Here is a 69786-nt window from a genome sequence, read left to right as displayed (position 1 = left end):
AGGTTGAGATCATCTTATAAGTGTTGGGTCATTTGCACCGTCAATACATAGAATAATTTCCATTCCTGGTCATATAATTTTGAAAGTTGGATAATGGATAGGGTACACTTTTCACACCCTTTAGAAAAGTTGGATGCACTCTTTTCTTATATTGATTTTGTTATATGCAACTCTTTAAAGTAACGACTAAATAGTTATTGATATAAAGATATCAAGATGTTGAAAATACAAAATTATTTATCGATATTCTGATATCGATGAAAATTATAAATTTTGTGTGAAAGCATTTAATATATGCTTAAATGAAACATCGGACCTATATTGTCCATACTCTCGATATTTTTTGAAAAATAAGATATCAAAAACATTAGTGATCACTCATCACTAACTCGCTATCAATCCGTTCTTGATGAACAGGTAATGACCAAATAGTCACGGTGGGTGGGAGATATACATCCCAATCGAAAAGTGTAAACCATTAAAATCTAAAGGAGATCAAACCTAAGCTTGCTTGGTCCAATTGTAGCCAAAGAACATAGCATAAACCAGGCTAAAATAGACTAATCAGAAAAGGTGATTAGGGTTGTGTGGTAACTCACACATGTGGCAGGTCCCACGAGACACGTGAACAACCTTTTCCTCTTATCCGCTCACGGCTCAATGGGAGAGGGTCACGTCGCGAGACTTTGGTTGGGACCTTTCGGGGGTCCAGTTGTAGACCCCTTCACTACTGACCCCCATTCTGGTCTGTCGAGATCAATAGAACCCACCGTAAAGTGGCCCAGCTAGCCGACTCTGATTGCTTTCTTGCTTGCGCGGAGTTGGCAATGGAGTGAGGCGGATTGGGAGGGCATGGGAATCATGCCACCATGTGTAATGTGTTGCTATAAAGCATAGGCTGAGAAGCCATGCTTAAGAGGCATGTCTCTGTCGCACTGGATTTGAGTTCTTTTTTAACTTTCGGTTGGTTCTTGAATTTTAAATTTCATAATGAAAATTTTCTGATTCAAAAGAAAAATATTAATATGTGGCGCTCGATAATATTTTCATGCGTGTATTTTTAAATTTATTTGTTATGTGTACGTACCACATAGGTTCTAAGAGTTGAAGTGTAAGGTTACTTTTTAGGAGGCATATTTCCAGCTTGTGATTGGCTTCTAGCTAGTAACGTGTCCTTCACTGATTAATGCAATTCAAGTTTCTCCCAAAAAAAAAAAAAATTTGATACATTAGATAGATCAATTTGATACAGAGGTCTTTGCATTGGTAGACTAGTTCACCTTGATCTTGAGCTAGTTTAGTCTATTTTGTAAGGAGTTGGTATACCTTTAATGTATCGATATGTGAATAGCAAATGATATGATTTGAAACATAGATCAATATGAATTAAACTACGTATCCACCTACTTACAACTTCTCATTCTTCTATACATTGTTGTGACCTTCAACTTTGTTTCTAAGTTTGCATTGACTGACTCTACCATAGCAACTCGTAATTCTAAGAACAATGCCTATTTAGTTTATCGTTCACTCTACTCATCAATTGGTCTAGGCATCAGTGTTGATGGTCTATCCAAAGGTGCCGTCTAGATACGGGAGGTGTGATCGGGAAGGTTTTTTTACTCATTATTCATTTTCTCTTGGAGCATTTCCTAATGAGAATCTTCGAGGAGGTGCTTGTAATCTTAACAACACCATGGTTCTCATCGCCTCGTATGATGGATTATCGGACAGTTGAAGAATCTTCCACCTGCATTGAGGTCTGAGAAGGTAGGGAGAGTTATTGCCTTATTGGTGCTACTCTCAGTGTGGAAAGGCTTAGAGTGCTGCCTGTGGCGATGACGGTTAGAGTTTAAAATTTGAGTGTGACAACGAAGATTGAGATTACCATTAAGTATCCAAATTAGGTTGGATTCTGTTCTTGATGTGTGCTGCTTGAGCATCCCTCTCGCAAGCAAGAACAAATCAAAATAGGCAACACATGAAGATCGTCAAATCCAAGAAGGAAAAAAGAAGAATGAGGCTCATCGGGATAAAAAAACATGGGTTTTTGTCATTTATCTCACTTACCCCATTAAGTTTTTTTAATTTCCTCTTAACGACAAAGACTCTAATAAGCTCTTCCTTAATTTTTTTTTTGAGACTATTTTACCCTCATCCCTTTGTTACATAGAGAGAAAGAGAAGCCATAGGAGACTTCACCGGAGTCCCGTCATCGGTTTCCAGAATTCGGCAAACTATTGCCGGAATCTGGTCACCGACCGCCGGATTCCCCCGTCACAGGCAGCAAGGAATCCGGTCACCAACCGCCACCAACCAGACTTCTCTGAAAACCTCACCGAAGGTTAGTAAAGAGGTCGTCGGGGATCTCATAAGTCGCCGGAAAGGTTTATTGCAAGATCTGTAAAAGGACTGGATTTGGATCGGATTGACCTAAATCCAAATCAGTTTATTTAAAAAAAAAAAAATCGATCGAAACCCGCTCCGTTAATCCAGCGGATCATTGATAGCTCGATCCAAATCTGTATCCGTCGGATTAACGGATACCCGATCCGCTAATCCGACCCGTTTATAATTTCAAATATTTTAAAATTTTAAATAGTTATATTAAATTTATATCATGATACCTCATAAGATATTAATAAGGGCTAATGCTTATACACCCCAGATCCGTGAGAATACTTCTCATATACCCCAATGTCTTATTTTTGTTCCTCCTTACACAAGCTTTTCTCCCTTTCTTTCCTACCTACCCATCTTGTCAAAATTCCTACCATCAATACCCTTCCTTTCGTTGTTTAGCAATTTTCTTTGCTGTCGTTGTATGTCAGAGTCTGCATATGCATAATAATAATATTGTTGCTGTCTATTTCATTGTTTATATAACAAAAGTTTTAGAAACGTGGTGGGTCCATCAGAGTTTTTATTTGAATATATATGCAGAGTTAACAATCATCCTCTAATTCAAAGGTAAATAGTACGTATTACTATTCATAATTTCGATTGTAGACAGACTTGAGTTGATTGCTATCTGCAAAAATACTAGCAAAGAATTGCAAAAGGAAAAAGAGAAATTGAGAAAATTGAAAACCTATAGAGAAAGTCTTAATAGAGAATCTCCCAACTACTGGGATATCATCTATAGACTTCAAACCAGAATCTATAAAATAGAACAAGATATTGATAATCTCTTATATGTTCTGGAAGAGGAACAAAAACCTCTTGATTATTTGAGCATTGGTTAGATCCGCACATCACTGGTATCAGAGCTCGTAAAATAGCTCAAAAGGAGAACCCCTCCTAAATGGGAACAATGTCAGAATTGCTATTAGAGAAAATAAATTCTCTATTAAAATCCTCTGATGGGAAATATTAGAGGTTGTTACTAGAATTATCTAGATGTCAAACTCATCTAGAAAAACGGAAGAAGAAAAGCAGACAGTCGTCAGTAGAAAAATCAATGAACAGCAAAAAACACTGGATTCTATGAAAAATATACTGAAGGACAAGAAAGTGCCTACAGTAAAAACAAAGAAAACTAATGGATTCAAACCATTAGAGAAACCAGACACAAATCTTGTTCCAAACATGATTTTTCTGGAACCATCTACTAGTCATACTAGTATCTGGTATGAAAACCCGGAGAAAAGAGATATCAAGATGTTAAGCATCTTCGGAAAAAAGAAAGGAATACAGCTCCTAAATGCAGAAGAATTCGAATTCAACGAAATCAAACGGGAGGTAAAAAACTCCTCAATTCCAAAATTAGATTTTAAACAAATCTACAAGAGGGGAAAGTTTGATCTAATGGATAGCCATTATTTTAAACTACTGGAAATTACAACCCCCACTACAGCTGGAGGAGAGACTGATCTTCTACTGATCACTCCTTCAGAAGTTAACAGAGTTCAAGCAAAAAAATATCAATTTATGCATATTAGAGCAGTCCAAGTAGGCATAAATCTGCTTGCTCGAGAAGGCATAGACTGTTCAGTTATATGTGTTCTACAAGACAACAGATTAACAGACTTCCAAGCTAGTCTGCTGGGAACACTTGAAGCATCCCTATGCGATCAAGTAGCATATTTCTACTGCTTCCCAAATTTCACCACCAGCTTGAAAGATACAGCTCACTGTCTGCGACTGAGAGTCAAGACAGATGGCATATCGATGAAAGAAGATGGGCAAGAACTTGCAATAGTATACAAAATATACTATAAATTGATGAGCACCACAGTAGCCCCCAAGACTAGAATAACAAATATTCCAGGTCTTACTACTGGTTTTCTCACCAATCAGAAGAACAATTCACAACAGATTCATAAAGTTACTTGGAATGAAGTGACTTTTCCTCTTGAATGGAAATTATCCGGTCTAAAAAAGTTACCGGAAAGAGCGAAAGCAAAAATCTATGAAAGTAGAAAGACTGGAGAAATCAGTCTCAATTTTGACAATCACAGAAAAAGTGATGTCTGTCCTAAGAACTTTAGGATAAATAAAAATCTTCTCAGAAGAAGCTATAGCACTAGAGAAGCTAGTGTTAGTGGTACAAAACCCACTGTTGAAGAACCAATATCTAAAGAAGAATTAGAAACTGATCTAAACAGACCAGTCCAAATGTTCAGAGCAGAAAGGCTCTATGAACTCTATGAAGAAGCAGAATCTTGTGAAGATCCTGAACGATTAGAAAAACTAATCGAAGAAATGAAAGAATTCAAAATCAGAAAGACGAGAAAAGTCTTTCCTTACCAAGATGCTGAAATGGAAGAATGAGAAAGCTCCAGAACTTTCATTAACAGAGAAAAAGGGAAAACAAAATTCCCATTTCAGAAAGCCCCCACGGGTAAAAAAGGGGAAAGAAATTCCCAAATATTTGTCCCAGAGGACAATATGCCTAGAGTTCCAATCACGAACTATGGCATCTGGTTAAATCTAGACAATAGTCTAGATAAAAGAAAAACCATTGACCAATGGGTAGATAGCCTGATGATGGCTTCTGCACTTACCCTTGGAAAATTTGAAGCACCAGATTTGCAGGTGTACTATGAAACTACTCTTACTGGAGTAGCCAAAAAGTATTATCTGTCTTTCAAAGAAACTGCCAGAGGAAGAGACTGGCTTGAAGAAATCAAAAATTCAAAGTCTCCGTATGATTTTGCAGTACTCCTGGATGATCAGTTCTGTGGAGATCTCTCAAATCTGAGTGAAAAGACTAAAGAAACGGCCAAATCAAATATCTATGCTCTCAAAATCTGTGACATGAGATATTTTGAAGAATACTTGAATGAATTTCAAGAATATTACTGTACAATTGGTGAACTAGAGAATACTGATCTAGTTAATCTATTGCACAGAAAACTCCCTGAACCATGGAGAACAGCTGTGAGAGAAAGCATAGCTGAAAAACCAATTGAAAGATTTTCAGTTGGAGGAATTGCCGACAGAATCCGGCAATTACTAAAAGAGCAATGCAAAGCCAATCTTAGAGCTAAGATGGCCAAGAAACAACTCAAAGGAGTTGAAAATTTCTGTTACGAAATACTTGATTTGCCCACCAACTGGGGATGTCATGACTCAAAGTTCCACAGAAAGAAGAAAGAAAAATATTATTCTAAAAAATTCAAAAAGAGTAATCCGAAGAAGGATCGGAAATTCAAGAAAAGTTCCAATTACAAGAAACAGCAGGATGAAGATCCTAAAAAGAAATTCTTCAAGAAAAAGAAGAATACTCATCAGCATAAACAACCAAGCAAGAAAGCTTGCAGATGTTGGTTATGTAAAGCTGAAGGGCACTATGCCAATGCTTGCCCGGAAAAGGGTAAAAGATCTACTAAATCTCTCTTTGAAGAATATGAGCAGATAGTAGAAACAGCAAATATGAAAGGTTACGAAATAGCCTATTCTGATGATGAAGAAGACGACAGGTCAGTTTATTCTGCCTGGTCTGAAGAAGAAAATTCATCTGAGTCTGAGACAGATTCTAAAGTAGAGTACTTCGAATCCAGACAAATGAATGTCTTGAGAATCAAAAACTGGGAAGAAAGTAAGACAAAATCCTTAATGTCTTCTTATCAGGTGAACTCTGGTACATTCGTTTATGACTACTGCTTATGTCATGAAAAGAATGGTCTCCCTATGTTTTGTGAAGAGTCAAAAAAGACTTATCACAAAGAATGCTTCATAGCTAAAGCAAGAAGAAAAACCAAGAATGGCCTTGTCAGCCAATTGGTTGAACAAGAATATGAAGAATATTTCTCTGAGCAAAAAGAGAAAAAAAAAATAGAAACTTTGGAACCATCTTCCTAAAAAATAAAGGAAGAAAGCATCGATGAAGAAAAAATCGATGAAGATATCGAACTGGTCGAAACACCAGAAAGTGTTCCAGAAGAATGTAAACCATTCATTCCTAAGGAACAAGCTCAAGAAAAAGAGCTTCAACAATCGAAAGTCGTCTCTACTAGTAGATACAGCAACTACATAGAGATTGGGCTAAAATTCTCTGATCATAAAAATATCATCTACATGCCTTTGTAGATAATGGATCAGGATTTACTGTTGCAAAGAGATTTGCAATTCCAGATGAACTCTGGAAAGAAGATAAGAAAAGAACCGCTACTGGTGTCACCTTTGACGAAAGTCACCTTACCATGAACAAAGTAGCAAAAAATGTTTACATCACCATAGGTGGAGGAACATTTATCATCCAGAATGTTTGGCAATCTGAAGGCCAAGGATCCGATTTCTTGTTGGGAAATGATTTTATTCTCCAACAAAGATTTATTCAGGATGAAGAAGCAATAGGCTTCAGAAAAGATGAACGGGTGTTCTGGGTAGACCAACTTACACAAGCAAAAAGTGTCGTAGGTCCTAATTTTACTACTCAGTATCAGAGATCACAACAGAATAGTGGTGATCTTAGCCCCTACAAACCCAAATTCGAGCCTATACTCCAAATCAAGCAACAAGAAGAATTACTTGTTGAAGAATCTTCTAAAGAAGGAGAAGAAGAAACTAGTGAAGATGAAGAAGCTAGTTTCATCCATGAGCATAACCTCAAGCACTATCAGAATAAGCTTGAGTCTCAGAAAATTCCCACTCTTGATAAAATCAAGAAACTACTCGAACAGAATATCGATGTAGACCCTCAGAAGTTTTGGGAAAAAGACCCAGTGGTCTGTGAATTAAGATTACATGATATGAATGACATCTGTCATGTCAAAGCCATTCCTCAGTACAAAGAGGAAGATTAAAAAGAATTCAGAAGAGATATTGAAGATCTCCTGAACAAGAGATTAATTCAACCTTCCACTAGCCCTCATCATGCTCCAACATTCTACGTGAGAAATCATGCAGAAAACCTCAAAGGAAAAGCTAGAATGGTGATTGACTACAGAGATGTCAACAAGAAGACTGTCAAAGACGGTTATCAAATTGCTCAAGTAAGAGTACTGATCAACCAGCTCAGAGGAGCTAAAGTCTTTTCTAAATTCGATGCAAAGTCGGGTTTCTGGCAGGTCAAGATGCATCCTGAGAGTATTCCTCTCACTGCATTTGGAACACCACAAGGTCATTACAAATGGCTGGTAATGCCTTTTGGTCTAAAGCAAGCTCCCTCAATCTTCCAAAGAAAGATGGACAACATCTTCAAACATGTTGCGGAGTTCTGCGTCGTCTATATAGATGACATTCTAGTCTTCTCCAAAAACAGAGAAGAACACATGAAACACCTCCACGAGGTTGTAAAGCTGATAGTTCAGCATGGAATTATCCTACATAAAAAGAAGATCTTCTTTATCCTCGATGAAGTTGATTTCCTAGGAATAAACATCAAGAATGGAGTGATAAAACTCCAACCTCACATTCTTGAGAATATCTGGAAATTCCCAAATAGAATTCCTGATGCTATGAGTCTGGAGAGATTCCTTGGTGTCATAAATTATGGGAGAGATTTCATTCCCAAAATCTCAGGGTTAACAGCAATGTTATCTCCTAAGACAAGTTCCAAAAGAAAGTGGAACTTCACAGAAGATGATGAAAAAATTGTGAAGCAGATAAAAAAATCTCTGCAAAAACCTCCCTCCTCTTCAACAAGCAGAAGAGAATGATGAAATTATCCTCCAAACAGATGCGAGTGATAATTATTGGTCCGGTATGGTTCTGGCAAAAACGCCTGGAACTAACATTAAAAAGATCTGAAAATTTTTTAGTGGCAAGTTCAGCCCTGCAGAACTGAATTATCCCATAGGGGAAAAAGAAATTTTGGCTGTCAAAAAAACAATTTTAAATTCTCTAGCTTTTCTTGGAAAACCCTTTACTGTTCGCACCGATTATGCCAGAGTAAATAATTTCAAAATTTTCAAACTTGATAAAGCTGCTAATAGAGGAAGATTAGTAAACTAGCAATTGTTTCTTAACCAATATGATTATACTGTTGAATTAATTGCAGGAAACAAGAATTATCTTCCAGAAGCCTTGACCAGAGAAATGGCAATGTTCAGTCAAAAAGATGACGATGAAGGTCGTAATCCCAGAAGCAGAAGAACTGGGAAAGAACATGAGCCTGAAGAGGATCCCAAAGAAACCAAAGAAAAAATCCTCAAAAGGTTTCTGCTAGGTCCAAAAGGACTAGCCACAACTGATCAATCACAGGGTAAAAGATTGGCTAGCCCGTCTCAAAAGGCAGACGGTAAAGGCTCATCAAGACCGTTGACGGCTGCTGCTTTGCCAAAAAGCAGACCAACTCCAACTGGAGTTATAAATGTTTTTAATTATGAACTAAGAACTTTTGATGCTCTTGTATTCAGAACTGGCAGGAGACTAGCTTATCACCAGAAAGCAATCTTGGATAATCTCCTATTTGCTTTTTAAGAAAGAAGCAGTGGTCTAATGTTCCCATCTCTCTTTGCATTAGCTGAAGAACTCTATGAAAATGGTAGGCCACAGTTTGAAGAACTGCATACACAGCAGAGTGCTGTAAGAAAAGAAAAAATTCACTTCCTTGAAAGTCCAGAAAGTGCTAGGGTCCCGATTATAGCACTCAATGAATCAGACTGGCATGAATTCCATAGTCTGATAGGAAGTCATAATTCAGAAGACCGAGTTCCTCCAACTCTCTTTATCATTGCAGGACCATATGTTGGAAGATACTTAGTCAATGTTCAGAGTGAACATCCTCAAGAACACAAGCTTTGGCTTGTTGAAAATGGTTTTGTCCATAATCTGTGGACTAAAACAAATGATGATCTGAAAGGTTTGCCGCCTATCATTGTCAACACAGTCAAAAATATTAGAAAAAATGACTGTATGCTTCGTCTGAAGTTCAGATCCACTCCTCCAGAATGGATCTAGAAGGCAAACAGTGAGGTTGAGTATATTTCTCCATATCATTATGTGAGAATTATTCAAAAGAAATATCTGCAGCCTGCCTGTGTTGGGTATAATGGCCAACCAAACTCAAGCATCCCATGGATGAAGACCATGACTCTGGAATATATCAAGAAGATCATCTCTAAAGATATCAACAATCCTTTCCTGGCAGCAGGAAAAAAAACCATTATCACTACTTACGATCATCTTGACGTAGTCAGCAGTGACCTGTTCCTATCTCTTACCAGAAAAGAGATAGATTCGACACTGGCATGCTTATAATGGGTGGAAAGATTTGAAACTGACAACCACTACAAGATGTATGTTGATACAAACGTCGAAGATAATGCTACCACTGTTAGAATGGCCCAGGCAGACAACAACTCCTTTGTCTTTGGCCACAATTCAGAAACAGACGAGAACATGTAGCGTCACGGGTGAAGCCACAGGTGAAAGAAGAAAAACACCAAATTAGCAACTGTAGCACTTTTGACTTATAAAAGCTACTTTTGCTTTCCAAAAGGCAAGTAAAAAACACTTCACCTGCATGCTTTTGCTTTTCCCTGTCCGACCTCCATCATCAGGAGCACTCAGAAAAGCAGAAGATCACGGAGTTGTTCTATATATTTTTATGCTTTGAATTGTAATTTGAGGTCCGCTCCCTATATAAGGAGTTTTAGCTTCTCTTAGAAGACATCGAATATTTCGGATATCAAATAATTTCCATATCAGTTAGCAAATTGAGCAGAAGAGTCTTCTCTCAAATAGTATAGCAGTGTGCTTCCCTTCCTGTCTAAGTGTGAAGTAGTGTGCTTTCATTACAAGTAAGTACCCGTTCTCATTCTTATGGATAGTTAAACAGCCTTTTGCTGTTTACCTGAGAATGAGGCTCTGAATGTTTAGCATGTATGTATATTTGAATAAATAAATTCAGGTGGTTGCTCACCCACTTCTTCAACCAATATAGTTGTCATTACATTTCTTTAATTATAATTGTCATTATGTTTGTTTCACTATCAAATGCATGCATCCTGTAGAAACCCAAAGTTCTAAATGTATTATTCATCTGAAAAAATCAGTTCTAAACCAAAAAATTAGGACAAGCAGCATTGATTCCACCTATTAAAGTAACCATTAGGCAAGAGGCCGTTAGGTGAAAAACTTAGGCATGTTGAAGGCTAGTCTTGTTTTTGTTTTTGTCATTTAGAGCAAAGTTTTTTCCGGTAGACTTGTACTGCTAAAACCACTGGTCAATATAGGATACAAAAGGTATTTTTCTGAAAAGACCATCCCTATTAGTCTTTTTCTATCAGCAATAGTGTAATACAAAAGTATTGGGCAGTTGGGAAAAATACAGAGGCTTTCTGGGTATACGGGAAAAGACCCTATTAATAAAATATTAAAACAACATCAAAAATATCACCAAAAGTATAATTAAATTATCAAAATTCTTAATGTTTCTTGGAATCTTGAGTGATGGACTGTCCCTTAGATTTTTGCAAGAAAATTGTATTAGAAATTCTTCATATTTTATATTATATATTTTTTAAAATAATAATATATTAATAAAAAATAATATTTTATTATTACAAAAAGGGGCCGGATCATTAACGGATCGGATCAACCCAAATCCGTATTTGATCCGTTAAATAAACGGGTTAATGGATTCGGATCATTAAAGGATCAATTGATCAAAATTTTAGATCCAAACCCGTCCAATAGCCACGGATCTGGATCAAAATCCGGTTCATTTACTGGTCTATTTATTACCCTCAAAAAGACTTTTATTGCCCCCCACTAGAGGAGCAATAAACCTCTATTTACCCCCAATAAACCTTTATTGGGAGGCAATAGAGGTTTATGAGGTTTATGAAACCTCGCCGGAAGTCTCCAAAGAGGTTGTCAGAGATCTCATATGGGGTCGGAGATGTTTATTGGCCCCACACCCCGGGAATAAACTTGTATTGCCCCCCAATAGAATTTTCGATTGCCGGAATGAGAACTAATCTCCCTAAAATTGGATAAATAGAGCTTTAATTAAGGAAGAAAAAAAAGGAGATTACAACAATTCAAAACATTTTTTTTTTTTGAGCAAAGGAGAAAATTTCATTCAATTATCCATGGCCAGAAGGCACGTACATCGAATGCTGTCTTACACCAAAATCATAAATGGTATAAGCTACCAGACAAAGGACAGGTGACCCTCACTGCTAACACATGCGCTCACTTAATGAGCCTACATACAAGAGATCAAATCCTCACTACAAAGTCTCTCATTGAAAAGTAAACCTAGTCACCTAGAGACCTCAATTGGTGTACAACTAGAGAGAACTAAGAAGTAAATAGTAAAAGACTCAATTTCAAGTACTTAGCAAGGAGACCCGGGAACCAAAAGCTTCCCTTTGCCCTTGGCTCGAGAATCCTCCGTCGTTACTACTCTAGAGGATTTGTTAGAGGCACGAAAGTGCGTAGTTCCCTAACAAAATTAGAGAGTAATACAAACCTAGGGTTCCCAAAGTAAGAAAACATAATAGTAACTAAAAAAATTAAAATATAAAATAAAACATCTTGAACCCAGAGTAAAACCCTAGGCCCAAGATACATCAGGCCCATACCAGGCCCACCACCGGATTAGGGCCCAAGAGCTCCAGCCATTGAGCCTGGCCCACGACATGTGCTGCACAGACAGGCCAGCCAACACCAACGTGCTTCCAAACCCATCACGCCGCCGCTTGCAGATCCCGACCTCCGGCGAAAGTCACGATGTCGATCAACACCTCAAAACTGCCCTCCACTACACGCACCGAAGCCAGTCCATACCTGTTCTTCGCCGTCCTCCACTGTAAGCACTGAGATCAATCCAAACTCCAATGATTTTATGGCAAGATCCGAATGGATCAAACCATAGAAACCACCAGCACAGATACGAAGCCCAGCCACAAACCCGGCGAATGCGGCGAGATCCGAACGGATCCGATCAGGCTCCACCCTCTACCTGTGTCGACACTACCGCCAGCCAAAACCATGGCATAAGGAGCCCATTCAGCCCCAATCGCCGCTCACTCACACCGGCAACCCATCCGGCCGCACTAGACGATCGCCGACGAGGCCATAAGCCATCATTAGCGCCGAGGAGCAGCCGGACAGGCACGGACGACAACTTGTCTCTCTAGGTTTTCCTCCTAATAAAATAATATGTTGTGAGTAATAAGTGCAAGGAAATTACAGATAACAATTCAAAACATTTATTACCCCCTAATATACATTTAATAGATCTCTATTGCCCCCCCCCCCTCCCCCCCTAATAAAACTATTTTTGTCCTTTCCTTATAGGCCTTCTGCCACATTTTACCAAAAAAAAAAAAAAAAAGCCAGAAAGGATTTTCTCAACGGATTCAAGAATAGAACCCTGTCGTTGTCATTACTGGAGAGACCAGTTCCAAAAAGAGCAGCAGCTCTCTCAACCCTCTTACTGATGCGTGCGCGCAGACTCACGCACCATCTTGGCGGAGTAGAGATTCCAGACGAGGCCTACTCCAGTGGAGCCGATCTAGTCATAGAATCGTAGTCCTGAAGATGCCTATTTCCTACTACTTGCTGGACCGTGGTCCTGAGCGGGCTGAGAAGAAGAAGGCGACGACATTGATTTTACTCCTCGCCTGAACTCCAACCAACAGTGTGGCATCACAGCTCGTACTTATCAGCTGTGGAGAAGAACTCTTCGATCTCGTCACTTGGAAGCGCTTTGCTTACCGCTGGGGGCCTGTGACGGACGCACAACTCCGATGACTCCAACTCGTGGAGAAATTGAAGAAAGTGGGGAGAGAGAGAGAGAGAGAGAGAGAGAGAGAGAGAGAGAGAGAGAGAGAGAGAGAGAGAGAGAGAGAGAGAGAGGACAATGATGTAGTTTATTAATTAGGTTGAGGGTAGACTAGTCATTTTACTTTAAATTGGCTTGGCGGGAATAAAAATCTGTTGTTGGGGTAAGTGAGATAATTTTGGCTCATTTTGGTGCTTTGGTTCAAAGACCCTAAAAAAATAAAACTTTGGGGGCAACAATAATGTTAGATAAATAGAAACGTAGGAGATATTGGATTCTCAGTTCACCTTTTTAACTTATGTTGTACTTGCGGGGAGCCCTTCTAATGAGGATCACTATACGTTTATAATGAGAATTGGTTAAGGACTTTCTCATCAACAATAATTTGAGGACTTTTTTGTGAGATTCACTTTTCAATTACATTTCCGCAGATCAACAATTAGATGTTTAAATATTTATATGTAGATCATAGATGTAATTTTTCAACCAAATTGAAAATTGTTAAGACATTCATAATCGTGATTTATCAGTTATTAACATGAACAGTTCATGTTTGTCATATTTGGTTCGTCCACTAATTTGATCTAATTTGGTACATTTTTTTTTTAAAGGGGTTTGAAACCCAGTCTAACCGGGAGGCTCATCCCCACCCCCGAAATTATTATTCATAACTGAAAGATTATTGTACAGCAAGGGGGACATATTACGTACACCTCGAGTACTAGTACAAGAATCTTCATAGAGTGCATTATGGATAATCACAGGAGCCTCATCTAGTCAATAATAGTCTAAGTAATGTTCTCTAGAAAGGTGGGCCAATCTATGGGCACCCCATTTGCTTTTGTAAAAATGGAGTACAAATGAAGAGACAGAATTGCACGCATATACTCTTTGCAATCCTCAACAATGCAGCCAACCTCTGAGAGGTCCACAATAGTACTAGTAAGAGCATAAATCACCATGGCACAGTCCGTTTCTATGTCAACACTAACCATACCATGATGAATAATAAGAAGAAGACCAGCCCGCATTGCTTCTAACTCCATCTGGAAAGCAGACCAAACATGGGAAAATGGGCGAGCTATTGCAGCGAGACACACACCATCTTCATTTCTAATGATAGCCCCAATTCCACCATGATTTGTAGCACTATGAACAACCCCATCTAGTTTGGTACCTTAACAATTAGCAATTTAGAAGAAAATTTTCAGAAGTGATCTTCTCATGCATACGTAAACATCTAATGGTCGATATACCATAATGTAATCGAAAAGTGAGTCTCTCAAACCGTTGATTAGAAAGTCATCAATTAGTCTTTATTATAGTGGTCCTCATTAGAAGGACTTCCTATACTTGCATGGTCCATAACTCCGTACCTTACGATTTTATGTGAGAAATTGGTGCTCACATGATTTTCTTATTTGGCTTACCATTCATTTTGTTTCGTTTTCTTGGAAAATTAAGATGAATCTAGTTCTGGGTAAGGAGAAATTCTTGTATACCGTGGTTGTATATAATCTCTTTCTCATACAATAGCCGATCACTTCACAATAATCAAGGAAATGATGAGAAGGTGGCACTAGGCAGAGGTCAATCAAACTCTCCAAGTTCCTCGCATTCTACTTCGCTCATTCCACAACAAACTTTAAGGACACATGACGCAAACTCATTCTTCTCTCTCTCCCTTTGATCCGAACATTTTGAAGGCCAATTTCTGTTTCTATGCCACCTCCTTTCTTCCACCAAACAATTCTGAAATGGGCAGCAGCAACAAGTTTGAAGATTCCGATAAGAAATCGTCGCATACAGGCACCCAAATGATAGGTGTCAGAGCCACCATAACTTGGGTTTTCCTCATAATGTCAATGCTTTATGTTCTTTATTCTTCCAACCACCTCCTCCATTCTCAAGATTGTCGTACCCCTGTAAATGTCAATCATCTTCAGAGCGTCAAAAATGTCACTGCCAGTAATGATGTTAGTAGACTTGAGGAACAAGGCAAACAAAGAATAGCGCAAGAAGCCAAAGAAGTAGTGCCTTCACGTCCACAAAAATCTAGATTTGATACAGAATTGAAACACGTTGTGTTTGGGATTGCAGCCTCTTCAAAGTTGTGGGAGTGGAGGAAGGAATACATAAAAGTGTGGTGGAGGAAGGAGATGAGAGGGGTGGTTTGGTTGGACAAAAATGTGAGGACTCGGAGAAATGAGGTATTACCTGAGATTCGTATTTCTGGGGACACCAGAGGATTCAAGTACACAAATCGGCAAGGGGATAGATCAGCATTGAGGATTTCGAGGGTGGTTTCGGAAACGTTGAGGCTTGGATTGGAGGATGTGAGATGGTTTGTGATGGGGGATGATGACACAGTTTTCGTGGTGGATAATGTGTTGAGGATTCTTTCAAAATATGATCATACACAGTTTTATTACATAGGAAGCTCATCAGAGAGTCACATTCAGAACATATTTTTCTCGTATACCATGGCCTTTGGTGGAGGTGGATTCGCGATAAGTTATCCATTGGCAGTGCAACTCGAGAAGATGCAGGACCGGTGCATCCAACGATATCCGGCATTATATGGCAGTGATGATAGAATACAGGCTTGCATGGCAGAGCTAGGAGTTCCTCTTACCAAGGAAACTGGATTTCATCAGGTAAATGGTATAGCCATTTACTTTCTCATCAAGCATTTACTTGAGACATTGCCACATTTCCAATCACATTTTGATATGATAAGAAAATTGAGGAGCACTTTCTACATGAATTGCATCAACAGTTGCATTGTGTGATCCGCTAATGCAATCCATCTAGCATTAGTCTTCTTGGTATGCAAAATTAAGGTCATGTATCTGTTTCTTGTGATTGTGCAGTATGATGTGTATGGAAACCTACAAGGCCTTCTGAGTGCCCATCCTGTGGCTCCATTGGTATCTCTTCACCACCTTGATGTAGTTGACCCAGTATTCCCGCGCATGACCCGTGTCAGAGCACTTCACCATCTATTCCAGTCTGTAGAGCTCGACTCAGCTAGTATATTGCAACAATCAATCTGCTATGACAAAGATCATTACTGGTCCATCTCCATTTCATGGGGCTATGTAGTTCAAATCGTCAGGGGAGTCATCTCTCCAAGAGAACTAGAAACACCCTCAAGAACCTTTCTTAATTGGCACAGAAGAGCTGATTTCACAGCATATTCATTTAACACTAGGCCTGTGTACAAGGACCCTTGTGAGAAACCCTTCCTTTTCTATTTGAACACGAATCGCCTTCATCGAGATAGACAGAAAGTTTTCGGTTTCTATACGCGTGATAAATCTCCAGCTCCTCATTGCCGTTGGAAAATGGCCTCCCCAGACACGATTGATACCATCATTGTCTTGAAAAGGCCAGATCCTGTTCGTTGGGAAAAGGTAAGGTTTCAAAAGACATGAATGTTTTTTAACAAGACACCTAACTGAGACACTTGGATGAAACATTCTCACAGTTTCAATATAAGAAGTCTTCATTATATGTGAGTTATGAGACAGGAGAGTTCGTGGATCAAGGATGGGTTACCGATGTTCCTACGTGTATGTTGATTCTATTACTATCATGTTACTGACTGAAAGAAAACTTGTTTTGCAGTCGCCAAGGAGAGACTGCTGTAGAATGCTTCCATCAAAAAAGAAATCAACGATGTTTCTATGGGTTGACAATTGTCGAGAAGGTGAGATTAGTGAGTTGTAGAAGCAATAGGCAAGATTTCTTTGATCTATATTTGTACTTGTTTCCAACTTTCGGAGATTCTTAGGGCATATAGAAATGAAATTAGTGGAAAGTTTTGAATGGGAACAGAGTGCAGAAAGGAAAAGGTTTAGCTGTAGTTCTACAAGAAAAGTCCACAGAAGAAATTTTGGTCATACATATCATCAATCATCGAAGAAGAGATCTAGAATAGGAAATTTTATTGCTGTTACTGTCTATGTAAACTTGATATATCAAAGCACATCATTCACTGTTGTTATCTCCGTAAATTTTAGCTACTGCTTAGTTTGCTAGCACAAGGTCACATCATCTATCCACATCTTAATCTCCTTTTTTTTTTTTTTTTTTTTTTTTTTTTTTTTTTTCATTATTTTTTTGAATAAGGGATTAGGCGATATTAGCTCCTCGGAGGCAAACGATGTAGGGAACAAGTCCCACCCTCAATCCCGAAGGAGAGGGGTTTGCCACACTCTGGGAACCCACCGCCCGTCCCCCTATTATTATTTCATTAATAACATAAAAAAGAAAATACAACCTAAAGAAGGGGGGACATAAACCTTACCCCAAAAGCTAGAAAGAAAGTCAAAAGGAAGTGAAAAGATTGAAGCAGAATCTCAAATTTACCCAACTTCCAACTATTAAAACAAGCCCAACACCAACCCATGCAAGAAAGAGAGTTAAACATGGCGAAGGTAAGGGAATCCCAAATCATCCATAAGAAGATAAGGAGATATAGTAGGAGGGGGAGAAACATGCCATACCAAGGATGGAGAAAGTAAGCCCATGTTTGTCATTCTATCAGCCACCGTATTTCCTTCCCGAAGAATATGGGAACAATGAAAGGTCATTGCTCTAATACGTGCTAAGCAAGTAAGCCATGCAATTCGTAGCGGCCAAGGTGGAACAAAAGATGAGGATTTGATTGTTTCTCATGAATCACAGACAGCCTTAGATTGTTTGCACCTACTTAGTTGACTTTTGGGCTCTGTCATCTCAATCCCAAATACAAGATTCACAGAAATAGATTCCTTAAAAGCTATTTTGTTACTGAAATGGAAACAAAACTTTTTCTTCAGTCACTTTTACTCACCAGTGAAGTTCAGTGACATTCTCTGAGATTCTGAGAAGCTGAACTCATGGCCTCAACTCCAGTGACATTGTTGGCTGTGAGATTCTGAGTTCGCTTACTCACCAGTTGAGCTTCAGTGACATTATTGTCTGTGAGATTCCGAGTTCGCTTCCGCACCAGTTGAATTTCAGTGACATTGTGGGATGTAAGATTCTGAGTTCGCGTACTCACCAGTTGACGTTTAGTGACCATGTGGGCTGTGAGATTCTGAGTTCGCTTACTCACCAGTTGAATTTCAGTAACATTGTTGGCTGCAAGATTCTGAGTTGGCTTATTCACCAGCTGAGCTTCAGTGACATTTTTGACCGAGAGATTCTGAGTTCGGTTACTCACCAGCTGAGCTTCAGTGGCATTGTTGACTGCGAAATTTTGAGGAGCCGTATTCACCAGCTGAACCTCAGTTACATTGGTGACTGTAAAATTCTGAGCCAAGGCGAATGGTGACATTGCCTCAGCTGCCAGGAATGCGATACCAATTCGAGTGTTGTTGAGAAGGAGTGGTATATCAGTTTCACGTATTGCAGCAATTCTTCCATCTATTCTCACGACTTTTACTGTTTGCAAACAAAGACAACACAGAGAAGTAACACATTAAGACTTAAATTGACTTGCAAGAAAAACGAAGTTTCAAAACTATTCCAACTTCATGTCTAAAAGTGAAGCTCAGCTACCAGACAATAGAGTAAAAAGAAAATAAAAAATAAAAGCATTAGGTTAGAGAAGGAATTGAAGGGGCAGCTCATAAATCAAAAGATCAATTTTTTCAATGGCAAAAGTGTCCAATTTATACAATCATAAACTCATAAATCACATACCAAAGAGCCATTTCCCAAAAAAAATCAGAGCAAGGACTCAGTTTCCCCTCCCAATAAACAAATAAACAGATACTAGTCATCTTCCCAAATTGTAATTACTTTCACAAACAGAATGAACAGGAAATCAAAACAGCAATGACCAGAAAACATAGAAGAAAAGTGAAGACCAACTACTGGACAATAGAATCAAAAGAAAATCACTAGAAAAACATCAAGGATACCTTTTAAAGATTAATTGCTTATCAAAGAAAGAAAAAAAAACATAGTCTGTACTTTGTAATACTATAGCCTCATAGACCATATAGTACCGCATCTTTCCCAAAGAATCGAAGCAGCAACTGTGATTTTATTCCAAGAAACTGAATGAACCAGAAATCCAATCACGCAATCCTCAAAAAATAGAAACCCAATCAATCAAAACAAGAAAAGAAAGACAAGCATGTCCAGTTTTGTAATGACTCAAACTTCTCCCTCAAGCAAATAAACCCAATAGAGGTGAAATATTGTGCACCAAGAAACAAAATATCACAGGAAAATGGTCGAACAGATTGAACCCATTTTCCAAAACACCAATTTACTTCAACAAAAAAGAACCAAAATGCAATCAAAGCAACCAATCATCAAGAACAGAAAAAACCCACCAAGCAAATAACCCAAAAGAATCGAAACATTGTGCTCCAAGAAGCAAACTTTAACAGCTTAATAGTCTAACGGGTGCTACAAATTTCCGATAACCCCAATTCTGAATCAAAAAAACAGATTGAACACGAAATCAAAGAACCCAATCATCAAGAAACAGAAAAACCCATCAAAGAAATCAAGAAAACCCAAAAAGATGAAAACTTTACCTGTGAAAGAGAACCACCAGAGGACGAAGATGCAGAAGAGCACAACCCAAGGAATAGCGTGGACCCACTTCTCCGACGAGCGCCATTTCTTTCCGGTGATGCCACGTGTCTCGTAGGGGAGGAGGCTGTCTGGGTCGACGCCGTCGTCGTCGGCGATATCCATGACGTGTTCTTCCGGCACTCGGTCCAAGTAAGGCACATATCTCTGCCGCTTACACATTTTTGGATTTGGGGGGTTTTGGAAATTGTGATTCTACTCTCAACCAAGCTTAGCTTTTTCTGTGTTTCAACTTTCTAAAAGGGTTTATGATTTGGGGTCTCTCTAGTTAGTTAGTTTGTTGGCCTTCTATAACTACTTTTTTGGCGCCAAAGTTTTCATTGAGTGCGACGCACGTGAGCCTAGAGACTGCTCTGGGTTTGATGAATCAGGCTGGACTAGCCCAACTCAAATAGTAAATGAAAAAGCAAAACGTGGCCTTTGGGCATTGAGCTTCTGGTCGGGCGTTAAACCGGGCTCATTGAACAACTGTGAAGCCCAATCAATGCCTGCCAAACATCTTGCGGTTGGGATTTGGATTTGGGCATTTCGAGTTCGCAATCATGTTCACATGATCAGTAATTGACTAAGAAAATTACGCTCAATCACTCTTGTTCACATGTAAATCCAACGGTGGAAGGATATACTTTGAAAGTGATTTGTTTTGTTTTTCACCTTAGGATGTAAATCTAAGGATAATTGAGTACAATTTTCTTGGTCATTGACTGACCAGGTGAACACTATTGTTCGAGTTCGTGTTTGCTGTCGATCGGACTCTGTTTGAAAGTATTTTGGGCCTAATTTATTTGAAAATCGGCCCAAATTGGAGAAATGTAAGCTCTAATGATGAGAATTACTGAGCATATAAATTTACTGCACTTGAAATTTGAATTTGTTGCCCACCTTGGTGGTATAGGTAATAGGTGTGTTACCATCCCGTTACATAATACACGAAGCCCTTTAGTGGTCACATGCCCACATAAATCAAACAGGTGGCAAATTCAAATCTGAAGCGCAATATATATTGAAACCCCCAATAGTTCACGGAACTTGCCTTCATCCCCAATTTCTATTGCCTAGTCGTTTTCACTTGGAGTCATCGCACCCTAAAATCCATTAGTCTAGCACAAGGCACGCGTGAAGCTCAATAACCACATACGGTTCTAGACTCCATGAGCAAATTGAAGACTCAATTACTCTTATGTCATCAATTTGGTACCCACCTCCCTATAGTAAAGCCTAAAAACAGGCCATGCACAAAGCCCACAGTGCCAACCTTTCCTGTGGCTCTCAATGACCAGCAAAGCAATAATGAACTGCCTTTCGGACTACCCTGGTTTAAGACAAACTTTAATGGAGGAACAAACACCAATAACCATCAAGTTTGAAACGGAATTTAAAGTTCCTAGTTCCAATACACTCTCTCTTTCATCTTTTCTTCATCACGTCCTTATCCCCAAATTCTGCCAAACTCGCAGCAAAAGGAGCATAATCATGTTTTTAACCCCTATTAAGTTGTGTTCTACCCAAGTTCGATTCTCACATTTTCTAATCCTCGTTCTGTAATTCAAACATGACAAGGAATTTCGGGTCATATGAAGTTGGAGATGAGTGAGACCTATGAAGTACAGTACCACATCAAATCCAATTGTTCAAGTAAACGTATTTCTTGCATGGTACTCCATTGAACTGAAGTTGCTTCAACATCATTCATAACTGTTCAGAATCATGGCTCTATAGCATAATGAATTTATACCAAAAATGTATATCAGCAGAATCAACATCCTACTCTATGTACTTGAGGAGCTTTAATTTATACACTAGCGTTCGGAGATGCTTGGGATTTTAGCAGCCCTCCAATTTACCAAGTTTACACATTTACAACTCATTCAGTAGAACCTCCAGGTTCCCTCCTCGCCTCAAAACTCACCATGATGCATGTTTTCACATTCCATCCAGCAATGATATTCCACATTACCTGCATGGCGAGACGAGGTAGATACATTTCCAATTTGTTTTTAGGAAAAAGCTTACGCAAAGGAAGAGCTGTGGTTCTGCAGTTACTTTGCTAGACAAAAAGGAAAAAAAATATACGTGTAGCAAGGGAAGTAAAAACGAAGACGGCAAAAGAATGTAAGTAACTGTATAGAAATTAAGGCTGACTAATATATTCTCAAAAGTTCCTACAAGGACAGATCTTACATACAAGACATCAAGAACATCGGCTCACATGTACACGGCGGGGGAGAAGAGAGAAGAGCAGAAATTCTCTGTATGTGAATATTGAGAATGGCAGCAGTACCTGTTATCTTCTGTGATGCAAAAATTGATAACTAGGCACAACATCTCTAAAAGACCACAAAATGGTATCGACTGCTTTATTCTTAATTTTATCCCCCAGCTTAGTCTCTCTCTGGCCCATTACCCGCATTCCTACTCATATTATCATCTTTTCTCACTCTAGGAGAAGATGGACTCCTTCTGGAGCTTTGTACTGGATGCAATTGGGGGTCATATTTCTGGGAAGCAAGGTAATTTAGTGCTGTCACTATATCGGTTATGACAGGCCGCATATTAGGCTGCTCCTGAACGCACATCGCAGCAATAGCAAGAGCTTGGTATAATCCCCTGACAGGATACTGACCCTGGAGCAACGGATCCACCATCTGTGAGAATTTCTTCCGGTCTTTGAACAAGGGTCTTGCCTGAAAAATAAATAAATAAGTAAATAAAATTGTAGTTAAGCATTCAAAAACACAATCGAGAACTGAAAACAACAATCATAACAAATTCAAGCAAATACAGGATTGCACATTGTTTACATAATTACATGCCATACAACCACTAATTCAAAGAAGTTTGACAAAGGTATAAAAGTACCACTTTTGAAATTCCAACATATTCAAGTTCATTTTGGATTTCACATAACAACGGAAGACAACCTACATCAATCAGTTTACGTAGGATACAAAGGTTAATCACAATTGGAAAAACCATCATACAAGACAGCAGGGAAAGAGAAAATCAAAAGGCTCTAGAACAAGTGACTAACAAAGCAATGATCAGGAAAAAAAAAAAACATTTCTGATACTAATTGGAATAAGGAGCCAGCAAATACAACGATAATAATATCATACGTGCTAGAGAAGAAAAAAATGAAACAGTATAATCATCTTACCCATGCTACGAGGTTTTGCTCCCTGAGAGGTCTTGTGCCATCAATAGCTTTTCGGCCTGTAATAAGCTCCAAAAGAACCACCCCGAAGCTATAAACATCTGATTTAAAAGTCAGCTGACCTGTCATTGCATAATCTGGTGCACAGTACCCATATGTTCCCATAACCCTAGTTGAAACATGAGTCTTATCTCCACTCGGACCTACTTTGGCCAAGCCAAAATCAGATAGCTTTGGATGATAATCCTCACCAAGCAAAATGTTTGAGCATTTCAGGTCGCGATATATGATAGCAGGCTGCATTTTCTCATGCAGATACTCTAAACCTCTTGCTGCACCAGCTGCGATCTTCATTCTTGTATTCCAATCCAGAACATTCCTGCCAGCTTGAAGATCTGTAAGAGTTAAAAAAAAGTCAGATTCACTTCACATTCATGTCATAATATGGTACAAATGGCACAGAAGATTAAAGCTAAACCTTCATACAACTCTAAATTTCAAGTGAAGGGAGTTGCATACCATGCAAATGGTTTTCCAAAGATCCAAATGGCATATATTCATAAACCAATAGCCTTTGATCCCCCTCAGCACAAAAGCCAATCAATTTGACAAGATTCTGATGATCTGCCAAACCTAGCGTCAATACTTCAACAACAAATTCCCTGATCCCTTGGCAACCATTGCGATCAAGCTGCTTGATAGCAACAACCTACACACACAGACAAAAATAATAATAATAATAATAATAATAACAAAATCAGCTCTGAGCTTACGATACATATGATTAATCTAATAGTTCTCAAATTTAAACTCAAGGAACAAATCCTAGGAAATTGAGAGAAAAAGTATCTAAATTGGCATACAAACATTCTAATAGCACTCAGTTAAGTGATCGAATTCAAAGCTCAACATAAAGCTGCCATTGGCATGACGAGTTGTATTAATGATAAGACTTTACATTCAGATAAACACAACCAACCTGGTTAGTTTTCTCTAAGTGGCCCTTGTAAACTTTGCCGAATCCTCCTTCACCTATAAAGCAGTCAGGACTGAAGTTTTGGGTTGCTACTTCCATTTCCTCCAACGTAAATGCCTGTGGCCGCCTGCCATTAGTCTTTCCATCCTTAGAAACCTCCTCGTTTATGTTCAACTCCTTTACATCGATTGATAACTGGTCAACCTTAGAGACCTCCTCCTTTTTTACACCCAATTCCCTTTTTACATTCCCCTCTGAATTCACTTTTGAAGTATCTAAAATACATGTACAAAATGTGAGCAAGGAAATGACAGAAGGCCAAGCAAAAAGACAAATTACAGCACATGGTGAGTAAAATCCAAAACCAAATCTTGATTAATTCACTCACAATGGGATTGAAAAGACCAGAGTCGTTAGAATTGAAATGCAACCCAAGAATACAAAATGACAAAATTCAGAACAAACAAAATGAATGAGTATCATACTTCAAACCAAACCAAATAAATTTGGAGTTATATCAGAAACTAACAAATATTGACAGAAACCCAAATCAATAAACAGGATGAAAGCTTTGTAAAATACTGTTAGCATCAGTTCACAAAGACCAAAACACATAAATTTGCTATTACATGAGAAAATATCAAATTTTTCACACAAGCACAGATCAATAAAAGGGAAAAAACATTTTATAAATATTACCGAGACCGGTTTCACCAAATAAAGACTTTGCCTTCTTTGCCTTTGACATTAACCTATTCAGTCAAAAAGAGAGCCGAAATAGCAAAAATAATGTCAAAGAAAATAGATGGGACAGAGCCTTGAATTCAAACCTAGAACAATCCTAACCAATCAAAAATCAGTGACTCTAATTCAACAAAACAGAATGAAAAGCAGGAAACCGAAAACCCAGATAAAAGAACTGAAACTTGATCGCCTTTAATTTAGAGACGAAAGGAAGAAATTTTCTTCTGACTTAAACCCAGGTGATAACTAACACCCAAAACAATTCCCAGATTATATATATATATATATATATTTTACTGAAATGATTGAAATAAAAATATAAAACAAACTGGGACAAATGCAAAAGATAATCATCACAAAAAATAACCGAAAAGACAATATGAAATGAAAACCCAGAATCAATCATCTACAGAACAGAGTTTATCTCAATGACCCATAATTCAAAATCAAACAGAGTTTTGAAAAAAGAATTTACCTAGACGATTTGATTTGCTACCGTTGATGTGGGTGTTGTTGTTGTTGTTCTTATTGTTCCTCTCTTCTTCTTTTTTTGAATTTTTTTTACAGCAAAAGCAACTCATCGTTACCCTGTTTTTTCTTTGTTCTCTGGGTTTCACTCGTCTTCTCAGCTGTAAACGAAAACAGGAAGACGAAGAGAAACAGGAAGAAGAAGAAGAACAGAGCAAAACTCAGACAGAGGGAGAACAGAGAGAGAGAGAGAGAGAGGAGAGAACAAAAAACTCCCTCAAGACAAAAGAGTCTGTCACTCTTTTTATGACTTTTTTGTTATAATATTTATAATAGGGGTTAGTTTGTGATGAAAATCGACGGCAAAATTAATTCAATTTTGCACCAATCAAGTCACGCCACCCTCATACATGGAGGGAGGGTTTTGTAATATACAACTTTACATCATTGGTATAGAAAGTCGCATCACATTTTCTAACCACATCTCGCACGTCAGTAAGTTTCGCCTTTAGCTCTACCAGAGAAACGTAATCGGCAACATGATCAATAAAACCGCATTTAAAATATTGTTATTTAGAAATTGATATAATGTTTTCGATACAAAAGAATTTGTATTTATGGTTAGAATCAGAAAAATCGATAACGTATATATAGGCTAGTCTGGCAACCATGTCTTTTAATAAATTCGTTGACTCTGGCAACGTCAATTTATTCTTAGAAAAAAACACAAAAGTGATTCGCTCTATTTTTCAAAGTGTAATCTATTATGACGTAAATTTTAGCCAATTAACAGTAGTGAAACTCACATTTAGCATGTATTAAAATTTTGAAGTAGTCAGATATCCAGCTCATATGCACTACTTGGATAGCAAAAAAGGGTAGTGATAACAACATTTGCAAAAACTCGTAGCAGAATATTTTGCATAAGGCATTCTTGTGAATGATATTACTCCAAAACTTAATCAGGTAAGAACATCCAAGAGACAATAATGCTTGAAACTCTAAATCTGTAAGGTAAATTATGTGAATGATTGACGTGTCTGTCTTGCATATTTCCCCAAAGATAAACTTTCCAGGTTATGAGATGGAAATTATTCTATGCACCGACGGTGTAAATGACCCAACCCTTATAAAATAATCTCAACCCTTGATATTTATTATCAACTTTATTTTTAATAAACAAAAAGTGTATTTAATACAATCTAACCATTCATTTATGTTGGTGCAAGTGCACGGCGGTGCTCTGAATAATCTCTCGTTATGAGATCCGTATCTCCCTTAGTTTTATTTGTTGTTCAATAGCCCGAAATGGAAATTTTACTGGACGCGGTGAATTTACCACATACTGGCATTTAAAGCACGGTATTTTTGTTTTGTCGTTTACGTGTTCCCACTATTCCCGGACACGCGGCAGGTCGTGATTGGCGCTCCTGATTTATCAGCGAGCTGGTTCGCAACAAATCTTTGTCTCGTTCGTAGTCTTCTTCTGCTGCCAAATATCTCTCTTTGCGTCAGCTACCCGCAGGTGACGCAGACATTGAGGACCGAGGCCCCTTCAGCCGTTAGATCTCCAATAAAAATTGCTCGATCCTCGCCAACTGGTGGCGCGGGTCCCACTCGATGATTTCACTTCTCTGACGTACGCGTTTTACCCCTGAATAGTTAAATTTAATTTTATTATTATTATTTTTTGGCTGTAAATTTAAAAAAAAAAAAAAAGTGGAAAGGATCCGACGCGCTTGCTGGCCTTCAATGCACATTCCTGAAAAAGGAAACCAAAATAGTAAATTTGCAGGTCGGCGAATGATGGCCTGACACGCGTCCTGCACGCAAGGGATAGTGGGGCCACTGTACTTACCGTGTGGGTTTAAACCGACATGCTGGTGGGTGATAGTAATTGTGGTTGGTTCGAAAATTGGAAGTTTCGAAACGTTTATTTTGTATTTATTGCAATCATTGAAACTCATAATCCATGTGTAACGATTAACGAATGAAATAATCACCTCATAATGTCGATAATTTACTAGTTAGAACTTCGAAGTGAGAACAGATGATATTAACAAACAATAGTTTCTCCATTTTTTTGGGCATAGAATAATTTTCAAAATAATTGTCTTGCAGTACTCTTGCCATGTAGTTTCGTCCCTCACTAGCCGAGTTATGGTCTCTTCTTAAAAAAAGTCACTAATCGAGCTCTGTCATTCGTTTGAGGTGTAGAATTTAGCTCACTATGTTACAGTATATAATCATCGTTTGGTTGTTAATTAATTATGACAATCATTACTAAACTAATAATATATATATATATATATTGATTATCTCTCTAAATATTTTGATTTTCGAGTAGTTTTTGCATCAAGACAAGCACAGGGAGAGATGTAGACATGCTTAGCTAATAGGGAACACATTTCCTATTATATGTTTGATCAACAGAAAACCTGACTTGATAAAGCCACTTGCTTTACTTTAAATAACATGTGAAAAATGACGAGGTAACCAATAATTTTGACAATACTTTTTATTCTAAATGATTGTGGTAGTAATTAGTAAGTAATAACACTATCAAATTACTATTTTGAATCCTCTTAATAAATTCATTCCATATGAACCATTAGAAGTTTCTATTGTTGTGATCTCTCGAGGCTGACCACGGTACATGTGAACGAGTACGTGCGAAGTTTCATGCACTAAATTATGATATAGTACGTTGATATCACAATATCTGAAAAATAAGCCTAATTGGCACTCAGTAAATTCTTGAAGACAAAAAATGTCACTTCAAGTTTGTAAACTCACTCCATTTTTTTGTTTGGACATGTTGTAGAATTTTGACTGCATTTAATACATAGAACCTTTTTGCCTTCACGTGCTAAACAGATATTCTTATATAATTCAATGGAAAAAATGATGGATTCGTAGAGAAATTAAGGGTAGGAGGAAACTAACCTATTTCTCAAAAACGAGTGTAAGTTTTTTTTTTTTTTTTTAGAAAGAAAAGACGACAAATTATATTAAATGATAACAAAGGTTACATTAAATGATAACAGAGGTTACATGAAGCGATGTAAAAGCATCGAAAGAAAGCAATAAAACATAACGAGAGGCACAAACGCATCCATAATAAAGAAAAAACAATAAATGATAATAAGATGCATAGACGCATCTAGAATGAAAGGTAACAAGGATGTGACTTGATGTCGAACGACATCGCTGCACTGCATATGTTACGAAAACAGTGTAAATGTAATAGTAACCGTAACCGTAACCGGCGAAATGATCACCTAGGAGAGGTGATTCACTCACCAGGAGTTCGAAAGTAACCGAGGGTGTCAGAAACTCGAAAATTAGCAAACGAAGTCCTAAGAACCAGAACCAATACTAGATCAATATGAGCAGTTGTCTCGGATCCAAGATCCGTATTTATAAGCGACCAGGATCCCAAAACCGGATCCAAATTCTGCCCGAGACCCAAATCAAGTCTGCAAAAGCAGTTTTGACAAAAGTCCAAACCCATGTGAATATGATTACGGCACCCAAACTCATGGGCACCATAAAGTCATCTCCATTCTCGACACCCCAATGCCTGCGCACCCAAACACCACTGATCAGAGCCGCCGCGCCGTTATCTCCGCCTGAATCAATCCGGGGCTCCCTCAAAGCTTGAAGGAAGAGAGCAATAGATGTGCTCATATTTTCCTATATTTCTTTGCCTCTTAATCTTGGTTTTTATGTTTAGTTTTCCTTATTTATGATTCATTTACATCTTCTAGTGTTTTTGTAGGTTTGTTCCATAGAAAGAAGAAAAGAAGCCAAAATGAGCTAAGTAGGATTGAAAGGCAATGTGCAATCTGAGACTGGGAATCTGCATGTGCATAACATCCAACTTCGCCGAATTACTGGGAGTTACCCAGATCGAATTAGATAATGAGCCTTATATCATTGGAAAGCTACGGATGTTTACTTTTTGTAGAATTTTATGGATCTCAATTTCGATACTTCTAGAGAAAGTTATGATTATTTGAGTAAAGATTGGTCGGACAGGAAATCTGCTCAGGAATTTACGACCATTCGTGGAGAACTCAAGTTCCGTGGCACAAAATCGTCAATCCTAATGTTTCAAGGAAGTTAATTCAGATGAGGCTTCAATGATGAACGTATTCCTACTTCTACAAGAGATATTTCAAGGTTTTCCCATTCCAAATGAAGAAATGAATATAAACCCAAGTTTTACAAGGAAACATGAAGCCAAAGATGAGCAGAAATCTTCCCTATATAAGGGAGCACGAATTTCACATAAGGAGAGAGTCTCGGGAGCACAATGTAGATGCCTAAGAAGCGGAGACGACTCATCCATCTTCCTTTTCTTTTCCCCTTCCATTCTTTTTATGTTTTTCCTATGTTTTATTTAAATATATTTTGCTAAACCTTTCTCTAGGGTTAAGATGATGCCCTATCATGATTGTTTATGTACTTTGATGTTATATTGATGGATTTATAGTTTCTTTATGATGAATTCTTAGTCACTATTTGAATTGATGCTTTATGTTTAAGTTCTTTGATTGATCACCTTAGGGCTTTGCATCTAGTAATTAGAAGATGAAATTGAGGCGTACCTGCAACATAATTCAATATTAGTTTCTTGTGATTAAGAGTTGTGAATTACATTATTGTCGTATATGAAGTAATGGTTTGCATGATTATCTTGTTTTCTAGTACGTAATGAGTCCTATGTGTTAAATTTATGCCGTACCTGGATAAATTGCATGTTAGGATATACGACCTCTGCCGTATCTAGAGAGAATCATACACTTAAGGAAAACTATGGTCTAAGTGCCGTACCTAGACTTAGATACGGGAATTGTCATCAAAAGAAAAAAAAATTCTGTCAATTGCATCGAAACATAAATAGGATTGTTAGTGGTTGATTCTGAAACCCTAAGTTTTATCATTATTTGTTTCTTTCTTTAATTTTCACATTATTTGTTTATTCAAAAATCTAAAAACAATATCTTCTTTCTCTTCATTGTGTTTTTGTGTTCATAGTTTGGATTAATTAGGTTAGAATTTAAATTGATTATCAATCCTCAGTTGGAACGACCTCGTACTTGCACATTATACTAACGACGATTCGTGCACTTGCGAGTTTTAATTAAAATTTAACAACAGCAATTCGGGGAAGGTATCCGCACAACAGACCTGGGAAGACTCTCAACGTCAATTGGATATGCAAATTCTGCTAGAATTGGCCCAAACGCATCTCCTCCAACCCTCGTCGAGAAAGACTTAACCATGGATCCATCTTCTCATGCCAGGCGGAATCGATCTCTCCTTTTACCGACTCGGTGACACCACCGCCTGATCGATCTGGTCTGGGCATGCCCCAAGCATCCAAGCACAAACCAACCCGACCCACCTCGCCAGATTTGAGACGCGCCCGCTGAGGCCTCGACGAACCACCGCATTGAGCCGCCATCCACGATGATAGATCAGCTATCACCCTCAACGCTGATCGAGCAGGCAAAGTGCACGCCGCCTCCTGCTCAGGTCACGACAGCAGCCGCATTGACATAGGATAAAGTGAGACGGAGGGGAGAACAGAGTCACCACTCCAAAGAGCCGACATCAGAGAAGGTGAGGGAATAAAACCCCATTGAAGAGGGAAGGTGCTGCAAAACCACGCCCAAGGGCGGCGGCCGCTCAACTCTAGCAGAGTACTGCTAGGTCTCATATAGGCTAATAAACTTCAAAAGGAGGAGACTTTAATTTGAAGCATTTGCACACATGAAGAGAAATTACACATTACCCATTGACTAAAACGAGTGTAAGTTGTGTAAACTTTTGTGCAAGTGGTAAATTGATATTTTGTTCGAAAGTGAATATGTAAGTTACATATCTATTCAGCCACAAAATAAAATATGAGGTGATTTATGATAACAACATCAAAAGAAATTGTGATAAAATTTCATATACGAATAAATAAGGACTAAATACTGTTTAGTCCTTGAACTTTTGACCATAAAACACTTTAGTCCCTGACCTTCTAATTTCACACGTTTATTCCCTGTACTTCAAAATTTCAGATCAATAGGTCCTTGCCGTCTAAAAGTGGCGGCGAAATGTCTATTATGCCCCCAGTTCTTTGTTTTTTAATAAATTTATTCCTTTCTTTTTTTTTATATTTATTCTTTTTTCTTTATTTTATTTATTCTTTTTATTCAAACAGAAAGAAAGAAAAGGGAAAAATAAATAAATAAATAAACAGAAAGGAAGAAAGGGGAAAAAAAATTCCTTTTCCAAAAATAAATAAATAATTAATTAAATAAAAAACAGAACTGAGGGCATAATAGACATTTCACCGCGACTTTTAGACGGCAAGGACCTATTGGTCTGAAATTTTGAAGTACATGGACTAAACGTGTGAAATTAGAAGGTCAGGGACTGAAGTGTTTTATGGTCAAAAGCTCAATGACTAAACAGTATTTAGTCCAATAAATAATTTCATTCATTATGAAAATGCACGTAAAATTTACTTATAATCTATTCGCACATGGATCAAGACAGAAACTTGGGACATTATTGAACTAATATATTCATTAAAGCCTAGCGTTTAGGGTGAAAGATCAACAAAGTGTTAGGCTAGTAATCTATAATATTTCCCCTCAACTTGAACAAAAGAAAAAGGAAGACGAAGAAGAAAGTGAAACCTAAAATAAGGGATGCAAAGGAAGACAATAAAGAGAGCACGAGGGAAATTCAAAGCCTAATGTATTTAAAAAAGTTACCTATGAGAGATTAAACCAGCAAATCCCAGTTTGTTCGATACGTGGTGGTCGGTGCATGTTATCTTTATGTGATGACTCGGCGGTGGTCGAGAAAGTCCACTATTTAGCCGGCGGTGGCCTTATATATTCGAAGGGAGATTTCGACACATGGAAGGCGGAGAACAACCAGGAAGATGAAGTTAGTGGTTTACAATCACCAAGGGACACCAGGCACTTAAAATATGGTGGTTTAGGGTTCAGAGAGACACTTGGTAAAAGAAGGTAGGTAGTTCGTGACTTCATCTGTAACCACAACTCTCCCAAAAAGATATAGAGTTGTGATGTGATCTTATATTCTTATAATATCAATTCATCGGTACGATCAAATTTCTTTATTTAAAGGGTTGTCATTTTTGAAAATAGAAATGAAACGTAAGATGACTAAGATCTTATTTGGTTTCTGCCTTCTGGCGAGAAGAGAGACGGAATCAAACGAAAAAAATAAATTAATCTCATATTTTGTTGATATTTTTTTAACATACAGTCATTTTCTTTTTGTTAGTTAGTATTTACTCGAGTCTAGATATAAAGAAAAAGTTTTTTTTTTCATCCCAAAACTGAAAAGTGAACGAAAAATTATATACTTCGAAGTTGGTTTAAATTCAAAAAGAGATAGAGAATATGGGTGAATTGAAATAGAGTAACAGTTCCGTCAATTGCGTAAGGAAAATTTTTTCTATGCATCAACGGTGCAAGTGAATCAACAGTGGGTCTCAGTTGTTGATATTCATAGACAACATTTTTTTTTAAATAACAAAAAGTTATACTTAAAATTATCGAACTGTCTATTCCTATTCCTGTTGGTGAAAGTATATGTCAGTACACTGAATACTCTCTCATTGAATAAAAGATGTCAAATTTATGACCAGAAAACATAGCCTAATGAAGGAAGTTATATGAACCCTAAGTTGGATTGGTCATACAAAATTGAGGAATTTTTTAAGAAGAGGAATACCACAAATAAGTCATTGTCGCGGGTTTAAGTTGTGGAATTAAGTAACAACACATTAAGCCGAAAGTTAATGGTTGGTGATCTCATACATATGCATGGATCTATGCTTAAAATTAACAACCCTTCCTAATAACAACATAACAAATTAAGCTTTGGCCTCAGTGAGATTGCACTATCTCACAAAATGCAGAGAGAAGTCAAAAATTATATTCACTTCTGAAAAAAAAACAGTTGTTGGAGGAAACCGACATCACCTAATTTCATATATGCCATTTTGACCAAGACCGTAATGACCATTTAGGAGACTAGTAGCCACCACTAATTTATGATTTAAGAAGCACCGACACCCCAAGTCAAATTCATGTTTTGCATATAAAACCTAGCGCACCGGCATGGAAAATCTAGTCTAGTCCACGACATGTGTAGTAAAAGACTTTTTTTTTTTTAGGTTGAGTCTGATTCTGCCATTAGCATTTTCACCTTCTGTTAATCGAAGAGTGTTGAACATTAATGCATACAGATTAGAGCTGCTCTATCAATATCGGCAGAAAATTAGAATGAGAAGCATGGCTAACTACTAAGTTGAAGAAATTATCACAATGTCTCAGTATAATTAATAGCAAATTATTCATTTATAAGATATATTCTTTTTTGTCACTTACTAACTGAGTTACTGATGTGAGATTATCCAATTATCAACAGTTGATGCCAGTTTGTTTTTTTTAATTTTTTATTATTACTATTATTTTAAATATCATTGTCTCTTACGATTTAGGTCTCCATCCCATGATGTGCATCCTTACTTTTGACACTCTTGCCAGATGATCGACTTGGTACTCTGAGTCTCTGAGAACCGAGAGAAGCATAATAAACACTCCCCATCTAATGCAGATTGAGCCAAAGTGTAGATATCCCAAAATCGAGATGGAGCGTCGACAACAGGATTTCCATGATTGACGTTAAACCCAGCGAAGCCGGAAGAAATAGCACCAAAACTAGTTGGCTATGGATCATGAATACAAGAAACAAGACGTTAAAAAATATCCCACGCCAATATCTATTATTATTTTTCATCTTTTTTTTACCACTCACGATTGATATCATTTTTCTGCTTTCTTTTTCACTTTTTATCAAAAGTGTGTTCACTACTGCTTGGCAGCTCGCAATGATTCCTTTCCTTGTTTGTTGAATCAATCTTCAAGTACATATTTATGAAATCATGACAAAACCCAATTGACAACATCCAAGAAAGTACTCAGATGGATAGGTGGGAAAATAATAATTAAAAAAAAAAACAAATATTGCTTCCCTCGCTTTAGCTTTAGGAGCTCTATAGTGGCGACTTTTTGAGCTTCAATTGCGCCTTCAACTTTTCTCCTTGGACAGCAGGCATAGTCCCAACTAGATTCGGACGCAGAGAAAATAAGTGGCTCTTGAACTTTTACTATTCAAATGCATAGTTATGTCAATTTTAGTACATTATCTAGACCTACATTAAACAAGCTCAACATTAATGCCCTCGCAACCAAATATTATTGATCTAGTGGTATTAATCTCTCATTTATAAGGGAGAGGTCATGATTTGATATGTAATAAAAAAAAAAACGAAACATTAATACATTGGCTTCTATTAAAAATTCCAAAGTGAAAATCTTCTTTAGGGACTTTATCACCTAACAACCCCCTTGTTGCATCCCCGTTTAAATAAAAATGTTTGATAGAGTTTGGAGTAGTGGTCTAGTGGGTAATGTTCAGTTCTAGTGACATTGCCCCTGGATCCTTTGGAAGTGTTAATACCCTGGCCTGACAGCCACACAGAGATTGAGCTGGGAGGCCTATTAGCATGGCAGCATTCCGCTGCTGGTAGTGATGAATACTTTGCTCAAGCTGCTGTAAGACGAAGCCATCACCCACAGCTTCAGTTTCGAGTTTTTGGAATTTTGGTATCTGATTCATCATGTTTTGCACGACTTGTAAACATCTGTTGCGGGCATAGATACAAATATCTCGTGTGCAATATCATTGATATTCAAGTATTGTTTTTTGCTACATGCTGTACTTAAAGGTCTCATTTTGCAGCGGATAAATCCCAATCAATGCATATGAGAAATTCATTCCAATCAATCACTTGAACTGATTTCCAGAAAAATTGTAAAACCATTTACTAAGGCATGGAAAAGAGAGTATTAACAATGTAGTAGTGCTTCAAAATCGAACTAAGGTATCCAGACACATTGCTCATAAATTAATGATCATGAAATGTATTTTTCCTGCTGCTCTTGAAGAACCTTTGCTGAAGACTTTGCATCCAGATATAGGGTAGCTACTTCTTCTAAATCCTCCTGTAGATGAGACAAATGATGTTTGTTAATGAAAATGATTGCAGAATTACATTTCAATCAGTGTTTCTAAAATTTATAGCTACCTTGCGGATGTTGTCTCTGCCATTCATTTTTGCCACAATGCTCGCAGGGGATAAGAGCTGAACTGCATGCCTGAGGAAATTATAAAGTTAAGCATACTGCGGAGGGAATGAGCTAAACTTAACAAATCCAACACTTTACACCAGACCTTAAAGACGTTCGCTGTCCTATCTCTCCAAGGTAAGCCAAACTCTCCTCATCTACTACCAGTTCCTCCACCTGTGCACGGGTTGCTAAGATCTGCTCAAGCAACAATCAATTGAGTAACAAGTAGTTTGAACTCAATAAACAAAAAAAAAAAAAAAACAAAACAAAAAAACAAAAAAAAATGATAAAAGAAGAATAGTTTTGTACTTGACAAGATGCTGGGGTAAAAAAGAAAAATCTCATACACAGCGAGCAATTAAAGTGATCTAGACCTTTATCATCTCTTCAGGACCATAAGTCTGTGTTCGGATAATCACCAACCGGTCCAACAAATCAACAGGTATTCCATGAGGACTAGCCATATCAGTCCCTCTGCACAGTAATACATCCATGTTCATAGAGCACAATGAAGGTTTCTAGGCAATACAGGTAGACAGGCATGCTAGATTTGCTTTTATTATAAGAAACGGGTTATTGCAAAATTCTTGACAATTAAGATTCATACCTCACGTTGCAAATTCCTCTATTTGTGGCAAATATTACTATTGGAGATAACGAGCTCTCTAAAGCACGATTCAAGTACGAGAAGCACTCCATATCCAGCATATGTACCTGTGAATCAAGATTTTAAAATTCAAATAATTTTGACAAATGTAATAGTTGTGTAAAGGACTTGGAAGGAGAATCAACCTCATCAATGAACAGAACTCCAGGAACAAGCTCTGCTACACCTTCATCAATATACCTGTTAACAACCTGTCATCAATCATACACTTCAATTAAATGACTTCTATTTTCTGGCTGATGAAATATTATTTGAAGGGGAACAAACCTGTAAAAGTGATGCAACTTAAGTAATTTTCTTTTACGGACAAATAAATGATTGTTTTAAATTATTACTTAGAACAATTTATTGCAAAACATTGAGCTCACTTACTGTATAAAGATCAAGGCCCACCTAAAGACTAGAAGAAGAAATGAAAATAGGAAATAACCAGAAAATAAAGTTCAAAGTTCTATATGCAATTGGGAACTAGAGACCAAAGTGAAATATGACTTGACAAAACCTCCTGTCATAAATAAATCACCCTGTCAAATGCACTATTGTTCTCCCCCCAAATAAAACCACATTCAGCAAATTGTCGCACCTGCCATGACACTAAACTATTCCCAGTTCCAAAATTTCCTTGCTAGACTGTCAACATCTCTACCCTGACAAATACATTAACAAATGAATGCCACAAGGAGGGGAGAAATCCTAGCCACCTAGTAGTGTAGCGAGCAATTCAACATATGCCTACTCAAAAATCATGGGGAACTAGAAATATTAGAAACTCAGGAAATACTTATAACTGTGTCATCAGTAACTGTGGCAGTTGGATTAAATTCAAGCATAGTTTGTGTCTTAATTCATATAGAGCATGTCAAGTTGAGAGTGAAATGAAATGGTAAAAGATTTCAAGGGAGTCAACTCTCAAAGCTTTGGGACTGAGCACAGCCTTAGATGGAATTAAGGGTGTAGTTACTGGAACTGACAGATGTCAAAGTCTTGGAAGTATTTTCAATTGACATCACAAAATCATTCAGGAGTTTATAGAAAAAAGCTGCAACAAGCTTTTCTCACTAGGAAAACTTATATTATGCTACCACAGAAAAGGCATTGAATTTGGTTCCCACTCCTCATACAATCACAAGTTTGTACCTTGTTTATTTCTTGTCGCAATTTGTCCGTAATTTCTGTTTTTCTTGGCTTCATCATCTGACCCATTAGAGATAATATGTCTTGCCCACCTTGAGGTCGAGCATTCGCAGCATCTAGATCGTGCAGAGTTACATCCTGTAAAAGAGTTACATAAGCCAGCCTGGATTCAACATGTACAGAGGAGAGGAACAATACAAATTGAATTCTGTTAACTGAAATTGAACCTAGTGAGAACATAAATAGAGTGTGAAGAAGAATTGGTCAGAACCATCAGTCTTCAGGGTTTAGGATGAGACGCACATACCAAGGGAATGTTAAGTGTCCATTTCAAAAAATTTATCATGCCAAAATTCATTAGTCATCATTACAGCCATCGAGTCCAATTACTCAATAAGCAAAATGTTTAGTATAAAACAGTAAAATTTTGACCATGTTTCACGAACACAAATTGTTATATTAATCAACTAAAGAAAAAATAAAAGCTTATTATTAAAAAAGACATTCATCACGGCATGATACATGTTCCTTTCAAAAAGGTCTAGCACCACAAGGCAAGTGGCTACTAGAAATTAACAACCCATCCAATGATATTATGATATAGTAGAATGCAATTCACATTACAGAGCATTTACAAAGAGAACACAGTTCACATTGAACCAACCTGCACAATCTCCTTCTTTTTGTGAACCTCTCCTTTTGGAAGTGGAACATACTCTTCTGCTTCAAGATCGAATTCCGTAGCAAATGCATCACTTCTGCCTACCCTTTTTACTGCCCCACTGTTTGCTTCAATATATATAACATCACCAACAGCAACCTGCATGTTGTATCACGAAAAGCATATAAAAGAAATAAGAAAAAGTAAAAAACTTCTACAAATGACACCAATATTCAAACAGCATAATATTTACCTACAATAGCTTCACAGAGAATTCAAAATAAGAAGTAAAAGACATGGTAAATGAGGCAAAACAATATCTTTCTATTGTACACAAAAATTGATATCAAAATAACTTACCTTTTCCTTAACCAATGCATCATAAATAGTGGGGTCCAACTTCAATTGCTTGGTTCCTTTGACAGTTTTTAACCCAATGATTACATGGCTAATGCTTTTACCATAGCCACCAGTAACACTCTCCGTTTCTTCTGGTGTTAGTTCTGTCACCTGAAATGTCACTATCAAAGCATCAAGAACTGTAACCAAGCAAATCAAATGTGAAAGTACATAAACAACAGTGGCGTCCAAATCACTTTGAAAAGGAATTACAGCAATCATTTACAAAGACAAGAGGATATGATTAGAGACTCGCCTCTCCTTCATAGACCTCTTTATTTTCCTTGATACGTAGACCAATAGCCCTTCTAAAATTTTCCATTAGAACCTCTGTTTTCTTAACTTCTGATGAATATACTTCAGACCCAACCATTGGGCAGAATGGAACCTACAAACAAAGACCATCAAACACTTAGAATCAGAACAAAAAGTTTATCCCCATGCCTATTCAAAAATCAATAAAGAATACCTTACAAAATAATCACAAATAATAAAAAAATTGTAAGAAATACCTTACTCCCAAGCTCCTGGGATATTCCAAGAGCCAACGCTGTCTTTCCAGTTCCAGGAGGTCCAGCCAGTAGAAGAGCCTTACCAGCCAACTTCTTCTGCCGTATCATATCAACAACAAGACCAGCAGCTTCTCTTGCCTCCCCCTGACCCACAAAGCCAGCAGCCCAAGCTGCTGCTCTTCCATTGGCCTGGAAAAGAATGATACCCAATAACCAACATAACATTGTCAGTGATTCAGGTGGAAACCTCTCTTAGGATAGAAAATTCATGAATTTTGTAAAGTTCGACCCACACTAATGTCTTGCATTTGCAATTTCCAGAACAAATTCATTAACCAGTTTACAGCACCTAAAAGAAGCAGTATAACTGAAATATTTTAATATGTTGGTTTTTTCCCAGCCACAAGTATATTTATTTTACTGAACTACCATCAACACAAGATAACCAAGTGATAAATGCCTTACTTTAAACACAAACACGCATCACACCAGGAGTGTGAGTAATTTCCAATATTCATGCATTTTAGAGTACTAATGTATGAACATCATAGGCAAACCAAGACGATCCAGTAACATACCAAACAGATCCTAAAACCCTAGACTGTAAAACCTAAACATTTTATAGCAGATAACGAAAGAACCTTGAGATAGTTTGAAATATGAAACTGATGGTATATTCAAGGGGAAAAAACATATTTACATAGAAAGAGAGAAACCTCAAGACCAAGGCCTTTGATGTGGGTGTGAGTAGCTATGCGCTGCTTCTTGGTAGTGGACTGAACCTCTTCTATTTTCACCTTGTCCATCTCTCCAACTCTTCTGGGTTTTGCCGAGAACTCCCAATACTGTTATGATATAAGGTTTTGCTTTTTAGTCAGTACGGCTGAACCCTGCAGAAAGACAATGGAGCTTGAAATACAGACATGGAGGTGGATAAAGTGACGCCACATAGAATATCTCCCGAACTAGGACATAAGTGAATACAATTAAAAACAGTTTCATTTTCAATTCCATTACCATCCTCCTTGAACCCTTGATGACAATTTGCCACTTCTACGGCTTTGTTCATTATGATGTAATGCCGATAACCAAAACATTCAGAGCTATTGTATTTAATTCGAAAAGCACAAGTATGTAAACTAATCTGACTCGGACTATAAAACTAAACCACTTAAAAAAGAGCTACCAAAAGAAATTATCAAGGAAAATTTAAAGACATTGCAACCGAAACAAGTGCCTTTTAAACAATACAAAACCAAACCCCTCAATTATGAACTGTATCGGTCATCATACAAGTCTCCAACTTTAGAAAGAACCCTGAATCATGAAAACAAAGACACAGAGCAAAACCATCATCCTAAATCCGCGAGTCATGAAAATGCCCTAAATCCCCAAAACGGTACACGACCAAGTAGAGAAAACATTACAAGCAGAAACCCTAGCTTTTACACAAAGAAGAGTAAAGTGAAATGTAAGAAACAGATGAGAGAGAGAGAGAGAGAGAGAGAGAGAGAGAGAGAGAGAGAGAGAGAGGAGGATTACCTTGGGAGAGCAGCAGCTTTTCTTGTTTAGAGAAAGGAGGAGCTTCGCTGGGAGTAGCAGGAGTAGGAGGGAAACGGGTCAAATTTTTGTAAATTTGGTAACCGGGTATTTTCACGGTTCGACCTGGTTCAACTTATAGTTCTTATAAATGCATAATTACCGAATTGTCCTCTCACTTTTCTCATGGCGCTTTTACTCCACCCACTTTTTAGTTTTGTTAATTATGAATAATTTCTCGTGTTAATTTCACCTAGAACAATATATTTTCATAATTTCTCTGTTAGTAAAATTATTTTGTGATTTACATCAGGAGAAGTGAAGTTCACACTCCATATTTTCTTTCTTTTTTAGTATTTTTAGTTTTGTATGTTTGTAAGAATTTCAACTAAAAAGGGAAAAAATGAGTTTGGACCACAAATTAGGGAGTGCAATTTTCATTCTTCTTTACAAGTTCGCATTATCGATAAAATGTTTTGGCTCATACAATAAGTCACATTTTAGATGAAAAATGAAATATTTTTAGATGCCTAGCATCTGAGTTATTCATATTATCGATAAAATGTTTCTGCTCAGGTACAAGTAATATGTATTGGATGAAAAATACAAAGATAACTTGACATGCCTAGCATTTTTTTTTTAAATAAGGACCGGTGCGGCTGCCCTCAAACTTTAATTAATGAAACCGCAAAATACATAGGCGGGACATGGTGCCTAAACCTCGAATTACAATATGAACATGCCTAGCATTTGAGTTGTTGAGTTTAATAAAAATTTGGATTGAATTGCTAAGAAAATGTTACTTCCATTACCACCCTCCTTCAACCCTTCATAATAATTTGCCACTTCTACGGCTTTATCTATCATGATGTAAAGTCTATAATAAAAAAGGTTCTATGCTATTGTATGCAATTCGAAAAACACAAGTATGTAACCCCGAGAAGATTACAAAGGAAATGTTGATAAGTTGACAACATAAGATAAATCTAAAATAATTAGGGTGCAATTTATCAAAAATGTAAAATCAGATAGCAAATGAGCATGGGTTCGAAAAATTGGGGGCAATTCCGGTATGTTGTAAACTGCTACTGAATAAGAATAATAGGAGGTTAGCTGTTTGAGAGTTGGGAGCACATAAAAGAAAAGCTTTTGAAAAAAATGGCGTCGTCGGTTCGATCACCGGCTCTCAGAGCTCTGAAACCACTCTTCAATTTCACACTCCACGACACCTTAAACCCTAGACCCCGAACCCTAAGCCTCCGGGCCTTCTCCACCGCCTTGTCTCCGCCGTCTAAGGCGGTGGTCTACGAGCAACACGGCCCTCCCGATAGCGTTACCAGGTCTTTCTCTCACAAATTCTCTCACTTTCCTATTTTTGAATTTTTAAATTTCTGAACTAGTGGTTGTTGTTCTTGGAAGAGTGATAAATTTACCGCCGGTTGAAGTGAAAGAGAACGATGTCTGTGTCAGAATGCTGGCTTCTCCTATAAACCCTTCTGATATTAACAGGATTGAAGGTAATTTTTTATTCTTCTTTTCTCTCTCTTTTAAGTTTTGGTATTGTTGTCTGATCGTTCAGAAAAATTGGAGGTAAATTTTTGTTAAAGAAAAGTGAAAATGTTGCTGCAAAAATTTTTACACCACATTTGGAGGATGCTTTTTTTGAATTTACCATTTGTTGCTTACTAGTTGCGGGGTTTTTGAATTGAACTATGAAAGGGGTATACCCTGTGAGGCCACAAGTGCCAGCGGTTGGAGGATATGAAGGTGTGGGAGAGGTACACTCTGTCGGCTCTGCGGTTAAAGGACTATCGCCTGGAGATTTGGTCATCCCATCTCCACCTTCTTCCGGTACTGTACATTCATTTTGTGTGTTCCAGATCACATTTTGTTGAATATCTTGGTCGGAGAAGAAATTTCGTCCGAATATTTATTGCATGCTTTTTGTCACCTTATCGAGTAGTATTCTGGTTAATCTTGTGCTTAGGGATGTGGCAAACTTATGTTGTGAAAGATCAGAGTGTATGGTACAAGATTAATAAAGATTCACCATTGGAATATGCTGCTACCATTACTGTAAATCCATTGACTGCTCTAAGAATGCTTGAAGACTTCACCACTTTGAAGTCAGGTACTGCAACCTCTCTCATTTCTCTGCGCCTTTCTTTTACTTTCTTTCCACTGACTAATTGAGTGCCAATAGGAGATGCTGTTGTTCAAAATGGAGCCACCAGCATCGTGGGGCAGTGCATTATTCAGCTTGCAAAGAATCGTGGCATTCACAGCGTTAATATTATAAGAGACAGGTGCTAACTGCGAGACTTGTCAGCTTCTGTAGTATGTTGTTCGTCTTACAGTGTTTTGAAAGTTCAAAGACAAAAGGAAAAGTTCGGGAAAAGTCTTACTTTAGTTTTCCATTGTCTGCTTTCTACAGGGCTGGGTCAGATGAAGTCAAGGAAAAGCTTAAAAAACTTGGTGCTGATGAAGTTTTTACTGAGAGCGAACTGCAAGTCAAGGATGTCAAGGGTCTTCTGGTATTATGCTAATATCTATACTGCCTATAGTTGAATTTTCTCCAGGATCTTATGGAAATTCTGGATCTTATAATTAGTTTATATATAACAGTTTGATTTCTTCATGTTCTGAGTTGTTTGACCAATCTTTTCTATCTCCATCTTACATGGCAGGCTGGCATACCTGAACCTGCATTGGGATTTAACTGCGTCGGCGGCAATGCTGCTTCTTTGGTTCTTAGATTTTTGGGGTAATCTTTTAGTGGTCTGAACCTTTTCTTTAGTGGTCTGAAAATTGAATAACTTCTGGAGATGTAATGAATGCTTGTTTCCAGGCGTGGCGGCACTATGGTGACTTATGGTGGCATGTCTAAGAAACCAATTACTGTATCAACTTCATATTTCATTTTTAAGGTGATTCCTGCTTTTTTCCCTCTTTCATTTTGACTTCTGTGTTTTTTATTTTGAGGGGAAAGTATGTTGCACTTCAGAATCAGCAAACTGATATTTTTAAGTTTCTGCCAGAAATCTTTGAGTTAGTGTTGGTGGGTTGAGGTGTATGGAAGCTCATATAAAAATGGTAATGGAATACATGTATGTTATATTAGACATTAGTATAGATGCGGTAATCATGAAATAGGATTGATGATACCATATGGTTGATACTGATTAAAAGTAGGATGATATCAAAAGTTTATGGATTATATGATCTGTGTATGGTTTGGATTGGCATCTTATGATTATGTCTTCTTGACTGTTCTAGGAACCTATGAGGTTGTTAGAATTTCAAACTGTGAGTCGAAATTGTAGTCACAAAAAACTTTTAGGCATTATAAAACCTAGTTTAGGCAATCACTTCATCTGGTGGCAGCAAGAAGGGAAGATAACGGTAATATTGGAGTATGGTGTGTTGTAAATTGTCATTGTGGCTGGTGAGCCTTAGGATTTAATCCATGTTAAAGTATCTTACTATAGTGCGCAACGATTTCTGTCAGTGGAGAAATAATTGCTCAGTGTTATAAGTTTCTGAGCTGTGTTACTTTGATAATATCTGTATTTGCAGGATCTTTCCTTGAGGGGATTCTGGTTGCAGAGTTGGATGAGTACAGAGAAGGCAGCAGAGTGTAGAGTTCTGATCGATCACCTCCTTGACCTAGCACGGGAAGGGAAATTAAAATATGAGTAAGTTCTCTCTTTCATTCACGATACAATTGGCTTCCTTTTCTTTTGTCATTTCCTTGTCAACTATAAATTGCTAGGTTTATGCGTATCAATTAAAGACTGTTTTAAGTTTAACATGAAATGTCCTCCTTTATTTATTTATAGGATGGAGCTGGTTCCTTTCGACAGTTTCCACACTGCACTAGACAAAGCACTCGGGAAACAAGGGAGCCAACCGAAGCAAGTAATCAAATTCTGAGCCTTGAGCGGGACCAAAGGCTTTTGTTTGTCCTTCATTGTTTGCAATAATCTTTAAAGTCCCTTGTGTTGTGTTAGCATGTTACATGTTCAATTTTCCCATCAGAAGATGTAATTATATTATCTCTTTGAGGTTCTGTGAATTAGAGAATGATGCTCTGCTTATGAGCTATACCATGGCATCTGGGAAGCAATCACGTTCTCCATGACTACAGTTTGAACAGTGGACTCCCTACAAGGAAAACCCCCATTTGTCATCCAAATCTCAGGAGTTTTCAACTGAGGCACTGTGAAATGTTAAAGTTGAAATTGCTGTCATGCACTACTAGGCAATGCAAATCATTTCATTAACAAGCATCCCAGATCAATTCCACAAGCTCTCAATATATGATTTGCATATTGAACGAGGTGTGGGGCAAAAATAAAAATCTCTAGTATATGACCAATTGTATAGTAAAATGGAAAGTGCAAGGCCATTTTTTTCTGACTTGAACAGAAAACTGACGTGTAACCCTTGATCAAGGAGTATTGGAGGAAACTATTAATAATGAACAAGTTCGAACCTTGGAGGCATAATAAAGCATGCAGTACCTAAATCAAAATTTTCGTTTTATCCAAACATGTATGGAATACAATTTGGTTCCAATAATATATATGAACATGAGTGAGACCATGAATTGATCCCAAATCAAGAACCTAACTTCCACAATTTTAAAAAAAATTGCAGCAAAAGAATTCTAGTGTTTGGATGTTCTCATGAGATATTATTGCAACGAAAGAAAAATCTGCCAAAAAATATCAAAACCTAGGGGGAGAAATATAAGTGTGGAATCTAAGAGATCGACTCCTTTTTCAAAACATAGTCCACAGCTTCTTCGACAGTATCAACAACCTGCACAAGCATCATGAGGTGTACATTTATATCATCGTTATCTGAATTCATAAATCCTCCCTTCAACTGGGAAAGAGGGGAAAGATGCTACATTTTGTTTCAGTTGCAGAATTTTATACAGTATACATACCAGGTCAGCTGGAAACTCGTCATGATTTTCCTTTCCCTTGAAAACTCCAGTCCTTGTCAGAATGGAAAACCAGGGATGGCCAGCCTGAAATGAAAGTTTAACTTATTATTGCATCATCCTGTGATGCAGATTGAAATAGAGTACATATTACTCATGTAAAAACCTAATCCATATTTCAGGCTCAACTGTCCAAGAGAGGGTCTACCTGTCGTGCACCCTTGATGTCAACTAAGGGATTATCTCCTACCATATACAGTGTTTTGAAGTGATGACTGCCAGCAATTTCGTGATTCGCAACTTGAGCATTGTCATGAACAGACGACACAAGTTGCTTAAGGACAAGTTCTGCATTCTTGAATACAAATGAATTTGGCTTCCCAAAAGTTGTATACTCCAGAGCATGAGGGTGGATTCTGCATAGTCAAACTAGTGGCTTTAGCATCTGCATAAATGATAAATTATCTCATGAAACTAATCATCTTCTGTATCCTAGCCTTTTTCCAAGTCATATGAGGTCAATCACAATGATGTTATCATCTTCCACTCTTGTCTGTTATATGCTGCTGTATTTCTTAATATATCTATTTCTTCTTGGATCTTTTCACATAATTTCTTTCCATATTAGTTTTGATCCCACCTAATGTTTTACTTTCATATAATAGCTTGGGTGAAATCTAATCATCACCCAAAATTGTTTTAAAATAAACTCAACTCAAGAATCAACCAGTGACATAATACAAATTTATGATCATATCTGCTACAATTTATGTTGTTGCAATTGTAATTATTTGAGTTTGGCTCATTCATAAGGGTCTAGAAAGGTTGGGACTTGGGAGATCATATCTCAGCTCGAATGGAATGATAGAAAGGAAAACATCGACATCTACTTCTTTTATATTTGTAGCCTTACCTGTTAAAGATGGATTCCAGTGCAATTCTGAAAGCTCCCAGTCCAAAACGCTCAGAAGGAAAAGCAGCCTACCTTTAGTGGCACCTTGTCAGTACATTATTAGTTTGCTATTAAAATCTTTCATAAAAAATCAAGAATTGATACTGGACCTAACAGTACAATTAGCTTATTACAGGGAGGAGGAACCAACCTGGTATGCAAGGTCATCATGTGCAAAGTACAGTTGTGGTTGATGTCCAATTTCCTGACCAGGAAGACCACCGGTTCTTAAAATGTCACACAGAACCTGGTATCATCCATGATTAGTCAGTTGATAAATTCTGAAGGTTCCATCATGTGGCTAACACTAGATTCGAGAAAGTCTAACAGAACATGTAAGCAGGAACATAGATTGCTGGCTCTGGATTGTTTAAAGTATATAGAAACCAAATTGTAGTATTTGGATAATATCTAATTAAGAAACCATGATGCATTGACTTGCCAAATCTTCATGGAATGAAGTGCAAGGTTGTCAAGAATCCAGATTACCTGAATGTCCCTGCTCCAATCGACAGAATCACTAAGTACAAACGCCGCCTGAACTCTTTCTGTGCGAACAAGGTCTCTGATAGCGCTATTCGGATTACCAACCTGCTTCATTGTCCACCTCTTATGTGGTGCTAATGGATCAATGTTTTCAAAGCACGCGGCATAGTCATCAATTGAAACCACATTTCTGAGGGAGAAAATAAAGAAAGCAAGAAAACCACACGGTTCATTCGCATTAGTAAAAAACATTCAACAAGCGAAAAATCAAACTATCCAGAAGTACTGGACTCGAACTTACCTAAACCCGTAATGGGACATGACAGCAGCAGGTTCTCCTTTTCCCACGGCAACAATAAGCTCATTCTCAAATCTGTTAAGAGCACAAACTGTAAATCTTAAATAGACAAATATAACGCGACAAAGATAGACTAGAACACATAACCTTACTTGCTCACTAATTGCTTAAAAGGTGTATGAGCCTGCAAAACCTGCAGTACATTAACAAACATAACATGATGAAAATATTAAAGAAATAAAAATTTGAAGATGTTTGATAATGTTAAGAATATACCTGTGCAGGTGAAACCTTGACACCCAAAAGCTCACTTAACTCGCGTGCTCTTTTGGACTCGGGAAACCCACCTCCTGTTCAAACCCAGAAAACAAAACCCGTTAACTTGGATCATCATGCCACACAGAACCCATGATTATTCACGCTTATCAACAAGCTCACCATTGGTCAGGAACACGTACGGAATCCTGAGATGACCAGAATCGTCGTATAGTCTTCTGAAGGCCTGAGGGGAGCCTCCGATGGGAACATCGCTACGGGAAACGACGCCGTCGATGTCGAAAGCAATGCCAAACGAAGAAGAACTGCAAAATGAACCAAGAGTAGAACCCAATCAAACATCAGAAACCCAAAAGCTGTCGACTGAACTCGATGAAGTGGTGTTAGTCGACGTACGGTTTGGATTGAGAGGAGAGCCGCGAGAGGGAGCGTGTGATTTTGGAGAAGAAAATGGAGGAGAGTTGCTTCGGGTTTTGGGTTTGTGAAGCCTTTCTCACGATTCTGAGGCTCATTGCTTTTGTTTTTTTCGTTTTTTTAGGGGAGTCACCTCGCTGCTCTCCGAGAATATATGAAACTCTGGGAAAACAATGAAATCGTTTTGGTTCACCGGCGGGCGAAGCTTAGGAAAACACTTGTCGGTAACTTGGAGGCCCATGAAAATTACCATAATATACATGGAGTGAAGTCCATACTATTTCTTTCATTTTTTTAATTGAAATTCTTTTTATTTAAAATGAAAACATGAAGTGTGAATTGTAAAATAGGAAGTGTGAATTTTACTCTCTTAATATATATATATATATATATATATACACACGTAAATTTATGATGCTCGAGATCTTTACATTTTTTTAAAAATAGATATTCATATATTTACGTAACTTCATTAAGGGGGTGTATTGATTTAAGAGTCTACAAGATTTTTTTGTATTTTAAAAGTCTATGGGTATTCAATTGGGATTTTAAACAATCTTTTAAAATCTTGATGTATTCAATTAAGATTTAAAATTATCCATTCAAATCTGTAGATATTCAAAAGTATACGGATTTTTAAAGATTTCATTAAATGTTGGATTTTGGAGGATTTTATACATATCAAAATTCAAAAACAATCCAACCACTTCCCAAGAGATTTTGATGGATTCTTTCTCACTTAAAAAATGAAGAAGCTCTTCACAAAAAAAAAAAAAAAAAAAAACAGCTCTCAATAGGTGACACTCATCCATTTTGTCTTAGACCTATCTTCCCACTATCCTCCTCTGACTCTGCTCTCATCTAATAATTTTTTATTTTTATCACTATAGATCTAGAAGCCTTAATCCTTCGAGCTAATTAAGCTTACTTACAATGGTATTGTTAAGATGATACATACACACATGTTTCTTTTTTTTAATCAAACCCAAAGCCAGGTGCCGATATATATAGATATATTCATCTAAAATCAGAATAGGCTGTTACATATACACAATGTTTCTTTTGTAAATTAGATATGAAATAAATTAATTATGTCATTAATTTACTACTTTATGTTTTGTATAACATTTTGGTTGATTAGTTTTCTCTTATTATTCATATATCATTATACAATATACACAACATAAAGAATGGTAGATTGCATAATATTTTGTTACTGATATAGCATTATAGTTGGATCCATACAACCATTTGCTTTTAAAGAAGAAGAAGAAAAAAAAAATTAACCTACCAAAAATATCATAAAGACTTATAAAATCTAAACAAATACCAGTAAATCAATCCATTAGAATCAATCAGAGTCCATATAGAATTTAAACAATCCGTGGATTAAGTAAATCCATAGATTATATAAACTCAAACAAAATCTTTTAAAATCTGAATTGAATACACCTCCTAAGTCACTGTCAAAGTATTACATACATTGGACGTGATGAACATGTTAGTTGTTTGATCACCATACCGAAAGTAAACTAGCTAATCCAGTCGCGTAATTATGCGAGAAAGAGTTTTTTCATGCATTTTATGTAGTAAACAGCAAGAACAACTTGCATACTAAGGATAACTTGATACAAATGAGGGCAACGGAAGATTGATCTATTGATATAAAATCATACGACCTCACTCAGTCAACTGGTCAAGCATGAGAGGTTTGAAGACCCCTCATATTACACATCAATGCTCAAGTAAATACGACTAAAATCCGAAAAGGAACTCTAAAAAACTAAAATCCTAAAGGAATTGTAGAAAACAAAATACAGAATTTAAAAACTCCATAACCCTACACTGCCTAACCATGGAACCACTGTCTTGATCATCTTGACGCCTAAGACCTCTTGGTGTACGTCGCAACAGTCAACACAACCATAGCAACATGCTAGGAACAAATGGAGGACTAAGAGCAGGACATGCTACCTCCCAAAAGCTCAAACCATACCCAATTCAAGTGAGAGAGAAAAGCTAGGGGAACTGGACCAACCTGGGCCCCGTTCACAAGGCAAGGGACCAAAGCTCACTGCCCAAACCCTACATCCCCGCCACCCAAATTGGCCTAGTTGGAACCTTCAGCCCCGCACACCCCCCGCCCTGCACAACCCGATCAATACATTGTCGCTGAGACAAACAATCGCACGCCTCTGATGCCGTGTCCTCGATCCCAAAGCCCATGTGCAACCAAAAACGATCAAACGACATAAGATCAGAGCAGGAAACCGCAAACCTGATGCCAACCACTGCGTCAAGCTCAAGCACAAATCGAAAGAAATTAACCCCAGACTCGATTCAGGTCAAGTCACCCCCATCTCGCCAGAGATCAAAGTCCGATCCTCCCACGTCTAGAAGAATGACACCAGAGCACCCTGCTGCAGAACGAAGCCAAGAAGCGCAGCCGCACTGCCCACAAAACCTAGGTTTAGGCTTCGATTTGGCTCCGACTTTTCGGGAGCTTTAATTTCAGAAAATTGAATTGATTCTAAATCAGAGGCAGATTGAAATTGAAGGATGGCATCTGTTTTTATTTGATTTTGATAATACATGAATCTTACAATATTATACAATACACATAAAAGAAAACTATATATATATATATATTTTTTTTCTTTTTCTTTTAAAAGCAAATGAGAACAAAGCCTTCTCCAATATGCACAACACCAACCCTCAACTGTTAACATTCTCATTATCCGACTGAAATGAATGAAGCCAGAAGTTGCAGAATACCAATCTTCTTGTTGAACTGCCCTTTCATCTTCTCAACATGAGGGAGAACCGATCTCCCTATTCATTCCCGATCTGCGTAATCAGAATCTCCTCATTTATGATACATTTACTAAAGGCATTACACAAACATGATGCTGGTGATAATGATCAAAGAAACAACAGAAAACAACTACAGATCAACAAAAACTATTCCTGCATATTATCTGGGTTGAAGTGCAGAGACTCCCTCCATACGAGCTCCTTTATGTCTTCTTCATCCAGGGATGCCTGCTCAAAATCAAAGACGAAAGGAGACGGGCAAATGGGCTCCTCGTTGATCGCATGAAGACTTGATAAATATGGATGATTCAATGCTTCCTCAACTGTCCATACATAGCACATGAGAAAAACATACTTAGTACCTTGCAAAAGAATGAGAAAATGGAAGACCAAACATTACTAAATGGTTAAGAGACTCACCAGTTATACGTTTGCTTGGATCAAAAACTAGCATTTTTTCCGCAAGATCAATTGCCACTGGTGAGACATTTGGGAACTTCTGAGCAAAGGGTTTCTTTGGGACATGTGGGAGCTGCTTAACATACTTCTTAGCATTTTCACTTCTTAGAAAGCCAAGATTTGAATCTTCCGGTGAACCTAGTAGCTGTTATTGAAAAATGAAGAACTTGCTTATCAATATGATAAGAATAAGAGCTTAACCTTTTGAGTTTTGTAAAGTGTTCTGACATTTCTTCTAAACAACAACGTATAACAATGCTCTCAATATGCTACATCACATCTACCAAATTGAACAATTGCTAGAAAACCACAAAGAGAATGAATACCTCAGTTATGAGACCCAACTGCTGTACATAGTCTTTACCAGGGAACAGTGGTTCCCTCATCAGAATCTCCATGAAAATACATCCTACTGACCAAATATCAATAGCCGCAGTGTATTCGGAACAGTTGAGTAGTAATTCTGGGGCTCGATACCAACGAGTGACAACATATTCTGTCATGAAATCTGTCTCAGATGTAGTTCTTGCAAGCCCAAAGTCACAAATCTTAAGGTCACAATTTGCATTGAGAAGCAGATTGCTTGGTTTCAGATCACGGTGCAAAACATGCGCAGAGTGTATGTACTTCAATCCCCGCAGCAATTGATACAGAAAGTACTGCAAAAAACATTATATGTTACTTAAACTTTAAGTGATCTAAGCTTTGATCTCATCAAAGTTTACATGGTTATATATTTCATACTACAACTTGACCACATATGCTACTGCGGCAACATGACTAGCAGTCTTCGTAGAATCACAAGAGAAAGAACTAGATGGAAGCAAGAAAATTTTGATTACCAATTAACCGAAGGAATTAGAACACATTAGATATTTGTTCTGCCTGCATATGAGGCTATATTTGTGTATAAATTTACATAGATGATAACAAAGCAACTATTCATTGAATGGTTTCATGCATTAGACAAGATCATAACTGGCATACATCATGGCCCTGTGGTGGACCAAAATACACATCACATATAAATGTCATATTAAGCAACAGAGCCTACAAGCTAGATTGATTTCTCTCAATAATATAAACAGAAAAGTCTCCTGATTAAAAAATAAACAATATCAATTGTCTTCAAGCAACAGTGATCATGTTGATGCATGAGGCGAGGAGTGGCTTTGAGCAATGAGGATTTCATCTACGTCATACACATCATGGTCATAAGGACATATGGTGATCTTAAATAAACCATATCACATATCAGTTTCCTATTAACCCCACAGAGTGCCCTACCAGCTAGATTGGTTCCTCTCATTCAATAAACATATAATCTCTATGATTGTAATATAAAGAATACCAATCATATTCAAGCAAGAGGGATCACTATCAATTGTATGAAAGCAACAGTGATCATGTTGATGCATGAGGTGAGGAGTGGTTTTGAGCAATGAGGATTTCATATACGTCATACACATCATGGTCATATGGACATATGGTGATCTTAAATAAACCATATCACATATCAGTTTCCGATTAACCCCACAGAGTGCCCTACCAGCTAGATTGGTTCCTCTCATTCAATAAACATATAATCTCTTTGATTGTAAATATAAAGAATACCAATCATATTCAAGCAAGAGGGATCACTATTGCAAGTAGCTGTTTTTGAGTAATGAAAATACATCAGCCTCATAAAACCAAAGCTTTGCCTTGACATTATGTGATTAATCATGACACCCTTCTAAACAACTTGCACAATATAAGACGCTGTACTTACCTGACAGTGATCATCTGTCAAAGGCTGGCTGGAGTTTATTATCTGATTTAGGTCAGTGTCCATCAATTCATATACAATGTAAACGTCATTGAAATTCTCCTTATCTGGTGGCCTTATGATGTCCTTAATTTTGACAATCTGCCCAAAAAAAAAAAAATGATATCATTAGTTATTCAAAGCAAAAAAGTTATGGGGCAAGTGCAAATATCCTTAACAATACACCGTTAAATAAATTTCTTTTAGTCATGTGATGAATAACATAAACTGGACACTTCAAAAGTAAAGCATACAGCAGGTCTGTAAAGAATCAAATAGTAAAATGCCATAACTGGATATTTCCAACTTTAGCAAAGGAAGTAACATCAGATATGTGGATGAAAGCAAAAGGTTTAGACTTTACATTGTCATGATCCATATGGCTAAGGAGCTTTATCTCTCGGAGCGTTCTCTTGGCATCGATCCTATTGTCAAATGCATTCCCAATCTTCTTAATTGCAACCTCTTCTTTTGTCTCAGAGTTTGTTGCACAGCTGCCATAAGAAAATATCAACCACCTCTACTCAAACCGAGTAACAATCACCACATACACAAACACATATTCACCAACAAATCTCTCAATTTTCATCAAACCAGTGACGAGCAATACTTGTATCAGCTCTGAACAGTTTGAACATTAGTGAATCACCAAGAACTCTCGTTTATGCATGCCACTGTTATAGAAACGACTTCCCTAACTCTCATTTGACATACCATTTCTGACCCAGAAAAGTCCACAATTTCTTGAACACAAAAACACAATACACAGAGAAAGAAAGAGAAGATAAATTTACCAAACAATCCCGTACGCGCCGCGGCCAACTGGGCTGATAGGAGGGACATACTTGGCAGAGACCTGAAAAAGATTACCCAGAAGATTGTACTGAACATACCCAGAAGGCTGTTTAGCTTCAGCCATCTCATTCTCCATCTCTATATGAATCAGAAACAAGAATGAGAAAAGGCCAAAGCTTATAAAGCTTGAAACTTTCTTGGTCTCTCTGAGATAAGGGTATGAATGGAAAAAGTGAAGCAATGACCGCCTGAAAGCCGTGAGGGAAAGGTTATAGGGGGGCCATTTGGCACCACAGCCTGATTGACAGCCACACCAGTAGTGCTGCTTTGCTTAGCTTTTTGGCTTCTTTTTGTTTCCGTTTGAAGTTTCAACTTTGAAATTTGAATGAGGGAAAAGGCCGAATTAAGTGTGCCAAGTAATGACTAGTCAATCTCTCTCTCTCTCTCTGTTTTCTCAACGGAAAAGGAAGACAAAAGAACCGAGGATATTCCAGTTTCAGTTTTTGCAGCACCTGCTGTTTCAGTGTGTTGAAAGAAATGCTTTGACGGCCCAATATTTATGGTATCAATAACAGGCCCAAAATCTATCAAGGAGATGTAAGGCCCAATCAAGCCCAAATGGGTAGGCAGCTGAACCCTAGCTCAATCATGAAGCCTCCGGTCGCTACCACATAAGCAAGCCCTAGCTCAAGAACCGCCAATATCTGAACGGATTCAAGGATTCTGCAAGAATCTAACTCGCCACCACTCGCAGGGTGCACGAGCACCATCCTTGGGAAGTGGTAACAAGACTGTAATACTTGCAGGTTTGCCTAAAGATTAAGTTCGTTTTCTTTGCTCAAAACTATAGAGAGCGTTTTGTTTAAGGAAAACTGAATTGGGAGAGAATTGAGTTGTGTTTTCATTGATAATAGGGATCTCTTTATATAGAGTATTACAAGACATAGAATCAAAGTTGTACAAGGAAAGATAATCGTACAATTAATCAGATATCTATGAATATCTCTAATTCATAACTCTATTACAACTAGGTCAAGTAACCTAGAGTTTGGGCCAGACACATATTCTGGATTTACTTGAACACTCCTCCTTGTGTCGCCCAAACGTGGTGCTCTTCTCGTTGCCTCATTAAAAACCTTGTCGAGTAATATAAAACCCAGTGAAACAAAAACAACCTCGGTCGAAGGGGAAAAAAGAGCACAACACACCCTTCACGTTTCGAGACCATACATGTAGACACATCCCCCTAATGTCTGCATCTCCCCTTGATGACAACAGTCATGGGAGTTCGGATAACTTCAGTAAACAATGCTACCAACATGTTTTTCGAAAGTGAAATTTAGGCAAGGACTTAGTGAGCAAGCCTGCCACACTGTCCTCAGATTGAACCTAGTTCACTTTGATCTTGAGGAGAGTCTGTTGTTGTAGATTATGCTTGGTGTTGTCGCTTTCGATGTAGCCTTACTTCATTTGTTCAAAACAAGCAGCATTATCCTAGACGCTCGTAGGCTCATCTGTGGTAGATTTCAAACCACAATTGTTCGAACATGCGTAACTATGGATCTAAACCATATACATGCATGAACCACTTAGTGTAGAGCAATAATCTCTGTATTGTTCCAAGATATAGCGACTAGGATCTATTCTGTAGACCTCCAAGATATCACAGTCTTTACCCATGGTGAACACTTAACTAGTTTGGGAATGACCTTTGTGTGGGTTAGAGAGATACTCAATATCAGCAAAACCTTCCAAAACACATGTCGTTTTGGGATGGGGATAGTGGTCGCAGGCCAGTGTTGGCGGCGTTCCTGGTGTGTGATGGGTCCGAATCAATCATCTATCTGTAGGGATAGAACAAGCCTATATCAATCGTACATCTCAAGTACCGAAAGATATCTTTTACACCAATCCAATGACGTCGCGTTGGCGCAAAGCTATATCTATCTAACAAGTTCATGGCAAATGAGATGTTCGGTCTTGTGCATGGAGCTAAGTACAATAATGCACCTATTATACTCAAGTAAGGCACTTCTGCCTCTAGCACATCTTCGTCATCATCCTTCAGACGAAGATGATCATTTTCAGGATCAAGACTATGGACAATCATGGGGGTGCTTGAAGGTTTGACCTTGTCAAAATTCCTAAGCATCTATCAACATGATGCTTAAGTTCCAAACTGAGACATAATCGTGTTCTCCCAAAATTGTTCATCTCAAAATTGGATTTCAAGTATTCAACGGTTTTCCTTAACTCTTTAAGGGCTTCCAATGAAGATCATGTCCAACATGAACCGCGATAAGACTTGAAACTTGTTATGAAAACGCTTGGTCATATCCCTTCCCAATCAAGTAGTCACCTTAGTGAGCGTTTCAACCTCTTTGTAAAACACGCTCTGTGGTTTAGAGCCACTTGACTTGGGTATATGAAGTTCACCATGAACCTTCATGTATATTCCATATCTATATCCCCATATAGATACGTAGTGACCATATTTGGAAGTTGCATGTTCAGTTATTCGGAAACTACCAAACTGACAGGGTAGTGCAGTGCAGTGACATCCATTACGGGAGAATATGTCTCATCGTAGTAGATTCCAGAGCGTTTTGTGAGAACCCTTGTGCCATAAGGCGAGATTGCCATCTCTTTTTCTCATCACGCTTTCTAACAAAGATTCATTAGTAAATAGGTTTTATGTTAGGAGATGTTGGTATCACTGGCTCAAAAACCTTCCTCTTCGTTAGAAAATCCAACTTAACCTAGATTGCATCTTTCCATTTATACCAAATTTCTCTACGTTGACATTCATTCATCAACGGAGCGTGATTTGATATCATCAGACTCAACAAACTCATGCGTAACGAAATGCGCAATTACATCATCAATTATGATAGAGTTTCTATCCCACGTCTCATGTACACTAGTATAATTTTCAAAGAGCTCTATATTCTCAGGAATAGGTTTTGACGTTGAGGCATCTTCCAACGATAACCATAATCCACAAGATTCTTATAAGCCAGATTTTGAGTCTTGATGATCAAAGGATTGGAATGTGCCAAAGTATCCTTCAAACTCACATGACTCCCACGCATCCTAGCTGGGGCCATGACCTATAATTCCAGAGAGTCACTCTCTTTGGCATTGGCGCCATGCCTACCTCCGTGTAGGGTGGCGCTACGTCCTCTCGTAAGGACATCCTTCCTTGCAGGCATATTTGCAGCAGATGTGTGATCTCGTCACTTAACAGGGATCAAGATGAGACATAGTGAGGATAGACTACGACAATTCCTATCGTTCTTGCTGAACATCATTCGTGTTCTCCCCCTAACGAAGGGAAGACTGTCTCATCAAAGTGACAATCGGTAAATCTAGCGGTAAGGAGATCGCCTTGCAAGGGCATTAAGTGGCGGACGATTGTTGGAGTCTCAAATCCAACATTGTTACCTATTCATCTATAAGGACCAATCATATTGTGCTGTGGCGGCGCAATTGACACATAAATGACACACACAAATTTGCGTAAGTACGAGATGGTACCCAATCACTAGCTGTAACACATAGGTAGATTGAGTGGAGGTGGGTCGTAGACTAATTAGCATAGATGCATGCGATATTGCATCTCCCCAAGCGGATATAAGGAGATTGGTGCTCATTACCAATATCCGGAATACCATCGTAGTTGTTTCCGCGAGACCATTTGGGTGTGTACATGAGGATATGATGTCCAACATCAGTCCCATTGCAATAACCATCGAAAGTCTTCGATGTAAACTCTCTAGCATTGTCAAATTAGATTTGACTGAATAGGATGATCCAGGGAGTGAGCCTGTTGTCATATGATATGTGCTAGGAGTGTAGAGCACGTTATCAGTGCTCTATTTTTCAGCATGTTACAATGGGCTCACTCCCCGGATCATCCTATTCAGTCAATTAGACTTGACAATGCTAGAGAGTTTACATCGAAGACTTTCGATGGTTATTGCAATGGGACTGATGTTGGACAACATATTCCCATGTATACACCCAAATGGTTTGGCGGAAACGACTACGATGGTCGTCAGGATATTGGCAATGCTCACAAACCTCCTTATATCCGCTTGGGGTGATGCAATATCTCATGCAGCTATGCTAATTCGTCTACGACCTGCTGCCACTCAATGTATCTCTACGTTACAGCTAGTGACTGGGTACAAGTATTTTGTACTTACGCACATTTGAGTGAGCCATTTATGTGCCAATTGCGCCGCCACAGCGCACTATGATAGGTCCTTACAGACGAATGGCCAACTACGTTGGATTTTAGATTCCAACAATTGTCCGCCACTTAATGCCCTTGCTAGGCGATCTCCTTACCGCTAGATTTGCGGATGTCACTTTGATGAGATAGTCTTCCAGTCGTTAGAGGGAGATAAGAACACAGATGTTTAGCATGAACGACAGGAATTGTCGTGGCCTGTCCCCACTATGTCTCATCTCGATCCCTGTTAAAGTGATGAGATCACACATCTGCTACAAATATGCCTGCAAGGAAGGATGTCCCTACAAGAGGACGTAGCACCACCCTACACGGAGGTAGGCATGGAGCCAAAGTCAAAGAAAGTGGCACTCTGGCGTTATAGGCTATGGCCCCAGCTAAGATGCATGGGAGGCCCGTGGGTTCGAATGATACTTCGGCACAACCTAATCCTTGTAACATCGACATTCAAAATCCGTCTAATGAGAATCTTCATGATTATGGTTATTGTTCGGGACGCCTCAATGTCAAAACCTATTCCTGAGAATATAGAGCTCTATGAAAAGTACACTAGTGTACATGAGACGTGGGATAGAAACTCCATCATAATTGATGATGTAATCATGCATGAGTTTGTTGAGTCTGATGACATCGAACCACGCTCCGTAGATGAATGAATGCCAACATAGAGAAATTAGGTCTAAATGGAAAGATGCAATCCAGGTTAAGTTGGATTCTCTAACAAAGAGGAAGGTTTTTGAGCTAGTAATGCCAACATCTCCTAACATAAAACCTGTTGACTAATGGGTCTTCGTTAGAAAGCGTGATGAGAAAAAGAGATGACAATCTCGCCTTATGGCGCGAGGCTTCTTACAAAATGCCCTGGAATCGACTACGATGAGACATATTCCTTCATAATGGATGTCATTTCACTCCACTACCCTGTCAGTTTGGTAGTCTTGTCTGAACATGCAGCTTACAAATGTGGTTACTACGTATCTCTATAGGGATCTAGATACGGAACGTACATGAAGGTTCATGGTGAACTTTATTTATCCAAGTCAAGTGGCTCTAGACCACGGAGCGCGTTTGCAATAAGGTTGAAACGCTCACTATGCCCGCGAGTTTCCATAATAAGTTCCGGATTCTATCACGGTTCATGTTGGATATGATCTTCATTGGAAGCCCTTAAAGGGTTAAGGAAAACCACTGAACACTTGAAATCCGAGTTTGAGATAGAGGATTCTGGGAGAACATGATTATGCCTCGGTTTTGGATACTAAGCACCGTGTTGATAGATGCTTAGACATTTTGACAAGGTCAAGCCTTCAAGCACCCCCATGATAGTCTGTAGTCTTGATCCTGAAAAGGATCCTCTTCGTCCGAAAGATGATGACGAAGATGTGCTAGAGGCAGAAGTGCCTTACTTAAGTACAATAGGCGCATTATTGTACTTACCCCAATGCATAAGACCGGACATCTCATATGTTGTGAACTTGTTAGCTAGGTATAGCTGTGCGCCAACGCGACGCCATTGGATTGGTGGAAAAAGATATCTTTCAGTACTTGAGATGTACGATTAATATGGGTTTGTTCTATCCCTACAGAGAGACGATGGATTCGGACCCATCACACACCAGGAACGCCGCCAACACTGGCCTGCGTCCACTATCTCCATCCCAAAACAACATGTGTTTTGGAAGGTTTTGCTGATATTGGGTATCTCTCTGACCTATACAAAGGTCATTCCCAAACTGGTTCACCATGGGTAAAGACCGTGATATCTTGGAGATCTACAGAATAGACCCTAGTCGCTATATCTTTGAACAATGCAGAGATTATTGCTCTTCACGAAGTGGTTCACTCCCCGGATCATCCTATTCAGTTAAATAGAGCATTGTCAAATCGTGTTGATAACGTGTTTAAGGAAAACTGAATTGGGAGAGAATTGAACCGTACTTTCATTGATAATAGGGGCCTATTTATATAGAGGATTACAAGCATAGAGATAGCGTTGTACATGGAAACATAATCGTACATTGATTGAATATCTCCTAAGATTTTCCAAGAATATCTCTAATATAAACCATATTTCAACTAGAGCAAGTAACCTCGAGTTTGGGCCAGACACATATTCTGGATTTACTTGAACACTCCTCCTTGTGTCGCCCAAATGTGGTGCTCCTCTCGTTGCCTCATTAGAAACCTTGCCGAGTAACAAAAACCTTGTGGGACAAAAATAACCTCGGTCGAAGGGGAAAAATAGCATAACAGACCATTCACGTTTCGAGACTATATGTAGACATCTTCCCCTGATGTCTGCATCTCCTCCTGATGACTACTGTCATGGGAGTTCGGATAACTTCCACAAACGATGCTACCAACATGTTTCTCGAAAGTGGAATTTAGGCAATGACTTAGTGAGCAAGCCTGCTGCACTGTCCTCAAATTGAACCTAGTTCACTTTAATCTTGAGGAGAGTCTGTTATTGATGATTGTACTTGGTGTGGTCGCTTTTGATGTAGCATTTTCTTCAAAACAAGTAGCATTATCATATATGCTCGTAGGCTCATCTGTGGTAGATTTCAAACCACAATTGTTCGAACATGCGTATTATGGATCCAATCCATATACATTCACGAACCACTTTGTGAAAAGCAATAATCTTTGCATTGTTTGAAGATATAACAAATAGGGTCTATTTCTGTAGACCTCCAAGATATCACGGTCTTTACCCATGGTGAACACTTAACCAATTTGGGAATGACCTTTGTGTGGGTCAGAGAGATACCCAATATCTGCGAAACCTTCCTAAACACATGTCGTTTTGGGATGGGGATAGTGGACGTAGGCCAGTGTTGGCGGTGTTCCTGGTGTGTGATGGGTCCGAATCCATTGTCTCTCTATAGGAATAGAACAAGTCCATATCAATCGTACATCTCAAGTACCGAAGGATATCTTTTACACCAATCCAATGGCGTCGCGTTGGCGCACAGCTATATCTAGCTAACAAGTTCAGAATATATGAGATGTCCGGTCTTGTGCATTGGGGTAAGTACAATAATGCGCCTATTGTACTTAAGTAAGACACTTCTGCCTCTAGCACATCTTCGTCATCATCCTTCAGACCAGGGGCGGATCCATGATTGAAACCTTAGGCGGGCTGGGATTTCTTAAAAATATATATATATATATATATTATTACAGCTAGTCGGGGGGGGGGGGGGGGGAACTCAGTGATAACTAGAAACTAAAATGCTTGCAGTAGAAACTAGAAAGTATTGATAACTGATAGGATCATACTGGAACAATCACTGCTGGTAGTCCCAAATAATTTCCCGATTTGGAATATCAAACAAGTGCAGCTAAAAAAAGCAGCAAATTGGTTGGTTCAATCATCAATGAAACCGCTTGACACAAATCAATTACAATTCAGTGACAGATATGTTCCCATTTCATACCTCCATGGATTAATCAAAGTTCAAACCCACTTACCCACATCAATTAAACATTTAAACCCACATCAATTAAACAATAAATTGCAGATTTGCAAAACAAGGAGAATCAGATTTCCAGACCAAGAGAATTTGACCGCAACCTTCATGAGTTCATTCTTCAATCCATGAAATCTTCAATCCAATACTTGACCTACAAACATGAATTTCACATCAATCCTTAACCCTATAAATTGCCCCAAATTGGATTGATTCAATTAAACAAAATCTTACCTTAAATTCATTGCCCCAAATTGAAGAGAGAGATCAAGAGAAGTAGATACGACTTGATGTTGATGTCTTGATCTCTTAGAGAAGTGGAGAAGCTGAGAATGGCAGAGATGTAGGAGTTTAGAGGAGGAGGACGACGACTGGAGGAGAGGCGATTAGACGAACTGGAACGTAGTTGAAGTCGAGTGAATTGGAGTCAGCTAGTCGGGAATGGGTTTAGGAATTAGGACGGGCTTGGGCTGGACAATACCCAATTAAAAAAAAAGTATACATCTAATTTTTTTTTAGGCCCAAAAATCTCTGACGAGCTTGAGCCCACCCCAGTTACTATGTAGATCCGCCCCTGCTTCAGACTAAGAGGATCATTTTCAGGATCAAGACTACGGACGATCATGTGGGTGCTTGAAGGTTTGACCTTGTCAAAATACCTAAGCATCTATCAACACGATGCTCAAGTTCCAAACCGAGACATAATCGTGTTCACCCAAAATCCTTCATCTCAAACTCGGATTTCAAGTGTTCAGCAGTTTCCCTTAACTCTGTAAGGGTTTCTAACGAAAATCATGTCCGACATGAACCGCTATAGGATCCGAAACTTGTTATGGAAACACGCGGGCTTATCCCTTCCCAATCAAGTAGTCACTTTAGTGAGCGTTTTAATTTTATTGCAAATGCGCTCCGTGGTCTAGAGTCACTTGACTTGGGTAAATGAAGTTCACCATGAACCTTCATGTATATTCCGTATCTAGATGCCCATAGAGATACATAGTGACCACATTAGTAAGCTGTATGATCAGTTATTTGAAAACTACCAAACTGACAGGGTAGTGGAGTGCAATGACATCCATTACGAGAGAATATATCTCATCGTAGTCGATTGTAGGGCGTTTTGTTAGAAGCCTTGCCCCATAAGTGATAGGAGCATAAATGCGACGAAAAACGTGTGAAATCCCTTACACTTTTCTTAGCTATTTCCTTTAAAAAGTCAGTTTTAACTTTGTTTTCTTTTTAGGTAGTTCGTGGAGTGATTCAAGAGAAATAAGATCTAAAAGGGAGAAAATAAGCCATGGATCATGAAGTAATGATGCAGAAGACTGATTTTGATCAACCTTTTGGCCAGAAACTACAAGGGAAGTCCACGGAATTCATTGTGCAAAACAGTTGCTGCAAAGCAGAAACTGCAGTTTCAGAATCAGCTTTCTGGGAACGGTTTTGAGGAGCAATTCTTACATTCTTCTAGATGTATCTTTACAGAAAGGGCCATCGATCCTTAAAGAAATGATTTTATACTTCAACCACAGCCAAAGAACTGGTCATAAGTGTCAACGAGGCAGTAGGAAATCAAAGTCAAAGTATGCTTCCCGATAAGGCAGAAACTGTCAGCTTTTCACGAAGCTTTTTGGGAGATCTTTTCCGGAGATTTTCTTGGAGTTTTTCCAGAAGTTTATTGATCATTCTAGATGATATGATGTCATAGAGCACGTGGAAGTCAAGAACCATCCAGAAACCTGTCAAGTCGAAGTCGTTCCTTGTCCAAGAAGGAAGCTTCAGAGTCAGAAATTAAATCCTAGTCAAAACAGGACGGTTTTGCAGAATTCTTCTTTGGACGGATTTCCAGGGCATTTTTGGGAGGTTATTGCTGCTGCAAATATGAAGGAGAGTCCTAGAATGATTCATCAAGATTTTTGGAAGATTATTGAGGCTTGAAAATCATTTAATTATGCACCAAGTAGGGTAATCCTCAAGCAACTAGGGGAGGCTTTCAAAGCGGACTTGGAAAAGGAAACTTGGGCTGTGTATTCTATATATATAGAGGCTCTGAACACGTTGAAGATCACCATCCTACAGCGCCATCTTCTGCTCCCAAACCCTAGCACACAAAGTCTCAAAAATTCCCAAGTCTTCAAGAAGGAAAACCGTGCACATCACCATCCATCTCCATCAAGCTTCTGCCGTGACCCATCTTGAAGGAGTGCTTGCATCTAAGGCTGCCTAAAAGTGAATTCGTGGCTCTCATACTCTCCCTTTTTACGGTTTTTATTATCTTGTAATCTGATACTCATGCTTTTATTTGTTGAATTTAAGACGATGTGTGGCTAGTTACCTTTTGTTAGGGGCGAGGTTTGAAGCCCCAATTATGTAGAATATATGTTTGTTTAAATTTAGTTTCTTGATCTGTGGTGTGGATTGGTTGTTTATTTCCGCTTGATTGAAAACTTTTACATGTGTTTGTTTTATGGTGGCCAACATAGGATTTATGCATGTAATTGGAGCTAGGTTTAGAAAATAATTCACCTAATCGTCTTGTTTTCTAATCCACAAGTATGTAAGGCTTTGAACAAAAGTTGATGTTTTAAACAACTAGAAGAGCATGCTAGGTAGGCGTTCCACACTAGACTGCAACTCTATAATCAATCGTTTCCATGAGATCTTAATGCTTCAAATATGTTGACACTATATGTGTTGTTGATAGGATAGCGTTCTATACCTTGATTGCATGTTTGATAGGCTTAGCTATTGTGCGTTCACGTAGACTAAGTAATTAGGGAAACATTAATAAGGGACATGATCTGCTCCGACTTGTTTCTTGGTTGGTTTCTGTTTACACCTTAGTAATTGAATCTAGGTTAACTTAATATTGTTTAAAAGTAATTGGTGGTGGATTTCCAAGTCTCTAACATGTTCTCCATCTTATTTTCTCAAAACCTAAAATCAAATTCGTTTTCCTTTTGTTTTATCTTTTATTTTCGTTAAAAACTAAAAACCCCAAATCTGTTTCAACTTAGGATTGCAACACACCTTTCTATCCCCTTCTGTTTCCTGCCATCTTTTTCTCTCTTTTCTAGTGTTTGACGTTTTTGTTTTTTGTTTAGTTTCAGTTTTGTTATTTGTTTTGTGCTTTAGTTAGTTTTGTTTTGTTTTCTTTTGTGTGAATTATAAAGTTACCCTCAATCCCCGGCTTGAACGATCCCTGCTTACTCTATATTGCTAACGACTACATCTTGCAGGGTTAAGTTGAGCGCTTGTTTTTAGCGTATCAATAAGGCGAGATTGCCATCTCTTGTTCTCATCACGCTTTCTAACAAAGACCCATTAGTCAATAGGTTTTATGTTAGGAGGTGTTGGCATCACTAGCTCAAAAAACCTTCCACTTCGTTAGAGAATTCAACTTAACCTGTATCGTATCTTTCCATTTAGGCCAAATTTCTCTACGTTGGCATTCATTCATCAATGGAGCGTGGTTCGATATCATCGGACTCAACAAACTCATGTGCAATGAAATGCGTGACTACATCATCAATTATGATAGAGTTTCTATCCCACGTCTCATGTACACTAGTGTAATTTTCAAAGAACTCTATATTCTCAGGAATAGGTTCTGACGTTGAGGCGTCCCCCAACGGTAACCTTAATCTAGAAGATTCTCATGAGACAGATTTTGAGTGTCGATGATTAAAAGATTGGATTGTGCCGAGGTATCCTTCAAACCCACGAGCCTCCCATGCATCCTAGCTGGGGCCATGGCCTGTAACGCCGGAGTGCCACTTTGTTTGGCATTAGCGCCATACCTACCTCTGTGTAAGGTGGCGCTATGTCCTCTCGTAGGGACGTCCATCCTTGCAGGCATGTTTGCAGCAGATATGTGTGATCTCGTCACTTTAGTGGGGATCGAGATGAAACATAGTGGCGACAGGCCATGAAAATTCCAGTAGTTCATGCTAAACATTCATGTTCTTATCTCTCTCTAACGACGGAAAGACTGTCTCATCAAAGTGACATCTGCAAATAGCGGTAATGAGATCGCCTTGCAAGGGCATTAAGTGGCGGACGATTGTCGGAATCTCAAATCCAACGTAGTTGCCCATTCATCTGTAAAGACCTGTCTAGTGCAATATGGCAGTGCAATTGGCACATAAATGGCACACTCAAAGATGCGTAAGTACGTGTTGAGTCACAAATTATTTATGCAATTGTGCCCCATAATTATGAAAATTGATTTATCTTCCATGTTATTTTACCCTTTTTAATCCATTTCCTTTTATTTGTAGGAAACCTTGCATTGAGAATAAAATAACTATTTGAGGCTTGAAATGCGGAGATTTGAAGCTAGGGGAAGAAGACACAGAGATTGGAAGAAAATTGCAAATCGACTTTTCCGGCGATTTTTCCAGTGAGCCGCCACTCATTGAGGGTCTTTTCTCGAGCAAAGGAGGACCATGGTTGTGAGAATCTCCCATCACTTGAAATTCAAATATCTCCCTACACCTTGTCCTTTTGTCACCTTGCCAATTTGGGACCATTTGGGGGACAATGGTGTAAGAGCATCTCTTGCACACTTTGGGACCAAAGAGGACACACATAGCTGATCAAAGAGAGGCCAAAGACCAATTATTCAGTATTCTTGACTCCATTTAATCCTCTTCATCCTATCCAAGATCCATTTTCTCTCTAGAGAATAGACCACCATTTCCACCACTAAAACCACCATCTCCACCTCTAAAACCTCTATTTCCACCACTACAATCTCCATTTCCTCCACCATTCAACACCACAACTCACCTTAGAGATTCCAAATTTCACTTTTCTTACCAATATCAAGAGCTTGGAGCAAGGAGAAGGAGGTGACTACCACCACATCATGTTCTTGGAGACCCATCTCCGCCACCTCTTCCGGCATCATCAATAGTCACCCTTTACTCCCTATCTCTTTATGTATTTGATATTTAATAGAATGTTGAAGCTTGTGTATCTAGCTATGTGTGAGTAGTGAACTAGTTGGGGCTAGGGTTGAAAGCCCTAGCCAAACTTGCTTGTATTGATGCTTTTGTTATAAATTGATGCAAATTCATGTTGTCATTCTCATATGCTAAGTCAATAGTTGAATGCATTACTTAGACCTAATCAATTTGAGTTATGTGTTTGCCATGACATGAAGTTTTTCCTAGAGATTGATTACCTTTAGGCAAAAAGGGAGCATGAAAGCACACCATGTGTGCATGTGAGGGTAGTGAGCTAAAATCACCTAGAGATAGGATTGGTTTGCTTGGTTGGTTACCTAAACTCTAGCTTTATGCATTTAGGGGCAAAGAATTGAGACATATCCGGTAATTGAATTTGTCTCTAGGTAGTTAGCTCTAGACTTATCCGGTTAGAGTTGATAAAATGAAAGGGGTTTAAGCCTTAGTAGTCCTATCCGGATGCTAAGAGGGTAGTTGGACAATTAGCTTTGCATCATTCATATTCAATTGCTTTAATGCTTGCAAGGGAGGCAAAAGGTGAAACCCGATGCCCTAACTCCCATCCATTTGATAACAACTTTTTTTGTTTAGCTTAGTTTATATTACTTACTTTCATTGTTTCAATTTGAATAGAAACCAATCTCAAAATCAAAATCAAATCTCTACACACCATCTTGCACATACTCACCATGAACTTTGGTTCACTTGTGAGCATTTGTTTGTGATTGTACATTTGCATATTCTTCTAATTTTTCTTTAAGTTTTCCCTAGCTAGGAAAGGATTTACCAATCCTCGTGGGTTCGACATCCTTACTTAATTCCCTATTCTATAACTTGTACCTCTTGCACTTGAGGGTGGCTTCAATGCTAACAGTACGATACTTGTACCCAGTCACTAGCTGTAACACAGAGGGAGATTGAGTGGTGATGGGTCGTAGACGAATTAGCATAACTACATGCGATATTGCATCACCCCAAGCGGATATAAGGAGATTGGTGCACATTACTAATGTCCTGACTACCATCGTAGTCGTTTCCACAAGACCATTTGGGTGTGTGCATGGGAATATGATGTCCAACATCAGTCCTATTGCAATATCCATCGAAAGTCTTCGATGTAAACTCTCTAGCATCGTCAAGTCCAATTGATGGAAGAGGATGATCGGGGGAGTGAGCCCGTTGTTATATGATAGGTGCTAGGAGTGTAGTATAAGCAGCATTACAAGTGGACAATGGCACAACACGTGACCAGCGTGTTTGCGTGTCAACCAACATCATGAAATATTTAAGTGTTCGGAAGTTGGTTAAATCAGTCCATAGAATCCCAGTGGATTCTATGTAAGAACAGAACGAGTATTTTCATATCCTTTGCATAGGACGGTCTAAGTCCTAATTTCCCTAAGGAACGGGCTTTGTAAAACGAGCGATAGGCCTTAGAATCAACAAATGAGGATTTTGGTTAGACTTGAGCGTTTGAAACGCTATTTGAAGCAAAGTTAGTGATTGCAACATCACCTGAGGCGCCATCACCATGATGGATACCATCCATGGCGTCATGGATAGGGACTGTGCTAGCCCTACGCTAGTGGTGGACGGCGGCGGCGCTAGAGGCAGCAACGGCGGTCATACTTAGTCCAGGAATCAACTATTGATTCATGCTATGTTTCGCTCGAAAGAATGGATGTCCGTGTGAAGTCTTTATTAGACAGATCATCATGACTAGGATGACCTATCCTATCGTGACAAAGCCATTATGTGTCTAAATCCAAGAGATCTTCTCTCATAACTTTTATTGGATTTAATAGCTCGAATAGTGACATAGAGTCCACTAGAGAGACACATAAACTTCTCTAAGATGCGTCTTTTTTCGCAATCATTAGAGGTATTGCAAAGGAACTCATTTTCGTTCTGTACATGCGTTTGCGCATGGAATCCGTTGGCTATTCATTGGTGCGATTTGCCCTAGGAGCTTAGAGAGTTTCTGCTGAACATAGTGGGGACAGGCCACGACAATTCATGTCGTTCCTACTGAACATTTGTGTTCTTATCTCCCCCTAACGACGGGAAGATTGTCTCATCAAAGTGACATCAGTAAATCTAGCGGTAAGGAGATCGCCTAGCAAGGGCATTAAGTGGCGGACGATTGTTGGAATCTCAAATCCAATGTAGTTGCCCATCCGTCAGTAAGGACCCATCATAGAGCGCTGTGGCAGCGCAATTGGCACACTCAAATATGCGTAAGTACGATACTTGTACCCAGTCACTAGTTGTAACACAGAGGTAGATTGAATGGCTGTGGGTCATAGACGAAATAGTATAGCTGCATGCGATATTGCTTCACCCCAAGAGGATATAAGGAGATTGGTGCGCATTACCAATATCCTGACTACCATCGTAGTCATTTCCACGAGACCATTTAGGTGTGTACATGGGAATATGATATCCAACATCAGTCCCATTGCAATAACCATCGAAAGTTTTCGATGTAAACTCTTTAGCAATGTCAAATCCAATTGACTGAATATGATGATCCAGGGAGTGAACCCGTTGTCATATGATATGTGCTAGGAGTGTAGCATAAGCAGCATTTACATGTGGACAATGGCACAACACATGACCAGCGTGTTTGCTTGTCAACCAACATCATGAGATATTTAAACGTCCGCAGGTTAGTTGAATCACTCCACAGAATCCCCATGGATTCTATGTAAGAACAGAATGAGTATTTTCATATCCTTTGCATAGGACGGTCTCAGTTCTAATTTCCCCAAGGAACAGCTTTGTAAATTAAGTGATAAGCCTTAGAAACAAGCAATGAGGATTGTGGTTGGGCCTGAGCGTCTGAAATGCTATTTAAAGCAAAGTTGGTAATTACAGCATCACCTGAGGTGCCATCACCATGATGGATGCCATCCATGGCGTCATGGATAGGGGCTATGCCAGCCCTACGCTGGTGGTGGACGGTGGCAACGCCAGAGGCAGCAGCGGCAGTCATACTTAGTCCAGGAATCAACTTTTGATTCATGCTTCGTTTCGCTTGAGAAAATGGATCTCCGTGTGAAGTTTTTATTAGACGGATCATCATATCATTACCAGGATGACCTATCCTGTCGTGACAAAGCCAATATGTGTCTAAATCCAAGAGATCTTCTCTCATGACTTTATTGGATTTAATAGCTCGAATAGTGACATAGAGTCCACTAGAGAGACACATAAACTTCTCTAAGATGCGTCTTTGTTTGCAATCATTAGAGGTATTGCAAAGGATCTTATTTTCGTTCTGTATATGCATTTTCCCCTGGAATCCGTTGGCTATTCATTGGTGCGATTTGCCCTAGGAGCGTAGAGAGTTTCTGCGACACTAATCAAGGTGTCATTTGGCAAGGGGAACTTGAGCTATTCCATGTCCTTGAATTAATACTGATAGCCCAGTCATCGTATTCACAAAGTCATATGCTCAGAATCAAAATGGAGTCATAATGAAAAGAACTCGAAATTTTATTCATAAGCCAATGGAGTTACATCATTGTCTCTTTGACCAAAGAAAATCTAATC

General features: G+C 38.4%; 7 protein-coding genes across 9 annotated transcripts; 2 read left to right on the top strand and 5 right to left on the bottom strand.

The window, feature by feature from the left end:
- Positions 1-14980: 14980 nt before the first annotated feature.
- LOC112163896 lies at positions 14981-17205 on the top strand. Its single transcript, XM_040505618.1, has 3 exons — positions 14981-15843; positions 16060-16602; positions 16817-17205. Exons 1-3 carry the CDS (start codon positions 15004-15006, stop codon positions 16916-16918), a joined length of 1485 nt encoding a protein of 494 aa, XP_040361552.1. The 5' UTR covers positions 14981-15003; the 3' UTR covers positions 16919-17205.
- A 67-nt stretch (positions 17206-17272) lies between these two features.
- LOC112168174 lies at positions 17273-20100 on the bottom strand. Its single transcript, XM_024305293.2, has 2 exons — positions 19729-20100; positions 17273-18619 (listed from the first exon to the last, which is right to left on the bottom strand). The coding sequence occupies exons 1-2, from the start codon at positions 19946-19948 to the stop codon at positions 18036-18038; spliced, it is 804 nt and encodes a 267-aa protein (XP_024161061.1). The 5' UTR covers positions 19949-20100; the 3' UTR covers positions 17273-18035.
- A 1782-nt stretch (positions 20101-21882) lies between these two features.
- Positions 21883-25422, bottom strand: LOC112165364 (probable serine/threonine-protein kinase PBL5). 2 transcript variants are annotated; one of them, XM_024301853.2, is made up of 5 exons: positions 25136-25422; positions 23920-24191; positions 23460-23649; positions 22944-23335; positions 21883-22470 (listed from the first exon to the last, which is right to left on the bottom strand). In XM_024301853.2, the coding sequence occupies exons 1-5, from the start codon at positions 25239-25241 to the stop codon at positions 22168-22170; spliced, it is 1263 nt and encodes a 420-aa protein (XP_024157621.1). In that variant the 5' UTR covers positions 25242-25422; the 3' UTR covers positions 21883-22167. The 2 variants fall into 2 exon arrangements, with proteins under 2 accessions (XP_024157621.1, XP_040362949.1); XM_040507015.1 differs by lacking the exon at positions 25136-25422 and adding an exon at positions 24616-24679.
- Positions 25423-35004: 9582 nt separating this feature from the next.
- Positions 35005-40391, bottom strand: LOC112165363 (ruvB-like protein 1). Of its 2 annotated transcripts, XM_024301850.2 has the most exons (13): positions 40285-40391; positions 39459-39632; positions 38743-38931; positions 38487-38618; positions 38192-38341; positions 37835-37990; positions 37174-37308; positions 36162-36227; positions 35977-36083; positions 35744-35843; positions 35473-35564; positions 35327-35396; positions 35005-35243 (listed from the first exon to the last, which is right to left on the bottom strand). In XM_024301850.2, the coding sequence occupies exons 2-13, from the start codon at positions 39546-39548 to the stop codon at positions 35154-35156; spliced, it is 1377 nt and encodes a 458-aa protein (XP_024157618.1). In that variant the 5' UTR covers positions 39549-39632; positions 40285-40391; the 3' UTR covers positions 35005-35153. The 2 variants fall into 2 exon arrangements, with proteins under 2 accessions (XP_024157618.1, XP_024157620.1); XM_024301852.2 differs by lacking the exon at positions 40285-40391 and having other exon boundaries at positions 39443-39560.
- A 1002-nt stretch (positions 40392-41393) lies between these two features.
- On the top strand, positions 41394-44538 carry LOC112165367 (enoyl-[acyl-carrier-protein] reductase, mitochondrial). The gene is made up of 10 exons (XM_024301856.2): positions 41394-41621; positions 41701-41798; positions 42001-42132; positions 42269-42412; positions 42485-42587; positions 42716-42815; positions 42969-43045; positions 43130-43208; positions 43858-43976; positions 44121-44538. The coding sequence occupies exons 1-10, from the start codon at positions 41440-41442 to the stop codon at positions 44212-44214; spliced, it is 1128 nt and encodes a 375-aa protein (XP_024157624.1). The 5' UTR covers positions 41394-41439; the 3' UTR covers positions 44215-44538.
- A 258-nt stretch (positions 44539-44796) lies between these two features.
- LOC112165365 (uncharacterized protein YKR070W) lies at positions 44797-47863 on the bottom strand. Its single transcript, XM_024301854.2, has 11 exons — positions 47641-47863; positions 47407-47549; positions 47245-47318; positions 47121-47161; positions 46972-47043; positions 46674-46860; positions 46336-46431; positions 46146-46213; positions 45441-45648; positions 45236-45319; positions 44797-45105 (listed from the first exon to the last, which is right to left on the bottom strand). Exons 1-11 carry the CDS (start codon positions 47754-47756, stop codon positions 45046-45048), a joined length of 1149 nt encoding a protein of 382 aa, XP_024157622.1. The 5' UTR covers positions 47757-47863; the 3' UTR covers positions 44797-45045.
- A 2341-nt stretch (positions 47864-50204) lies between these two features.
- On the bottom strand, positions 50205-54047 carry LOC112165368 (mitogen-activated protein kinase homolog NTF6). Its single transcript, XM_024301857.2, has 6 exons — positions 53533-54047; positions 53103-53232; positions 52703-52840; positions 51258-51590; positions 50893-51076; positions 50205-50795 (listed from the first exon to the last, which is right to left on the bottom strand). The coding sequence occupies exons 1-6, from the start codon at positions 53667-53669 to the stop codon at positions 50620-50622; spliced, it is 1098 nt and encodes a 365-aa protein (XP_024157625.1). The 5' UTR covers positions 53670-54047; the 3' UTR covers positions 50205-50619.
- Between the last annotated feature and the right edge of the window lie 15739 nt (positions 54048-69786).

The sequence above is a fragment of the Rosa chinensis genome, chromosome 5 (assembly GCF_002994745.2).
Source record: "Rosa chinensis cultivar Old Blush chromosome 5, RchiOBHm-V2, whole genome shotgun sequence".
Taxonomy (NCBI): domain Eukaryota; kingdom Viridiplantae; phylum Streptophyta; class Magnoliopsida; order Rosales; family Rosaceae; genus Rosa; species Rosa chinensis.
The sequence above is the reverse complement of the archived record's forward strand: the minus strand, read 5'-3'. Positions and strand labels throughout refer to the sequence as shown.

What these genes read in the sequence shown, in the direction of transcription:
- LOC112163896 (XM_040505618.1), top strand. Translation starts at nt 15,004, where the DNA reads ATGATAGGTGTCAGAGCCACCATAACTTGGGTTTTCCTCATAATGTCA. An exon ending in AGGAAACTGGATTTCATCAG is followed by an intron (nt 15,844 to 16,059) that starts GTAAATGGTATA and finishes GTGATTGTGCAG; the next exon opens with TATGATGTGTATGGAAACCT. An exon ending in ATCCTGTTCGTTGGGAAAAG is followed by an intron (nt 16,603 to 16,816) that starts GTAAGGTTTCAA and finishes CTTGTTTTGCAG; the next exon opens with TCGCCAAGGAGAGACTGCTG.
- LOC112168174 (XM_024305293.2), bottom strand. Translation starts at nt 19,948, where the DNA reads ATGTGTAAGCGGCAGAGATATGTGCCTTACTTGGACCGAGTGCCGGAA. An exon ending in CTGGTGGTTCTCTTTCACAG is followed by an intron (nt 18,620 to 19,728) that starts GTAAAGTTTTCA and finishes GTTTGCAAACAG; the next exon opens with TAAAAGTCGTGAGAATAGAT.
- LOC112165364 (XM_024301853.2), bottom strand. Translation starts at nt 25,241, where the DNA reads ATGAGTTGCTTTTGCTGTAAAAAAAATTCAAAAAAAGAAGAAGAGAGG. An exon ending in TAGCAAATCAAATCGTCTAG is followed by an intron (nt 24,192 to 25,135) that starts GTAAATTCTTTT and finishes CATGTATTTTAG; the next exon opens with ATACTTCAAAAGTGAATTCA. An exon ending in TTTGGAAAACCATTTGCATG is followed by an intron (nt 23,336 to 23,459) that starts GTATGCAACTCC and finishes TAACTCTTACAG; the next exon opens with ATCTTCAAGCTGGCAGGAAT.
- LOC112165363 (XM_024301850.2), bottom strand. Translation starts at nt 39,548, where the DNA reads ATGGACAAGGTGAAAATAGAAGAGGTTCAGTCCACTACCAAGAAGCAG. An exon ending in GAGTTCTGTTCATTGATGAG is followed by an intron (nt 36,084 to 36,161) that starts GTTGATTCTCCT and finishes CTTGATTCACAG; the next exon opens with GTACATATGCTGGATATGGA. An exon ending in GTCCTGAAGAGATGATAAAG is followed by an intron (nt 35,565 to 35,743) that starts GTCTAGATCACT and finishes TTGCTTGAGCAG; the next exon opens with ATCTTAGCAACCCGTGCACA.
- LOC112165367 (XM_024301856.2), top strand. Translation starts at nt 41,440, where the DNA reads ATGGCGTCGTCGGTTCGATCACCGGCTCTCAGAGCTCTGAAACCACTC. An exon ending in GTTAATATTATAAGAGACAG is followed by an intron (nt 42,588 to 42,715) that starts GTGCTAACTGCG and finishes TGCTTTCTACAG; the next exon opens with GGCTGGGTCAGATGAAGTCA. An exon ending in TTGGTTCTTAGATTTTTGGG is followed by an intron (nt 43,046 to 43,129) that starts GTAATCTTTTAG and finishes GCTTGTTTCCAG; the next exon opens with GCGTGGCGGCACTATGGTGA.
- LOC112165365 (XM_024301854.2), bottom strand. Translation starts at nt 47,756, where the DNA reads ATGAGCCTCAGAATCGTGAGAAAGGCTTCACAAACCCAAAACCCGAAG. An exon ending in TTTAAGCAATTAGTGAGCAA is followed by an intron (nt 47,044 to 47,120) that starts GTAAGGTTATGT and finishes TGCTCTTAACAG; the next exon opens with ATTTGAGAATGAGCTTATTG. An exon ending in ATTGGAGCAGGGACATTCAG is followed by an intron (nt 46,432 to 46,673) that starts GTAATCTGGATT and finishes GGATGATACCAG; the next exon opens with GTTCTGTGTGACATTTTAAG.
- LOC112165368 (XM_024301857.2), bottom strand. Translation starts at nt 53,669, where the DNA reads ATGGAGAATGAGATGGCTGAAGCTAAACAGCCTTCTGGGTATGTTCAG. An exon ending in GGCGCGTACGGGATTGTTTG is followed by an intron (nt 53,233 to 53,532) that starts GTAAATTTATCT and finishes TTCTTATGGCAG; the next exon opens with CTGTGCAACAAACTCTGAGA. An exon ending in AGTTGGGTCTCATAACTGAG is followed by an intron (nt 51,077 to 51,257) that starts GTATTCATTCTC and finishes TTTCAATAACAG; the next exon opens with CTACTAGGTTCACCGGAAGA.